This window comes from Empidonax traillii, unplaced genomic scaffold, assembly GCF_003031625.1.
Source record: "Empidonax traillii isolate 1590-97213 ecotype Southwest subspecies unplaced genomic scaffold, ASM303162v1 scaffold201:size1909950, whole genome shotgun sequence".
Taxonomy (NCBI): Eukaryota; Metazoa; Chordata; class Aves; order Passeriformes; family Tyrannidae; genus Empidonax; species Empidonax traillii.
This window is the reverse complement of record NW_020955394.1, coordinates 160,350-222,218: the sequence shown is the minus strand read 5'-3', so window position 1 is coordinate 222,218 and position 61,869 is coordinate 160,350. Positions and strand designations below refer to the sequence as shown.

The 61,869-nt window shown below is 42.3% G+C and overlaps 2 protein-coding genes across 2 annotated transcripts; both read left to right on the top strand.

Moving 5' to 3' along the window:
- The first annotated feature begins 18,070 nt into the window (after positions 1–18,070).
- On the top strand, positions 18,071–25,628 carry BCL2A1 (BCL2 related protein A1). Its single transcript, XM_027887033.1, is given in 4 exon segments — positions 18,071–18,234; positions 20,541–20,631; positions 22,962–23,344; positions 24,809–25,628. Coding segments are annotated over 4 exon segments (669 nt in total). The 5' UTR covers positions 18,071–18,144; the 3' UTR covers positions 24,914–25,628.
- Positions 25,629–28,836: 3,208 nt separating this feature from the next.
- LOC114059048 (5-formyltetrahydrofolate cyclo-ligase-like) lies at positions 28,837–51,754 on the top strand. Its single transcript, XM_027887041.1, has 3 exons — positions 28,837–28,930; positions 31,776–32,040; positions 50,477–51,754. The coding sequence occupies exons 1-3, from the start codon at positions 28,925–28,927 to the stop codon at positions 50,698–50,700; spliced, it is 495 nt and encodes a 164-aa protein (XP_027742842.1). The 5' UTR covers positions 28,837–28,924; the 3' UTR covers positions 50,701–51,754.
- Positions 51,755–61,869: the final 10,115 nt, after the last annotated feature.

Below are 61,869 nucleotides of genomic sequence, written 5' to 3'. Positions count from 1 at the left end.
TTGGCATTTATGTATGGCATTCTGGACTCTTACTCATGAAGTATGTTGTGAAAATGGTTGGAATAAAAAAGCCTCATATTGTACAAAGGTTTAATACTCTGTTTTTATTTTCTGTATAGTGTTTTCCTGGTCAGAGATGAGTCCATCCCTAAAAATAATTTAATGTTTTTCTGCCTCTCAGAGAGAGGGAGAAGAGATCACCTGGGGAAAACTGAATGATTATCAAGGACAACAGGTAAAAACACTGGTAGAGGTTGAAAATTATTGGATCAAACCTGTAAACACAGGCAAGTGGGATGCCAGGCAGAGCATGTGGGACAATGCCCACCACTGCCAGGAAGCATCCGAGGGGCCAGTGGAGCCAGGTCAGTGCTGGGATCCCCTGCCCAGAGGGATGGCTCCTGCTTCAGAGCCAGCAGTTCACTGATACTCTTGGAGCTGCACAAGGGACCTGGGAGCAAACCAGCTGCTCGGTGTGTTTCTGGAGCAGGAGCAGTGCAGGATGAAGGGCCTCCACAGCGCGGTGCTCCAGGCTGGTCCTAGTTAGAGCTACTGGGATGCTCGGCATCTTTCAAAATGAGGCAGATTGTGTTGCCACATGATTGCAAATCTAGGAGCTTCCTTCTAGATAGCCTTGTTTAGAAATCTGGGCTGGGGCCTTTTAAAGCCCTAACGACTCCCTACTTAAGCTTTTAATATCCATGTTAAATAATTCATTGAGCACGGCCTGGTATTCAGGAGAACAGTGTGCCATTGTCGGCTGATGAGTAACTTTCGGCAAAGAAATTATTTTGTACCTCTGTGCTTTTTCTTCTCCCACATCTGCTTTGTCTATGTAGATAGTAAAGTCTTTCAGGGCAGGAGTGGCTCACGCTGTGCTTGTCTAGTCATCAACACAGCAACTCCAGTCTCACTGAGAGCCTCTCTGTGTTCCCCAGTCCTGCCTGTAACAGAACCATCTTAACACATCAGCCTCTGTGTATGCTTTGTATATCCTGTTCATATGCATATGCCTTTCACCCTATGGTACAAACAGGGGTTTAGTATTAGTTACTACTTAAAGCTAAAATCTGGGCTTCTAAATTCTGTAACATTAAAATAGCCAGATACCATATGCATAAGCCTTTACACAAATAGGTAACTGTACAGAAAACCCAGAGGCTACCAAGTGCTCTGGTGCCCAGGTGATAAACTGAGTACAAAGGGACCAGAGATGCTCTAACAGGGTGACTTTGGCCACTGAGAAGTCTCCACACACTCAAGAAAGCTGGCCCTACCTGACTCTGCTCTAGTCCTTGAAATTTAAGGGAAGCAAAGATCCTATTGTCAGGGCAGCAATGCTCAGTGATCCCTTAATAGCAGCACTACTTCCAAGGCCTTTAAATCCAGCAGAATTTAGAGCATCCCTGAGGGTGCTCTGAGCCAATTTTTGCTTTTGCAACTTTCTGTTTTCTCCACTGCATGTAGCAGAGCTCTTAGCTCATGCTGTGTCACTGGATTCTTGGATTTAGAGGGTTGTCCTCTGTAAATAACTCTGTGCCTGGACACATCCTGGTGTCTAGAAAGCAAACAATATGCCTGGAGTGTCTGTCAAGGATTGAGATACAAATGTTCCAAATGACAAAAATGCCTGTTCATCCGTCTTCCCACCTGCTTAGGAATGCCAGGAGCACCAGACTACTACAGGCTTGTTGTTCTTGTTTGTTCTGTTCCTGTCCATCCGACCTTGCTAGCTCAGAGAGGCTATTTGTCAATGCCAGAGAAATCTGCTGCAACAACAGAGGGAGTATCTGGTGTCAGTATTCTCCAGCTCCTTGAGGGAACTACCTCATTAGAGAAGCTAAAACGTTGCTTTGATTGCTTAGAAGGAAACCATTTTGCAAAAATCTCCAAGCAGTTACTCACTTCTTGTAAAATTATATTGCCTGAAGTCTTTTTCTAATGCAGTCTTGGATACTGGAATGGCTGGAAATTTGCAGCTGATAAAAAGTTTTACAGCAAAGCAGATCTGATCAGTGTTTCCTTAAGTGAGACAATTAATCTCCTCTGTCAAAAACGTCATCAGATTTTGACGGATTTAAAAACAATAAAATGTTTTACTGGAGAAAGTACTAAAACAGGACATTTCTATAGCTTCACAGATGTTCATAATGCATTTGAGATTTTGTATGCTTTCTTTGGGAAATTTGAAGCTGCAACTTTTAATATACCTACAGCACATATTTTTGTCCCATAATATCCAAGCATTGTGTCGCAATAAGCTTTGAGGTCTCTCGTAAACTTTGGCAGGGAACATCAAGCTGACATGGGATGATTGCTGTCCTGGTGTTCTCTCTTGGAAAAGAAGCCTATTGGAAGATTGATAGCTGGGGCTGCTTTTGGGTAGTACCTTTTATGCAAGGATCCTGAAGCAATCAAGAAATCCCCAAGTTTTCCTGGCCAGAAATTGGTCACAGCCTTCCTGCTTTTCTGCAGTGTACTTTGCTCATTGTGTCACATCAGGAGGAACAGTCTATCCATTTCTCACCTCCGTGCTGGTAGTTTCCCAGGGAACTGGTGGTGAACACAGGTCACAGACCACGCTCCCTGCACTCTCTGCACAGGGCAAAGGAAGGGCCAGAGACAGAGGTATCATGTTCCTGTTCTCCTGTAACAGATGGAAATCCCTTGAGTCCCATCACATGAGAGCAGCTCCTGTACAGCTGTAGCCTATGGGGACCTCAATGACAGAGAATCAGAGAAGAGCAGAGGCCTGTCCATTCTCATTCCTACCTTATCCCTGCAACATTTTATAAAGCCAGTCTGGTCCAGCTCACATGATGTTTAATTTAATTTAATTTAACCTGAAAAAGTCTGATGCCTGATTCCCTGTATGGTCTTTTGATGTCTTGTGCACTGTCCAGGACATATTAAAAAGCCATATTAGCAGCTTATCCGAGTTACACACAGTAAATACCCAGTGGACTTCCTGAACAAAAGTACACATGGAACAAGACTGAGGATTTGGATCATTGACAGGTTGAGAGCAATAAATCCCTCCCAGCTTGCTCCCCTCTGCTTCTTCCTTCTTTTTCTACTTCTCCTCTTCTAAATGAAAGAGGACAACTTACAGGCTTGCAAAATTTTCCCTCCTGTGGGAAATTTCTAATTATCAGAGTTGCCACAAAAAAGAACAAGTTCTGCAGAAAGAGAGCAACATACCACAGTAGAGTGTTCCAGACTGCAGTTGAATTTTTTTTTTCTTAGCAAAACCCTATTATTTCTGAAAGTCACACCCGCTAGAACAGTGTCCCACATGTGAAGCTGTGACGGGCTCCTGTGCACTTCAGCCATGAAAAAGTTGGGGTGTGTAAGTAATGTAAATTCTTCGTAAACACTGCCTTATAAAAATCTACACTGTGCTTTGTACTCTTATGTAGTGTTCTCTAAAATGTGCTTGGGAATATTAATTTTCTCTAATTTCTTACTGTCCTTACTGTTACAAAATATTTACACTACCCCACACGGAGCTCAGAGGCTCTCACAGAGAACAGTGCTTAACACACCGCTGCTGTTACTTTTCTGACATGCCTAATTACATAGTTGAATATGTCAACATTAAGTTATGTCTGTGACAGGCACTGATGGGGCTGTTATGTAACACAGGAATACTCAACCCACCTCAATCCAAAGCTCAGGCACCAGCAGCCATTGATGAGCCACACGGGCTGCAAAACCAATCAGAATAATATTTATTGAGTCAGTCAGTCACTAGCCTGTGCCAAACTCTGGTTTTAACAACTGGAATTCTGCTGGTTGTCAAGCCAGCTCATGGCAACCTTGCCCAGTGTGTCAACCTGCAGAGAAGTGATCACAGCCCCCAGTCATCTCTGGCAAATGAGCACCGGTGGTTTTGGCCACAGAAGGATATTGTTTCATCACCATCCTTCTGTCTCCATCTTTCTTCTCCATGAGATGTTTCCACCTTCCTAGTAAGGACCGGAGAAAGGGATGGTGGCCTAGTTTATAACTCAGCTGGCCCAGCTCACAGCTTAAAGCAGTGGTGGAGATGTGCTGGTGCTAAAATGCTGGATTATGAACTGTGGTACAGACACACAACATTTTGTGCTACCTTTATGTGAGTGTCAAAAACAACCACAGAAAATACTGGGAGAAGCACTGATCCTATATAAAACTACTGCTAACTGTGCTGGAGCTGGCCTGCCAGAGCCCATGCTACTGCAAGAGAGGAACTGGGAGAAATACAAACCATAAACCAGAAAGCTTTCTACTAACAAAACATCCCAGTGTAAAAAAAAATCAGTTAAAATCAATATTAAGTCTTGAGTAAATCAGAGAAAGTAGAGCAATAACAAACATTAAAGACCTATGTATTACTCCATATCTAACACAAAGTTACTTCTCCAAGATTTTTTCCTGCGTGTTACAACAGATTTCCTGCATGATCTTGGGCAAGATGCATAATTTTTCTCTGCTGTGATGTTAGATAATACTTCCCTACCTTATAACAGCTTATGTTGTGAGCCACTGAGTGTTAAAAGTGCTCACTATATAGGATTATAACAGGTCCTGAAGAAGGGAGAGGACCTGCAAAAAGCAGATGAAAATGGGGTGAGTTCAGTTGTCCTTGGAGTCAGCAGGAGCTGAGGACATGGCAGATATTCAGGTGTTCTCAGCTCAGTCTCTTGCTAAGGAAGAATTTCCCTAACCAGCATCCAGGGAGCAGGTTCAGCAGAGGGGCAAGTATTTACACTCGTTATACTCCATGGACAAATCGATTAATTGCAAAAAAATGTTGTTTGAGTTCTCATTGGTACCACTTGTAGAAAATATTTCAGTGGAGTCAGGACTGATTCTTCTCCCAAAGAATGAGTTTCTGGTAAGGTCTTGGGAAATGTCTGGAAGAAGAAAGGGGTGAGCATCAGCAGGTGACTGGACATGTTACTCCTTATGGTGTTACATACACTCAGTTGAGTAAGACACCATGGGAAATACTGGAGAGTGCCAGCATTTGGGAAGACACCAGTACTTTGAATTCATCTGATGGCTAAATCAAGTGATATCTTTTTATGAGTGGGTTTTATACCCTTTAAAATTATTTCCAGCTGTTAGCAGTGTAATAACTATGGTAGATCAGAACAAACAGCAATGACCATTTCTGTGGACAGACTAGAATCTTCTACCAGCAGCTGAGTTCCCTTCCCTGGCTGGTACCTTTATTGCCTTATGTATAGCAGAGAATCAACACTTCAGCTTTGCAGCACTCTTTGTCATGTCCAGGTAATTAAAAGAATGCCACTGCACCTGGTTGAACTATAAAAATGTCCTTATAAAAGTCTCAGCAGCATTTAATATTTTATTCATCGCTATGTTGTTGTATTTTGCCTGCAGTAAAACAGCCTCATGGAAGGGAAGCTACCACTGAAGGCTAACAAACATTCTCTCTTCAATGTTATGTTAGCTTTGTGCCTTTTTTGTCCTTCCAGTTTTGAATCCTTGTTTTTTAACAATCTTTTTCATTTCAAGAAAGAAAAAAGAAACAAACCTAACATTTCTTTTGCTAGAAGTAGGGAACCAGAACAGGCAGTGTTGGAGCTTTCATTCCTTTTCCATATGTGGAAAAGACTGTCTGAAAACTTTATTTCCCAGGGAAATATATTCCATGTTTTCATCTTGTAATGCCTGAATAATTGCCTTGAATATAACATTATCTTTCCAGTTAGTGACTGAGGAACTAGAAGGAAAAATAAAACTAAGTTTAATATATACAAAGTAACATTGATAGTTGTATTACAGAAGGTGTAGGAAGCCAAACCACACAAGCACAGGCATAGCTATTAAATGAAAATTAGAAAGTTGTCGACACCAGCTGCTCAGAAATAAATTTTCAGGTCCCCCAAAGCCATGTGATTGGCCTACAGACTTTTGGTTTTCAAAATACAGGTCCAATGTGCTCTTATTTGTCTTCACTTTTTGATGTGCTGGGGAATCACATGAAACCAGCTTTATTTTACATATGTGGAGGCTGAAAACTTTTTGTTTAATAGAGATCCTTGAGTGCTACAAGGACTGCAGCGTCTACAGATTTCAGAAAATCATCACCAAGGCCACATGACCAGCAGTAACGTGCAACCTTAGTCTATTTTTCTAGCAAAAAACCTGATGTTCCTCCCATGCAATTCCCTGTGGACATGCTATGTTTTTCCATCCAGCAACCTTGTCTCAGAGAAAAGGAGCTCTGTCTAGGATTTGCAGACATCTTGTTGCACAAAAGGAAGCCAAAGCAAGTTGGGACATCATGAAATTCCCATTACGTTCTGTGTATGCTCAATTGCCCATAAGTGCATATGCAGTGTGTCTGACTCATCCCCAAATCCTGGATGTGAGTGTAGGAGCCCCCAGGTGGAGATTGTGCCAGCAATGCAATAAGCAACATGACTAACATCTATCAAATGTATTTTGTTTTCTCATCCCTTTTTCAAGGGAAGGACCGTGTGTCTTGGCAGGTACCATTAGTGCTCTCTTTGCATCTAAGAACACAAGCTCTAGGAATTGCATCTCCCACAGGAAGCAGGAGGTGGTGATGTTTGCGGTGGCCATGAGCCCCTGAGGGAGTTCATTATTTACTTTGGGATGTGTCCCATCCCCTGCCTAGACAAGCTGCATTGTCATTTTGCAGAATCCTGTTTACCCAAGGGAAGTGGCTGCCATCAAGGTGTTTAGTCTGAAGGTCTGGATGAGGGGGTGTGCCAAGTCCAGCCATTTGAGCATCTTGCTGTAATGTCCAAAATTCACAATGAGATAAAAAAAAAAGGAGAGAAGGCTTACAGGAAAAAAAATTCAGAATGGTATTCAGTCTGTACAGAGCTGTGTGAAGATGAACAGATGAAACGAATATGCCAAACCCAAGCCAAATCAGTGGCACAGTCAACCATAGGCTGAAAGTGCAGAGTTGGGGAACAGTCCACCCCACTGTGACTTTCATCCAATGCCAACCAACTGGCGTTTTAAAAGCCTCAGCAAACACAACCTATACTTTCTTAAGTAGTTGGACATATCCAAACATGAAGTGATTGTGCTGATGTGAAAAGCAATCCTCATTCCAGATGGAGAGCAAAAAATCACTCATTTAGTTTCTCTAAGTACATTCAGTGACAGCACCAGTGCTGCCAATTCTGGCCATTAGGTCTTATGATATTTCCTGTTTTTTCTGAAAACAAGAAATTATGTGCAGCTCATGGCAAATGAATGCCCTGAATTTCTAGCCTTAATGTTTGCAAAGCAGGGCTTGAAGACCTGAAATGGGTGTGCCTCGCAACCTTAGAAAACCCAAAGGCAAATTGAAAATATGCATTTTATTGTTTTTGATCATCCTTGTGATTTTAAGTCATGCATGACTTTTCTTGGAGGCCTGACTCACAGCTCTTAAATGTTCATGTGGGGCTGCAGTGCCTCACAAAGAATGAAGGGCAACTGTAAGAAATGTGCCCAGGTGACAGGTATGGGGCAACTAAGCAAATATGAAGCATTTTGTATATCTCAGCAATTTTTGTTTCATGTTGGCAAACATGAGGAGTCTGACACTCCTGGTGTTTTATAGAAACAGAGAAAGCTGAGGAAGAGCAAAGGGAGGGGAGGAAGGATTCCTGCCTAACTCAAAAAAATAGGTGAAAGTTGATCCTGAGAAAAAAAATAAACTGAATCTAACTGCTACCGCTGTGTTAATGAAGGGTTAGGAAGGCAGAGAGGGAAGGCATGTGTTTATATCGCAGAACTGGTAATAAGGGATTGTTCTTCTTGCCCTGCTTCTGCCACTGACTCATTCAGCAGGGTTAGGCCTACATCAGTTCTCACTTCAGAGCAGATTAGACTTAACTACAGACCCAGCTGGTGTCACATTTACTCGTGTTGAGTAACACTTTCTTCCCTGGTGACACTATTTGTGTCAGAAGAAAATTCATAGTTCACAGAAGGTGAACGACTGAGCCCAATTGTGGTTACAGAAAAGAAGCATCTCCAGAACAGAGGTGCTCTAAGGCTTGGCTGATTAGGTCTATGCCTAAAGCATCTCTTAATTAGTTGAGCCAAATGTAGATATTGGGATCTGCTTCTCTCCAGGCTTTCCTTTAGGAACAAACAAGCAGGAACTGAGGAAGATTTGCGAGCTGAGGTTTGCTCAGTTGGCAATCCACCCACTCATCTGAGTAGCTGACAAGGTGGTGAAGGGCCACCTTGACCCTCCTCTATGCTTATCTCTGAATCAGCAACACAGAAGCTGAAGACAACAACACCTTTGTGCAGATGCTTCTAAAAATCCTTGTGCTTAAGCACAGGATGCTCTGCTACAGGACTCAGCTGAGTTTGGAGCCCAGCATAAACCTCATTTGTAGAACTTGAGCCTTGGGCACACACGGCACATCAAGATCCAAACTCTTCAGCAATCATTGGCAGCATGAGAATGTGCTTCAGTAAACCCTTCCAGGGAGGTTTTTTCATGTTAAACAAATGTTTGGTGGAAAAAAAAAGTTTTAACAATCTGCCAGTTGCATAGATCTTCAGGCAACATTTGTTCAGGAATAATTTGGTTAATACTGATGAGTATTATCAGCATTAATATATATATTATTTAGAGGTGCCAATTAATATGACATATCTGCTTTTGTCAATGCTGGCACTGTGCCATGCCTCATTCGCCCTTGGAGGCATTCTTTGTAGAGAGGATGCAGATCTGTTAATAAGCACTAAATTAGAAACTAAATTTTTTCAGAAACTACATCTGTTTTAATTGTATTATTGTGGTTATATTGTTTAAATATCAGATGTGGACTTTTCTCTTGATTTCTCCTCAGATTTCAAATAAACTATTCATTTGTGCTCTTATGGAGGCCTGTACATTTTTACTTTTTATTTGAATTGTTTCACATCTTTGTTTGCTCAGTGATCTCAAAGAAAACATTGCCTTGCTATACTTTCCAACTCCCAAATTATCTATTTCACCTTTATTGTCATTAGACCAGCACACAAAAATCAGGCTGGACAGCTAAAGATCACCTGGTATTAAATGCACACTTCAGGACTTACAGCTGCTGTAAACCCCTCACCTTTTTGCTCACTGGCTCAAGAACTCCACGTTCCCCTTTTACTACACGCCCATAACTTACAGCAATATAAAACCACATCACTGTTTTTCCTGATAATTTTGCCACCCTGCTATTTTACGAGCCGGTTGGTTGGTCTGTGAGTACATGCACCAGGTACTGTATCTTGATGAAGGAATTGGATTATGGCCAAATAAAACAGGCAGACTATTATTATGGCTAATACGCCAGAAGTGTTTGCAATGGGTTTTTAAATAATCCTCTACATTTATATTGCACTATTCATCCTGAAGAAATCCAAGGTGCTGTGGAGGCTGATAATGGGTCTTTCTGCTCATTGCTAAAACATGACTGTTGCTAAGCTGGAGAAATAGTGACCATCCTGCACAAACAACATTAGCGAGCGCAGCAGGTAATGAAGCAAACAATAATATTGCCATTTGAAATTGCAAGGTAATTGCTTGATTTGGAATTTGATGAGGACATAAGAGCTGATATGCTGTTGCTTGTAAAAATATGCTACAAGGTATTTTGTGGTCGTTTCATCACTTTTGAGCGATGATGGCGCTTCCACCAGGATTAGGTCTCCTGTCACCACACTCACAGTATTTCCACCTGAGCTCAGGGACAAGGCTGTGACCTGGGCAAGGTTCATTTGTGAAAGGTTCATTTCTAGCAGGGCATGAGTTCCTCTAAAATATTTCCTAAGCAGTCCAGTGACTTGTGAAGCCCAGCTCCCCTGGGCTCAGGACCTGAGCACACACAGCTTTACTCCCCACAGCCCAAACGCGTGATATGCGTGGGAAGGTGGATGACAGGCAGCCTTCAGCCAGGGATGTGTAGGTGCTTTGCTGATGTCTGAGTTGTAATGCAGATAATACCATTCTATTTAACAGACAGCTAATCTTTCCTAAGTGTAGTAGGAGGATATATAGCATTCTACTGGACTTAGAGAGATGATGCATCATCAGTGCATTCCCACAGTCTGCTCTAACTTCAGCTTTAGGGCTGCCTCTGCCAGGTATACTTGAAGGTTAAGAAGATCAGAACTGAATATAGGGAAGGTGAGAAATTCTTCTATTATGTCACTTTTTGAAATTCATTTTGCTGCTACATGTAGCTAGGAAAGGACTCAGTTACCACCTGAAATAGCAGATAGTTCCTGACAGACTGTCCATATCGTGCCTCCTGTATAACCTATCATTAGATGAATGGAACTGGACCACAAGGGAAGACAACTGACCAGACCTTCCCTTGAAAAATCACTGGCAAAAGCAGATGGCAAGTACCAAACCAGTGTGCACCAAAGCGAAATCTTGCTTATAGGGAAGATAATGGGGAAAAAATCACTATAGAAGTACTGGTTTATATCCAAATTGCATCTAACACCAAATTTTTTTGCAAATTAAAGATTACCTGGACTCTACAGTTGGGTGTCATTTTCGAAGCCAGGAGCCCAGCTCAGACAAGAGTTTCCCAACTGGACTCTTGAGATGTAGGGTCAGAAAGATGCATCCCTAGCAGTGGGATCCAAAGCCTGTGCCATGAATCCATTACAGTGAGCACTGATGTCCCAAGACATCTTCATCCTAACACCAGTCTCCTCTCCCCTCACTCCCAAGATACTCCCACTGCAGTGCTGTTTTCTCTCTGGCTCCTGTGTATCAAGCACTGTAAGTCAAACAGCTTCAGATGGTGCTTGTTTTTTGTACTTAACTGCAATCATTAGGCAAATTATTTACCAGGGTGCACAGGGATTTAGCAGTAGGACTCCCATTAATATGGCCAGACATACATGACTAAATTCTTGGCACAAAAATTTCCCTGCTCGGTATTGCCTTAATAATCTTTTTAACTTCAGTAGTTTGTTCTGTCTATATTGAGATGCTATAGAAAAACTGAAGGTAAAGCTTCCAAGATTTTAATCACTCAAAAGTCAATATTCCCTTTCTTCAGGCTCCTTAAGCCAGAAGAAATCCTGTGAAGTTGCATGACAAAAGGACAATATGCCAAATTAAAAGCACTGTAATAGCTGAAACCAATTGCTATCGATCAGTCCTCTGGAGGCTGATAACTCAACTGCTCTCTGGAAATAAATTTTTACAAATTCCTTAGGAGTCAACACTGATGCAATCACTCACAGTAACAAGGGATAGCCCGTGCTGACTCAGTGTTATTCTTCATTTAAATATGCCAGAAGGTACCAACATACCAAACTTTCATAAAAGAGGATATGGAGACTAGAGACGTCGACATTAGTTTGTGTAATGTTAATCATGACAGAATATTTAGTCACCATAACCTAACTCAAATAAGTGTACAAACACAGTCAGAAAGACACCACCAGTGAAGGTATTTAGCTTTAATCGTGAAGTTGTTATCAATCATTTTCGTTGTTTAACCACTGATCCCCCTGCAAAACACACCAGTGGTACAGAACAAATTTTTGAGATTTGATGAGGGGTAGGGACTTCAGGGTAGAAAGATGGTTTACAACATTTACTACACCAACATTCAAATAGCTTCAGGGCCAATGCAAGAACCAAGAGGGAATGCTTCTGGGAGAAGGAACCACAACAGTTGTTCCAAGGCATGTGTGAATCTGAGTGCCTGTTCTGGACTGTTACACCTCTGCAAAACTATTAAAGTGGAATTATAGGATAAAACTGTGAGGGACTTGTAGCCGGCAGACCCTGTCTTAGCTTGGAGTTACGAGCTACACACAGAAGGTACTAAATGAAATTCTATGGTTTGTGTTACCAAAGAGGGCAGACTGGATGACCCATTTCTAGCAGCTGCACATTTATCAGAAGGAAGGAACCTATTTTGACTTCTTTGGCATCCAGTTGCAACCTCCCTATTGCAAACACAATGCAGAGGCAAAGCATTACCAAGTCATGACTGCAACACCTACCTGGGGAAATGACTACATGGGCTACAGGGTAACTGACCTAGAGCATAACCCATTTTTATGGCCAGCAGCTGAGAGATAAATACTGTATTTTTGCTTGTAAACTGACCTCATTTGGTCTGGGCTCAGTGAAAACCAATAATCCTGCAGCTTGGAAGCGGCATTTTTACCGTGTCATTTTTCACAGCAGAACACGACTTCCAGTGTATTATTGGGGTTGTAAATGTTTGTCTCAGCATTTTTATCTTGTTAATATCGCCAGGAATTAGGGAATATGTTTGCTAAAACTGAACCCTACTCAAGAGTGTGAGCTTCTGGACCACACTTCGTTAGCCAGCCTTGCTTTCTCAGGAGTTCATAACCCTTCAGAGTCGAGACAGTAGCTGGGCAGGTTGGATCCTGCAGCTCCAAACTACCTCCCTCCATGCAGGAGGATGCACCATCAGCAAACCTTACACACCTGCATGTGAGGCTGCAGGACTGGCTGTAAATCTGCAGAAAGGACAAAAGGGGACAGGACTGCATGGATGTTTCAGGATGAAAACAATGCCTCAAAGAGGAACAATAGCTAGAGATCCCCAATGCACCTAAAACGCCTCCTGATTTCACAAGAGGCCATGGCTAATGGAGAGAACGTTGTCTGGCAAGGAACTGATGCAATAAACCCCCAGTCATTTTCTTTGTTGGGTATCCAGCTGGACACCATGAACAGAAAACCTGACTGCATCATGTGAGTGTGTTGTGTTTTTACCTTCCAGGGGAGATTAGTTTCCATTAGATTACAAGTTAATCAACAATAAATGTAGTTTATTGTTATTACAATTGTTTCCAGTTTGCAAAACATTACATACCAGCAAAACAATCTCTTTATTTTAAGATGAGATTTTCACCCTTTTATGAAATCTATCATTTTAAACTATTTTGGAGAGCTACACAACAAATTAATTTAGTACACTAAACACTAAAGAATCTGACCGTGACTGAATAGAAATCTGACCACAAATTGATTGTCCAGAAAAAGTGATTAGTAAATAACAAAAGACAGAATAAAAAAGAAATGCTGTTCTACACCAATTTCTAATTTATACAAAATTAAATCCTATTTAAGTGGTTAAAAAGGAAGAATGTTTTCAGGAGCAAGTACCTTGGATCAAAGATCAATGCACAAGAAAACAAATTGCCTCAGAGTGTGGTAACACAGTTTAATAGAATAATTTTACAGCTAGCAAGCCATATTGTGAAAGAAAAGTGATTTAAAAAGATGAACTTGATAAAACTGCCTTTCAGATTGCCTCACAGGCACTCAATCTTTGGTGACTTAACCAAAACACATGTTCAAAGAATTATGAGTTCTACATCTCTGGCATCTCTAAGGCAGATCTATCTGCTATCTACAGTGTCATGTGGGAGAAAAATGGGATTCAAGAGGTATGCACACACATACATATAAAAGCCAAATGCAGGCTCTCGCTCTATAACATGCTACATTAGACTGTGTATAAAACTATCACCTAGACCTGGCCAAGAACAAGGTCCCAGCGTGCTAACTGCTGCATAAATAAACAGCTCCACTGACTTCCAACAAAGGATGGAAAACAAATATTAGGGCTCTGACTCACACACAGATGGCAAATGACTGGAGTGATGGTCCTTTGAGTCAGCTCTTTCCTGCCTCAGCTCCATTTAGCTTGTGGCTACAGAATTGTCACCATCAACAGCCTGGGCTAAAACACCTCAGCAAGGTCCAGCCCAGCTGGGGCACCACATGCAGAACCCCCTTTCCCTAACACACCTCCTTGGGAAGGCTGCTAAATACAGGCAACAGACACAGACCTGAAAGTCATTCTCAAATTTCCTCTGGTTTAGAAGTGGGGAACTGGGTCACAGAGAGACCAATAGTTTTCTCAAGGACAGGTAAGTATAAATAGAAAGCTAAAGTTGCATTTACAGAATCAGCAAATCTTTTGGAGAAGCCCATCCAATAGTAGGGGCAACCAAAACTCTGTGAGTTGAAGTTTTGCACTGGATATAATGACTCCATGTTTTGTGGTTTGCCACCTTTTGTAGCAAACACTGGTAGCTGCCGATACATCCAGAAAACAATTGAGTTGTGCTCAAGTGACACAACAGCTCTCAATCCCCTGCAGGCAACCAAAAAAAAAAAAATGAACTCCCTCTGGAACTGCAGTGGCCATTTATTAGCTCAGGAGTATAAAGGAGAGATGTAAAGCAAACTAATTACATTGGATGGGGGCTTTTTGGATCTGGATTCTGAGCTACAAAATAGACTGGGAAAGGCTGTTTATTGTCAAGTCTCCAAAAGGAGATTGAGGGCAAAGGAGAAACAAGGATGTTGCTATTATTTACGTTGCTTGAGCACTGGCCATTGGAAATGCATTTCTCATTGAGTGATTAACAGTCATCCAGCACAAAGAGCAAATAAAAACCTTGTCTAACTCAGTCAATCCCATTCTCTTTGCCCTTACTGCATTAAATCACATGAAACTGGCTGTTTTATTTACTGTCACGTCTTAATATCATTACTCTGCTGTGATGTCATGTTTCAAAATCAGGAATAATTAAAAAAAACACAAGAGATCTTTAACTAAAGTTCTTTGCTCTTGAAAATCGATAACTTTAGGCTTCATTTAGCTCCCTGTAGATAGAATCACATCCCTGCACAGATGAAGTTACCAAAATCAATAGAGCTTTGCAGAGGCACAGGGGGTCAGTCTGTGCAGAGCTCCTCTGACTTCATGAGCAAAGCACTCACTGCTGGGTCCAAGCTTCCATCTGCATTTGGGTTTAAAAAGGTTTCTCAGCTCTAGAATACACAGTGAAAGCCCTTGATTAAGTCATTATGATGCATAATTCCCTGGCATGCCAAGAATCTAGTCACAAATTGATACAAAGGCAAGTCTGCTAAGGATGAATGGGTATTCTGGGGTTTTATTGTGAAAACTCAGAGTTACATACCCTGAACTGCTGGTATGGAGTTTGCTCACTGATAGAATGCCTCACAGATTAAATGCAATCACCCTCACTGTTGACTAATGAAAGACTATCACGGTCCCACTCCTGCTGTTTTGTGAGGCCAGTGGGTTTTGTGTCAGCTCAGTGCTTCTCCCCACGCTCAGTGAGCTGGGGAAGGACACTCCTCCTGGCTTGGATGGGTGAATTCCCAGCACGGGACAACCTCCCAGCTGGGGCGTTGCGGCGTTGCTTTATTGCCTACAAATAAGTAAATGCCTTGCATTGAGGTTATTTGAAAGGGTCTAAAAGAATTGAGCTTTCTGAAAGACAGAGCATTTTAGGGCCTGAGCAGGCCCTGGTATCAGCACCATTACTAAGATGCTTACAGGCTCAATTCCCTCGCAGAACCTGGGCTCCGTGCACAGCCAGGGCAATGAAGATGGACAAATGCAATTCAAAGCACAGAGCGCTGCATCATTAGAAGAGCAGTCCATCCTTAAAAAATGAGCTCAAAAGCAAATTTCTTTCTGCTTTGGTTCAAGACTGGCAGCAGGTTTGGGTAACTGGTCATGGTAGCATCAGCTTCCTTCACACTTAGTTAACAGGACATCATTTCACTTAAAAAGATTGAGGGGACAGTATTACATGCTCAGACAGCACAGCGATGAATGCAGTGTAAGTACCTGGGGAGACAGATTAGTTTGCTATTTCTGCTCACAGCCTCCTCCTAGGAGCACAGAAATGCCATCTCAGCATGCTTTTTCTGAGGATCAGAAAATTATAATAAACACAAGGATATACCATGGGAGTTACAGTTAATTTCTTGCTATAATTTGCAGCAATTTACACATAATCATTTGAAAAGACTGCACAGTGCCAGCGGCCGAGTGTCTGCTGAAACGGTGCAAATCAAGAGAATGAGAAATGCAGTTAGGGCCCAAGAAACTTGCAGAAGGGTCGTTTGGGATATTAAGTTCACAAGTTCTTCCTTGCAGTTGAATAATGCAGGAAATTTTATTCTACCATATGGAGCCCAGTTTCTTAGGCTATAGGTGGATGGAATGAGCGTCATACCAACTGCCTTTAGACTTCAGAAAAGTCCTACCAAACAGCAATGTAGTCTCTGTATTTCTCTTTCTTTCATATGAAGGACTTTTTTTTAATTATTAAAAAAAAAAAGAAGCTGCAAACAGTATGCACTAGCACCACAAAATTTTCATGCAAACACACATTTGAGAAGGTAATAAAACTGTAGCAAAACTGCTGAATTAGGGTTCAGAAATGTGTTTTAATATTAATATTTATTTTGTGCTTATGAAAATTACTGAAATAACATTACACATTCATTTCCTTAATCATAACTTCTATTCAAAGATCTGGATTGATTATAGAAGAGGAAAACATCTATACACTATACACTATACACTTGTATTTTTGTCTTTTTTATAACCTTAAATAATTCAAAACAATTTGAAAGGGGAACAAAAACAAATGTGCCCCCAGACTAGAACCCTGCATGTAAAACAAAAATGAGTTATGAACCTCCATGAAGACAGATTTATTTATAGTAGAAATACTAGTGCTGCCACAAACTTTTTTCACAGGGTCATCAACAGAGGGGATATGGAAAAAGGAGTGAAATGATTTATTAAAAGAATACCTTATCTTCTAAAGGAAAGATGCTTAATCTATGAATCACTAACACTTGACCCAGGGCAAAGGTTACTAGTAGTACCAGGAGCAGATGCAGCTTTGACTTAAGTAAGGGAGAAGTACAGGAGCAGATGCAGGGCTGATTTAAAAGGGAGAAGCAGGGAAGCAAGCAGGCTCCTGGGAGGGCTGATGTAGAGGACAGGAAAGCTCTAAGACACCCAGGTGACTTGTAACTGGTAAAGTGAGCTTGAATTTCAAAGTGATTTATTTCAAAAACATGAGATACATAAGCTTCTATTGGAAAATCGAATAGCAAAGAATTTAAAAGCATGTCTAACTTTAAACTGTTAGTAGCTTTAATGAATAGCTGCTCTTTTTTTCCAGAAGGCACCAAAAGGAACTGTGCACCTATATCTTATCCTATGCTCAGTGGAAAGTCTTTACCTAAATCTTGCTCATATTCTGGAACTGTCATCCAGTGGCACTCTCTGTATGCTAAGTAAGGCTCAGATATGTCACTGAAATGCTGCCTCAACACATTTTGAGTATCACCACCATTCAAAGCAGGCTTAGGTGTTGAATGCCTGTCTCTCCTGGCAGCATTATGTCTTTGGAAGACACAGAACTGAACCAAATCTGCAGATCAATCACAAATGGACTGTGAGAGTGTTCATGTTGCACCTGCTATAGGAGGATGAACCAACACTCCAGACCACCCTTGACTTGTGGGAGCAAGGGACACACAAAGTTTTGGTTATCATTTTGAGGCACAAGCTATTGACTTCTTATTCTGTGAATACTCACAAGCAGATTCTTTTCCCTCCTCCTGGGAGCAAGTACTTTCAGCCAGGAAGCTGACTTCAGTGTTTCTGCTGGCATCTGCAAGATCTTGCTAAGATTCTACCAAGACTTTACTTGTTCATGCTCCATTGTCTGGGAAGCTCAGGGACCTTTATGTTTCTGTGGCTCACTGCTGACAACTATGACTATTTGTTCAAATTCTCCTAATCCCACATAAACATTTGGAAAGGCTTATGAGAATGTAGAACATGTGTCTGCACACATGCACATGATGACACGTGACACATACATGGTGGAGCAGAGTGTCTGGCTGCCTCCTTGACTCATAATGATGACAGAACCTGGGATCCAGACGAAAACAGGTTCTGACTTGGAATCAGTTACCAGGGGAAGTGACGAGGCAGCAGCTGAAGCCTGAGTAACACAGCCAAACCTGGCCATTCCTACAGTTCCCTCATGTCTCTGGAGCGCTATAGAGGAGTCACAAGGGGAATTCTCATGCTTGAGCAATGGAGAACCATGGTGTGCATCTCCATTTGATCCATCCTCCCAGCCTTTGCTGTGGGGTATTTTGGGAGCAGACAGACCTTATGCCATAATGCTCAGCCCTCAGTCATTCTAGGCAGCACCACAATTCAGCAGTAAGCTGGAGTAGCTACTTGCTTTAGTGTATGTTGGGGACCACTTTGGCTTTCCAATTGTCCCAGAATGTCTCAGTTGGCCCAGAAGATGCAAAACCAGCTGCGTCCTCCCATTCTTCCTGGAGCTTGTCTTCAGTGCATCTCTGACACGTAGGATGTAAGCTGGGTCAAAGTCTCTATTTCAATTGGCACAGAATTTGAGATCCAGGATTCTGTTTCTATCCTAGAAACATTAAGAGATGATCTGGAGGGTTTTAAAATTAACTGCTCCCAAAACTTCTTATGTTTAAGGAGGCTTTGGTGCTTCTCAGCTGATAGAATTCATAGACTCACAATCAGAATGGCCTGGGTTGGAAGGGACCTTAAAGATCATCCAGTTCCAACCCCCCTGCCATTGGCAGGGACACCTTCCACTAAATCAGGTTGCTCAGAGCAACTTAATTTGGCCTTGAACACTTGTAGGGATGGGTCATTCACAGTTTCTCTGGGCAACCTGTTCCAGCACCTCACCACCCTCACAGGGAAGAATTTTTCCTAATACCTAATCTAACCTCCCCTCATTCAGTTTGAAGCCATTATCCCTTGTCCTGTCACTCCAGGCCCTTGTAAATAGTCCCTCTCCATCTTTCTTGTCGGCTCCCCTCAGGCACTGGAAAGCCGCAATTAGGTCACCTCAAAGCCTTCTCTTTTCCAGGCTGAGCAATTCCAGTTCCCTAAGCCTTTCCTCACAGGAGACGTGCTCCATCCATTTAATCGACTGGGTGGCCTCCTCTGGACTTGCTCCAAAAGGTCGATGCCCTTCCTTTGCTGGGGACGCCAGAGCTGGATGCAGCACTGCAGGTGGGGTCTCACCAGAGCGGAGCAGAGGGGGAGAATCCCCTGCCTCGATCCACTGCCCACGCTGTTTTGGGTGCAGCCCAGGACACGGTTGGCTTTCTCCTGGACACACAATATCATTTATTAATTTAGATCATTAAAGGGGCTGAGTCCCAATCCGACCGTACTTTTAGCTCTTTGCTGCACACAGAACCCCGAAGCACAGGATTGAGGGTGTTCAGGAGCTCCAGGGATGCGCTGCTCACTCCCTGCTGCAGCGCAGCCGGCTGCGACTAGATGTCAGCACTCCACTGGGCTACCGAGCCTCTGCAAGCATCAGCGAGCCCGGGGCTCGGGGCTGCCAGCTTAGTCCCGTTTACAGCAAAATACACGGGAAATAAACGCCACCAAAGCCTCACGAAGTCTCATATCAGGGCTGTGCAGGATAGCTGGAAAGCTACACGTGAACTGAGCCGTTCTTCTGCAATGACATCCAACACCGCACAAAAAAAAACCCCAAACAAACAAACAAACAAAACCACCCCCATTGGGACATCAAAAAGGGAAGAAAAGAAGAAAACAAAACCGGCAATAATTTTCTCAAGGCCTCAGACTGTTCCTCCAGACAAAGATCGCAGCTCCCACAATCACCTGGAACTGGAACAACTCTGGCAAGGCAGATGCAGCATGAATAGTTCAACAACACTTTTGTCATTTTGGCTTGGTTTTGTCTCAAACGTGATGAGATAACATCGTCTCTCGCAAGTCAATTTTATGAGGATCTGTCAACTCAGTCCCCATCTGTTCTGGAAAAATAAGCTTTTTTCAGGTTAGGATAGGATATATAGTCAAATCCACCGGGCACAGATTTAAATTAAAGTATTTGAAGCCCCTTCCTACTGCCAAGTAATGAGGGGAGGGTTTGCATTTGAGCTTCCATGTCATCCTGGTTTCTATTTCAAGCCTTTTATTATCACTTAACACTTAAAGTATATTCAGCAAAGAGCAGCAGTGCAGTGTCTGAGAATGCAGTCTATGCAGTACTGGTGAGACAGAGCAGGTAGGAAGGATAAGTAGAGTTTCATTAAATTAGAGGTATTCACTTACAGCTACAAAATATGAGTAAAGTCTGGTAGAAGAAAGGAAGGCTCTGCCTAATGTAGAAAATGAGAATCAGAGCATTAGAGTGGTATGATACAGGCAAGAGATTGCCAAAGCTGATTTCTTAGAGTGTTCAGTTAACCATTATTGCTTGGGGACATGGGGCTGCACACCCTGGTCTGACTTTTTGTGTGTATAAATATACAAACTGTCACAGCTACTGAACATCCAGCACTTGGAGCTGCACCCTCCACTGTACGCTATTGAAAAGGAAATGTGTCTAACACTGAAGGAGAGAGACCTGGGGCATTTTCAACAGCTACATCCTGAGCTCTGGTCACCAGTGTCACAGCTGGCTGTTAGAGATGTCTGCTTAGAGCTGTCACCCCCTATCCAGGAGCTGAGCCCTGAGCTTCACCTCACAGCACTTTAATAGATCAAGAGGCTCTAAGTAGCAGCATTTGCACCAAAATTGCCAAGGCATTAACACTGATTTCTTTCAATAATGGTGACATTACTCATGGTCTTATTTCATCACCTCTTCAGAATTCTAAACGCTCCACTAATGAAGAAATACCTGCTTCTGCCTGTGCTCTGACACTGCTGACGGTGAAGAAAACAAAACTGGTCTCCATAGGTATTGTTCACTGTTCTCATATTCAACTATTACTCACATTCTCAAAGAGTACAAAAAGCTTTTCATTAATCAATTACTAAGAAAGTCAGGAGTGATCTGTAACATCACAAACTGTGCTATATGGAAAGAGGATTCTTGTCACGTCTGCTCAAGTACCTGTCTCAGCGCTGTTTGCAGCAACTATCTGACAGGAGGGGAACTGGCTGGGTAGAGCAATGCCCCAGAAATTCCTGCCCAGTTGGGAAGAGTTAGGGACTGTCACATCCTTTTTTGTTTGTTTGTTTGCATTCCTCATAAAATGCTGGCAGCTGAAATCACTGAATATAACGAAGGCAAAGTCAGCCTAACAGCTCTTCCAAAGCAGCAGCTGCAGGTATTGGATAGAGGACACCTCTGAACTTTCAAAATGAGCTTTGGTAAGAACATGCATGCATGAAAGAGTGGAGATCAAGCTTTCCATCCACAGCCCATTTCCAGTCCTGGCATCACATCCTTCCCTGGAGGAAATATCTAACACGAGAATTTTCCAGCTCACACTGCCCTCCTAAAACCACTCTCTTCCACAAGTGAATGCAGAACCAAGCCTTCCCTTTCTTTGCTTCCAAGAGAAAGTAAGGGAACTATTTTCCTGCATCACTGAAGTGACTGATACTGTGCTGTGCTGGTGACAGCCTGAGGTTTCAAACCCCACTGTGCATGGAAGACTGTACTGTGTCATTCTCGGCCAGACTCACCACATATAGAAGAAAACACTTGATCAGGAAACGGAAATTACCCTGGCCTACCCAATGAGTTTCTGCAAAAACTGATGTCAGAGCAGCAGCTCATTTTGTGGGGCTATCTAGGGTTAGCAACGTATCGACACCAGAGCTGTATCACAGTCCAGACATACTTTGCCCCAGTGTAATTTGGTGCCAGTGATACCCTGACAGCTGAGACTGGAGCCCTGCGCTGGCTGGCAGGCATGTGGCTTTGCTCCTCTTCCATAGATCTGAGCATTAGGGAGTGCCCAGAGCTGGAAACAGGCTCACAGCCACCCCTGGGGCAAAGTAAACCTGTTTGTGTGTGAGGCTGGAAGTACCTTTTGCTTTCAGAGAAGGAAGAAGAGTGAATGAGAGGTGGGTAGGGAGTACAAGGATAAAGAAAAGGGGATGGAGAAAGAAAGGGTTCTCCAGACAAACTTCAAACTGCTTGCTGCTCTGAAGCCTTTGCAACGGGGTGGGGTTCTCTACAGACACATACTGACCGTTTAGCAAGATCAGGTTGCCTCAGAAAAGAGGCTTGTAAGGAAAAAGCTGGCTAGCTATGCCTGCCTCTTCTCCCAAAAATAACGGCTTGACATAAAATTTGAATCTAAGAACAACTGTAGATATCATGATACTTCTTTGTTACCTGTCCTGAAAGATTCAGGTGGACTCAGGTGGATCCACACATCACTGGCTTGGCCCTATGTTTTCCATCCCATGTTCCAACATGCTGACTGCATTAGCATTGTCTTTTATACTAATAATGTCTTTTACAGCAGAACTCCCCATGGGGGAAAGAAGTCTTTGAAGCTACCCATTCAAATCTTCAAAGAAGGACCTTGAAGAGCACTCACAGGGAGAATGTGGGAAAGTCTGGAACAGAGGATAATGCTATAAAGCTGGCTTTCCCCTTTGTCCATCCAACCCTGTACCACTGTTGTACTCCCACTTTTTGCAGTTATGTAAAACAACCTGAGTGATGAAGAAAGTTTATCCATTCTTCAATTCTGCTGGAAATGTCTACCAGTTTCTTCAAAAGGCGGTGACCAGAAATAACCCATAAACCTGCAATACAGATTGCAGCCTTAACCCTGGCAGAGAGGAGACTGGAGTGGGGGAAGATGCGGGTGCTGGAGAGGGGCTGCATGGTCCAACAGCATGCACTTTTTAGGCATTTTTTAAAAGCCAAACTCCTAACCTCTGCTAGTGGTACATAGCAAAAGTCTCTAAGAAATGCCAATTTATACTACTAAAGATTCTGGTAAAATCTGATATATTTTAGCTGTGGAATCACACTATTTAGAGAAATAGTAAATCACTCAAGAAGACATACTTTATGCCCTTTGAGCAGACACTTTTTCTTTCATTTCCTCTGTGACATATTCCCCAACCCACACCATTAAGTCATATCTCTTACAGGAAATTCTGTGGTAAAAGCAGAAAGATTCCATCAAAAGCCGACAACAAAAAGTCGTGTGCATGTCCTGTGGCTGCTCATTACCAACCCTGATCAAGAGCTGTGCACTGCTCTCTGCATTTCCCATTGAATGGAAACTGCTGAGTTCTATTACGTTTATTACTTAGCTCAGGATTATCTGCAATATGTGCTCCAGGAATCACACCTCGGACCAGCCCAAACCAGGGTTGCTCACGTCTTGCGAAGCATTGCATCTTCCCTGCAAGATCAAACCGAGGAGGCTCTCAGACCACTCTTGGACACGATCGATATCACCTCTGTAGCAGTTGCCAAGAGAATTTTCAATGGTGTCATGGAAGAAAAGTTTGCTGATGGAAATACTAACTGGGGACGAATTATGACCATATTCACATTTGGAGGTCTTCTCACTAAGAAGCTTCAGGAGCACGGAGTTCAGCTGACTGCGGAGGAGAAGGAGCAGATCTCCTATTTCATCACAGAGTACATCATAAACCACAAAGCCCAGTGGATAGATGCGAACGGTGGCTGGGTGAGTTTCTTATTTTCCACCGACGTCTTGATTAGGAGATTTCATTTAATTAAGGGAAAATAGTTTTATAGCCACTGTCAGAAACATTTTACTTAGGGTTTCATTTGGTGGTTTAATATTTTATGTCTGGAATGTCTCATTGAGACTTACAGTGAGAGCTTCACTTCTGCTTTAAACAGAACAAAGCTAAAACAAAACTTCCTTTTCAAAAGGCACCTTCTGATCTTTCTTCATAGGATCATACCATAATTCAAGCTGAGAGGGACCTTAGAAAATCATTTGGTCCAGCCTTCTGCTCAAAGCACTTTAAACTAGGCATAATAAGAAATTCCCAATATTAAATCTAAAATTAAGTGGCATCCTAAGGTCAGTCAGTGCGACAATTTCGCTTCCATAGAGGAGTCAGTCCAAAATTACTGGGGTTCAGTTTAAGGGAAGAGTATACAGGTGTGATGCTCACAAATCAAACTAGTACTTTTGTTGTGGATTTCAACAAAGACATTATTTTATCCCCCAAATCAGTTTTACTTACAACCAAGGTCCAGTTAAGTATAACTGAGGCTAAATCTTTATTGTTTGGAGTGACGCACTCCTAGAACTTCCGTCTATCAATGGTGAGTGCTGAGAAGAACACTTGTCAATAAGTGGATTATTTTGCCCAGCTGCTGAAATTACCTTCTTCCAGTGAAGGGAAGACCCCTTTTGCTTTTGCAGAGTTCCATCAGACCAATACTTTTTTCTTTTGCAGTTAGGGGAATCTGGAAACCTATGACATGTGTCAGTTATTTCCTTGGTACTTTTTTCCTTTACTTATATGTAAATGTCACTTTCTCTTTCCACCCCCTCTCATCCCACTTCTCTCATATCTCCTATTTGCTATTATTTTTTCCCCTGATTTATTTTCTAGTCTCTTGCTTTTCCTTTTTTCTTTCTGCTTGTTTTAATCCTTCTCTGTCTATAGCTGTAAAAAAGAACTGATAGTGACTCAGGACCCCTTGGTGCATCAGATTTATTGAGCAGCCTTCTCTTTCCATCTCTTTCAAATAAAGTCAATTTTATTTAAGAGAAGTATCAACTCCTGGCAACATTCTGTCATAACAGGGGGCTCATCATAGTAGAATAAGGAGACTTAAAGGAAGATATTTTTAAGTATATTACTACATCAGAGACATAGTACTTGTATCTGCCTGGAAGATGTGGTCTCAGGTGATAGAGTTCATGTCAGTTTTCTATTTACACAGGGAGGGCACAGTCTTGACTTAGAGATAAAACAAACATTCAGCGAGGTGCAGCTATTTTCAGCTACAGTTTTTCAAGCCTTATTCATCTTTTGGAGGTAGAGCTCTGAAAAGCTGTCCCTCCACCCACAGGGCTGTAGCACCCTGTTAATCCGACACTAGCACAGGGTGGTGGGGTTTTCCTATGTGTTTTTAAGCTGTCCCTAACTGCTTTTTCTTTTCACAGGAAAATGGCTTCCTAACAAAGTTTGAAAGAAGATCACTACTATCTTTCTCCAAAATTACAGCCCTGTTCATAGCTGTTTTTTCCTTGCTCAGAGAGTACTACTGAAATAAAAGGACCTGCCACTTATGTGTAATCTAGGTATTGCCACAAGCTTCACTTCTCAACCTTCCTCCAAGACATATCAATAAGAAAATAATTTCCTTCCATGATTTGTTTTTAATTTATTTGTATTTATTTGGACTAAATACAATGTTTAACATGCTATCCTAATTACCAAACCTGAAGATGAGATCCCTCCTAAGAGGAATCCACACAACATCTTGCAGCAATTCAAGTCCATCTTTCCAGGCAGGATTGAGATAATTTTCCACATCCAGACAGCTCTTGGAATCTCGCTTGAATCTCCATGAAAGAACATTGTTTTAGTGAAATACAATCCAATGGGTTAAGAAACAAGTTTTTATGTCATTTGTTTTGTAAATGAAATACTACTGTAATGCATTTTATTGCAATCTTTGTATAAGCAAAAGGGGGCATTTTTGTGAAGATATAAGGAATGCAAATTCCAGTATAAAAGTGGTTAGAAGTTACTTATACAGACTAAGCAATTTCTATGGGAAGAACTATTTGTGGAAGCTAGCAACTTAAAAAAGTGCACTCACTTACTGTTACTGCAATGGTATGTGTTTCTGTGCTGTATTTTTTAATTGCTCATATCTACAGTGGATGTTCTTTCATATCTGTGTGGTGTAATCATCTTGCTGAACTTTCTTTTAAAAATAGGCAAGTATAAAATATTTTTAAGGTAAGAAAATCATGTAAATACACTATTATTTTTTAAAAAATATATTAAAATATGAATTTTAAAGCTTTAGAATTGGCCTCATTTTTTACCTGAGTAAGATAACTGTTAGAAAAGCTATCACAATGCTACTGGGAAATCCCTTAGTATGTGCGTTTGACCTGGCATTCATGGATGTCAAGACTTTAATTTTCTGTAGTACTTCTGCTAGCTTGTATAAGAAACAGACATCTTGTGGCAAAATAAATTAATTGGATCAGCTCTGATGACAGTAATTATTGTTTTATATTTCAAAACTCCACAAATTCAAAGTAGTGTGTAAGAGACTTCCTGGCTTTTACAGACCGGGGCAATTACTGTTTTGACTATAAGTCCACTTGCTTTGAAAGGTGAAACACTAATTCTTCAAGAGTTCATTCTAGAAGGGTTTTTCTTTAGCTGTAGTGACATCAGGGTACTAAGACTGGGTCTAAACACCCTTCTTTTGTAGACATGCTAGAAGGTGAATCAAACTGAGCCAGAAGTTACCTGTGGTACACAACGGCACTACTGTCTGACACAAATCCTCTAGAAAATCCAGGCTTTATAACACTGAAAGAAGACCTGGTGAAGGGCTCTCTATCTTTCATTCTTCTAGCAATGAATTTTGAATCTTTCATCTCAATGTAAGGCATTTTTTGCACTAAGAAGAATCATTTACTGGAACAACCTTCCCAGAGATGTGGTAGAGTCCCCATCACTGTCAGTTTTCAAGATATAACTGAACAGAGCCCTAGACAATTTCCTCTAGGCTCCCTTTTCCAGGAAAGGTTGGACCAGACAATCTTTCAAGGTCCCTTCCAGTCTGGGCTGTTCTGTGACTCTATGGTCTAACTTGATGGGTTTAACCACAGAATACAAGCATGCATTAATGTTTGTTAGAATCTCTGTTGCTCCTTTTGCTCCTTCTTTCTCTCCCTCCCTCTCTCCTCTCCCTCTCCCTCCCCACTGAAAACAAGAAAGATTATTTAGAATGTACAGTAAGACTTGTTAGATAAAGTTTGTTGCTGTTGAAGAAAAGATGGCAGCATTCTGAGGGCATGGAGCAGCTAAAGAAAAATGCCCAACTCCAGAACAGCTACGGAAGTTCCTGTGTAGAAATGACATTTCAAAACATGTTATGACATATATTTACTCATTTGCAGTCTAAGCCTTCATGATAAGAACAGAAATTCATACTCAGTTTCTTTTTGTGCACTACTGCAAATGCAGATTATAGTGGCTAACACCAGTCTATTAATACCACATCCACTTCCTTTTACACTGATCTAGTAACCTACTTCATACTCAAGAGTACAGTTTTTTATTTAAACATAAAGGCCAACCATGCCTTTTCAAAATCTAGGTGATACAACTATTTTACAACTCATCTTTGTGGGTTTAAACAAAAGAAGCCTGGATCATTAACGGTCCAGCGGGCTGCAGGTTATCTTCATCAAGAAAAAATCTTCCTTTGCTCTGCATTTAAGAGCAAGAAAAGCAGTGATGAGATGCACCACCCTGATTCTAAACACAATAAGATGTCTGAAAACAGCAAGGCTACTAGCTAAAGTAGGCTACAAAATCGTGTAGATGTACTTTGTTAACTGTCATGAAGTTATCCTTACATAACACTGAGCAGTGCCCAGGTCCTGGGGCACTGCTGTTTAAGGGATCCTTACAGCTGTCAGGCAATACACAGGAGAACACAGTGCTGCTTCCAGAGCAAAAGGTGAGGTCAGAGAGCTGCACAGTGGGACAGCTGATGCCTTCATCCATCTGCACTGTGGCTAAATTGAGATGTCATCAAATGCCACGTGGAAGAGATTTGTGAAAACAGGTGTTCTCCCATGGAAATGTAGCTTTCTGCACTTAAAATCACAGAATCACAGAACCAATTAGGTTGGAAAATACCTCTGAGGTCTCTGAGCCCAGCCTTTGACCGATCACCACCTTGTCAGCTAGACCATGGCACTAGACACACCACCATAGACACCGGACAGGAGGCACTGTCAACCAGACACATGTTGCTTCTTGAACACTTCCAGGGACAGTGACTCTGCGACCTCTCTGGGCTGTCCAAGGTGGGCTGGAACACACCATGTGCCTGACACTGTCCTATTCCCTTTGGACAAGGCTGCATGGCTGGCACACCTTCCCTGTGGGCACGGGGCTCTCCCTCCTCCACACCCCTCCCTCGGGGCCCGCTGGCAGATGCCGCAGGGATGTGAAACTGCCTGGCAGACGGTGGTAAAATATCCCGCCTAAACGTAATTTCCCTTCCTGCAACAAAATCAGCGAAGGGGAAATCCTTCGCGATCTGCGCCAGGCCGAAAAAAAAAAAAAAAAAAAAAAAAAAAAAAAAGAAAAAAGGCTGTTGTTGGCAGGGCCCTCCGGCACGGCGGGGCCGGGGCCGCGGGGCCGTTGCCCTCCCGGGCCCCGAGCAGAGCAGCAGGGCCCGCCCGGCTCATGGAGGAGCCGCCGGGGGACGCGATGGCGGCCGCGCTGCGGGCGGCCAAGCAGGCGCTGCGGGGGGAGCTGCGGCAGCGCCTGCGGGCGCTCAGCCCTGCCGAGAAGCAGCGCCAGTCCCGCCTGCTCGGCCTCAAGGTGGGTGCCGTGGGCCCCCGAGAGCAGCGCCCGCCATGGCGCGGGGAGCGCGGCCGGGACTTTCCAGGCCCCGCCCGGAGACCGAAAGCGTGACTCAGGGCGCCCGCCGGCTCCTCGGGCCCTGCCGAGCGCGGGGTGGGCTCCGCCTCGCAGCCTGCCCCTCGTCCCTCCTCGGCACTGCCGGGGGCCGGGGTGGTGGCTTCGGTGTGTCAGGGACTGCGGGGAGCAGCGCCCCGTCACCGGGCTGGGGGGGGAGGTGGGGACATGGAAGGCGTGGAGTGCTGGGGAGACACTTCACCCACGGGATTGTGGGGACACTTCACCCACGGGATTGTAGGGACACTTCACCCACGGGGTGCTGGGGACACGTGAGCCGTGGGTGTTGGGGACGCTGGGGGCAGACTGCCGCGCACCCCAAGTGGGGCACCTCGGGGGTGGTGGTGGGTGTTCATCCCAGACGTTTCACGTCACTTCATGTGGCTGCTCGGCCGGGTCTGGCCGCACGTACAAAAAAAAAAACAAACAAACCCTCAGCGACTGCCTGGTTTGGCCTCTTGTTTTATGCGCTGTCATCTCCCTTCTGTATCTTCCAGCGGTGTTTCTTCCATGCAATTTTATTTCTAATACAATTTTTACACTTTAAAAGAACTCAAGCTGGGTTTGCCTAACTGGTATCCTAGCACAGCGTGATGTGGGTATGTACTTTTGAAGTGTCCTGTTTGTGTTTGGATTACACAGTTTTTATATAGATGTATTTTATCATTTTAATAAACACGATAAAATTTTATTTTTCAGTCGCTGCATGTAATAGAGCAAAGTCCTCATTTTTTTTGCAGCACCAGCGGGTACTTCTGGATGATCTACATTTATATGGTTATTTTCCTGCCAGAGGATCTCAAATCATTTTATAGACTTCGTTTACTACTAACGTGTAGCCACTTCATGAGTGGGATGTGGCACTGTAGAAACTTTAGGTTGTAGGAAGTTTAACTGGAACTCACATAACGTTTTTGTTTCATAGAGGATACTTTTTATAAATATGTATATATGACATTTTCTACTGTTATGCTAATGAATTTTAGTAGTCATGCATCCTGGATATAAGTCTCTCAGTTTTTAGCAAATACTGATATGCATCCTCTTCAGAAATGCAGAGTCCTCAGCCAACTTTGTAAGCACCTAGCCCACGTAGTACTGAATTTTTAGAAGCCCCTCAGCCTTTGTCTAACTGCTGCTGATAAATACAGCAACAGAGCACTCATTTCTGTTAGTGAGAGGACACTGGAAGATACAGCTTTTGTTTTGCTTAAAAGAAGGCATCAGGAAGTAGGGCATAAATTGATCTTATCCTGCCGCTTTAATAATCTGACACAAATTGAAAATCCTGAGCTTGTATGAGACAGAGGGGCACTGTGCAAGGGGCAGAAAGTAGAGTCAGCTTCCTTACAGGGGGGTGATAGAGCAGGCATGGGGAAATTTTTGAAAAGGCTGAGAAAATATCTGGAATGATCTAAGGCCAAAAATGTAGCTTTGTAACATATATATCAGTGCTTACAGCTAATAAAAGTGAGCAGGTTATTTTATAACACCTGAGTAATATTTTTAGTAGTAAAATCTCAGAATAATCTTTATATTCCAAGTGAAATAGCTTCACAGGCAGACCTAGCCACCAGTATTTAATTAGCTCCTGGATTATTATTCTTTTTTTAATGTTTATGTTCATGATTAAAGTCGTGCTGTTTGCATACTCTGATTCTTCAAAAATTTCCATCAGCTAGTGAACAAAGGGCAGTAATACTTGTGAAGTGTGGAAATTTTTTCACTCTTCTCAGAGTGAAACTGCTCTGAGTCATAATAGGAGCATATTCACAGTTCTGAGAACATCTGAAGTTCTGTGGGTTTACATTTTCAACCTCATTTTTTTTCCTATATTCAGCCTAATCAATGTGTGACTGGATATGTTAGAGCAGATGGGACCTGTGTGGTGCCCATAGCACACAACACTCCTCTGAAAGAGAGTTCTGGGTCTCAGTTTCTCTCTTCACCAAACCCATGAGAAGTTTCGGCTCTGGAGGCCCTCAACAGTGTGAATCACAACCATTTCCTGGAGTCTGGAGTTTCACTAAATAGTCCCCTTTTTCAAACAAAAGCTACCATGGAAATTCTGTTCTTTAAGAGCTTAATCCCTTGATTGGAAAAATCCATGTGTTGGGCTGAGCAGATACAAAAAGAAATAAAATATGGGTTTGAATTGTTAAAATGTTTCTATGGCCAAGGAACAACACATTACTGTAATTTGATCTGGAGTGTTTCTTTTTTTTTTTTTTTTTTTTTTCCCTTGCAAAATTATATTCATCTTCTGACTGATTCACCTGGGCTCTTAAGTGCTCTGCTGGAAAGAAAAAAAGAAAGAAAAAAAATTAGTGAGAACCCTGTCTTGACTTTGGTACGGGCATTTATATCTCAAAACAAGACCAGGGCAAAGGCTAAAGCTCAGATCAAGTTACCCTGCAGTTATGCAAACACAGAGCAGAGGATTTGCTGCACTCTGTTCTCTACATGGTAGAGAGTTTCTCTATTTCTCGGTTGTCTGATATTTTTGGCAGATTTTTGTGTGTAGAATAAGAATAAATCACATTTAAATGTGAAAGGACACATTTGTATTTGTTTTGTCCAGATGTAAGTAACAAAATATATAAGGTACTAGAGAATGAGAAAACAAGCTTTTAAAAGCCTCCTTTCAAATGTTAATGTGGATTTTAATCTGGAATGGGCAGAGACACAGTGAGGTATGAGTCTGCTAACACTTTTTCACCATATAAGCGTTTTTTTATTTTCTCTCCTATATTCAGTCTTTTATAAGCCCAGCACAGTCTCATGAAAAGCGAAAAATGGCAAGGCCATCTTTCCTTCAAGCTCTGAAAAATGTGTAGTTATAAGATCACCCATTAGAAGCAGGTGATGTTTAAAGTCATATATCTAAACTTGCTGGAGGGAAGACATTCAGGTTAAAAGAAAGAGGGGCCAGGTCTTGGAAGACTTTGTGGTCTGCAATCATCTGCTCTGATGCTAATTTTCTTTTGAGTTATTATCATTGATGTGCTTCTTATTCTACCCAGGCCTGGATGAGAGATGGGCATATAAAAAAGATGGAAGAAAAGGAATGCTAAAACCTCCTGTCTTGTACAAGCTGGCAGTTCTGACCTGCTGTACCTTTCTCCAGTGATGTTAGGCATTTGAGGATGTCTGTACTGTATGGCACAGATATTTAGGGCATCAGGAGGTTGTCTCTAAAATTGTTTTTTACTGGCCCAAACCTGTGTTACAGTGTTTTGTTCACTAGCTGCAAAAATCTGCCTATTTTGATTTTTGCTAGTGGTAGAAATGTTGGAGTAGGAAATAAAGCCTGTTTTATCATGCATCAAATTTTGTATCTCTGCCCTTTTCAATTGATATTTTGCTCCAGTTTTGTGTTGAATTAAAATAAATTGATATTTTAAAAAACTTTTTATGAACTGACTGCATCAATTTCCCATGTAGGTGATTGGCCATCCCAAGTACCAAGAATCCAAAAGAATTGCAATCTTCCTGAGCATGCCAGATGAAGTCCAGACAGAAGAAATAATCAAGGATATTTTTAAGCAAGGCAAAGAGTGTTTCATCCCCCGTTACAAGCCCCAGAGCAATCGCATGGACATGCTGAAGTTATCATCAGCTGAAGACATTTCTTCACTTGCTTTGACATCCTGGAATATTCTTCAGCCCAGTGATGATGACAGTACAAGGGAGGAAGCTCTTGATGGAGGTGAGAATTTTCTTCCTGCATTGTGGAGTTTTTGAGCAGGACAAGGAGCCTGGAGGCCAGTAGGAAATAATCTGATAGCAAGAGTAAAATGTTACACTTTGATTTTATATGTTTTAGAGAGATGCTCCTTTCTCTTGCCTGTTTCTCTCTACCCTGTGCCACCCCTGTGACATGCCAGCAGGGCAGGGACAAGACTGCACTGAGCCAGCTGAAAGAAAACTCAGCCCTCCAGATAAATCATCTTCCTCTGATTCATGGACATCCTCAGCACAGTCTCAGCAAGCATAACATGGAGGCTCATAAAGGAGGCAGGGGCTTGCTGGGGGCTGCCACTGAAAATCACGGGGTTCACAGGGTTAGGATTCACTCTGAGAAATTTAGTTTATGATGCCTGAAAGTTTGGGGACTTTTCAGGTGATGCATGTAGACTGACATAAGAATTTTCTGAAATCTTTGATCCTGCCAATAGTATTGCATAGATGAATCACGGTGCTGATATGGAGCCGGCCCATGTAGAACAGCTCTCTGGGCTGAGACTTTAGACTAAAAATAAAAGTAGTTTCTTGTAGGCCTGGATAAATATTGCAAGGTCTTTTCCATCATTATTCTCTCACATTTTTATTTTGATCTTATAATGCTGTCTCAGACACTGGATTCTTCATAGAGTTGAAAAGTTAGAAGTTCATTTAGATCAAACTTGTGTATGTGTATTTTAATCCCCAAATAACCTCTCTCTTTCTTAATGTAAAATTCCCCAAGTCCTACAAATCCATAAACAATCTTACTTTTTCTGTGTTTGCATTCATTATTTTCATTCTTTTTGTAAACACTTTAATATCTTCCTGAAACATCTACAGAAACATTTAATCTTACTAATGGAAAACTCATGTTGAACTTGTGCTTGAGACCTGAGTCTGGGAAAATTTTCTCTAGATGGAAATTCTCAGTGCAGGCAGCTTCCACCCCTGACAGACTTATCAGCCTTTAATGCTTGATAAAGGGACATAACATTTCTGTGACTCTGCTTGATTGAACTTGGCCTTGTATTTGCTTTGGGATGCCAATGTACTTTCCCAGAACACTTCACTTGTGTTTGTTTCATTTTTATTTTCTATCATTACCTCTTTCCTAATTCAGAATCCCTTTTGTGTCTACATTTTAGCTAGCAAGGGATTTCACTGCTTCATACTACCATCTTCTATACATTCCATATTTAGCACCGTTACTTGTTTTCCTGAGTTTTGTCAAAAAATTGTATATATTGGTGGGATTTAAGGGCTTTTGGAGGTAACCTTTAAAATACCCAGGGTTCTGTTGACTGAGCTTATTAGTTCAGGCTCTCAGGACAAGTTTTTGTACTACTGATGAGCTGCTGTTAACTAAATTCAACGAGTCTGTTGCAGACATCACAGAGTAAACACACAGTTTTAGATACAATAAGAGTGAGGATTTGTGAGTGTAGAGTGCACTGAGATGTACCTGGGTGCCAGGCAGCGAAGGTGGGGGAAGGCTGGAACACGTTTTGGTGCTTGGCTAGTTCTGGAGCTGCTGCTTCCTTCTCTGCACCAGAGTATGGTTATGGGCAGAGAGCAATGCCAAAAGAGCTACTGCAGTCTACAGAGAGATGCCAAGAGACCAGTTGTAACAACTGGTGTATGTCCATGTCAGACTTGTTCTGCCTGAAACTTGATTTTAGTCTGTTTGTACTGTTTGTACAGTAATTTTGGAATAATGCCATTTGGATTGGAAGTCAGTCCTTGGAGAGTTTTTGTAGATTAGAGAGAAAAAGTTTGGGGGTTTTACACAGTTGCATATTCAGGCACACACACTCCTAATTTGTCCCCACAGAAACACACACTTCATCTCAATATGTCTTTAAATTCCTTTTGCTGGGGTGGGGTTTCTTTTGTGTCAGTTATTATATTTTTGGAACTTTGTTACATTTGGGGGAATGCAGATTGTCTTGCTGCTACATCCATCCTCCATTGTTGGAATTATGCATGGATGACACATTTATCTCAGTGATGTTATCAAATACGGTGGTGATCTGAGGCATTTACATTGTTATAAGGAGATAACATGGTGTTACATTAGTAATGTTCCCATTGCTGGCATAAGTTGCTATGTAATTTCCAAGAAATACCCTGCAGGTACATAAATAAGTCATGTCATTTCTGAGTGTATTCATTTTGCATGGCAAAAAGCTTAAATTCACACTGTCCTTAAAAGTTCAGGCATGGTTACTGTGGAGAATAACTCAAATATAAGACTAGGTATAATTTTTGCGTGGGGTTTCCTAGTCTTCTGTAGCACTCACAGGCAGTGTTGAACAGACACAAACACCTCCTTTTGGAAATGATCCTTCTTCTGTTGGACCTGTTTTCATCTTGGCAGAACAATGTGTTGACATAAACAGAGATCACTGCAGTTTTGTAGCACAAAGTCTGTGATCTTCTCTCCTATTTGTGGGTGACTAATTGGCATATGAAGTGTTGCTTTCTTTAGGCTAAACGAACACCATAACAGAAAAAACAAAGGTGAAAGAAGTTCAGGTGTTTTGGAATATGGCTGTGTGTCGGTTCATGACTTGAGTAATTTCCAGCTATACCTGTTGAAAGACTTAAACAACTTCAGGAGTATGACAAAAGTATATTTTATTCATAGGTACCAATTCCCATTTGTATCCTTGCCCATCAGGAGTAGGAATGTGCACTGGTATCGGGTTTTGCCCAAGGTAATACTGCTGATGAAAGTTCAGGCAGGTTGCAGTACTTGTTTACAGAAGTGTAGATACCTTACACAACTTTGGAAGGAGTAGATCAGATAAAACGATGCTCCCTGTTTGCCTTTTATCACTACTCCTACAGAAATTTCAAGAACACTTCCCCAGCAGCTCCAGTTTCAGTGTGGTTTAGGGAGGCGGTGTGATTCATCGAGCTGGACATGGGCTTCCTCATTTGTAATGTTATTTATTGTAACTTAAACCTGCTCTGAGAACTATGGGTGAAAAAGCTACCTTAACTCCTCTGAAAAAGAGATTAGTCTTACTGGCACAAAAAAAAAAAAAATTAAAAAAAAAGATTGGGTTGAGTATCTCCATCTGGTAAAATTCTTGGAGATGGCTTCTATGAAGAGAGGCAGGTAGCCAACTTCGGACTGGAAGGATTGAACCTGAGCAAATATTGTGCTTTCAATGTTGGTAACTGAATTGAATTGCTGACTAGTAGTTGGAGCTGTACAATAAATGATAGACAACTTTTCAAACAATCACCTGGGTTATGGAGAGAGAGGGTTTGGCCTAGATAGTTTTCTTGGCCAAAAAATGAAGTGTTATTAGAAGCTATGGTTCTGAATCTGCTTACTCTGATGGATTGGGACATGCTTTTCTGAGAAATGCAAGAAATGGGATTATGTGTACAAACTTAATTCAGTCTCTTAATCTCTTGTCAGTTCTGCCCTGGTCTCAAAGTACGTTTTACACTGGCCTTGTCCATCATATATGGACTCATTCATAGATGAACCCAGATACAATGGTCTGGGCAATGATGCAGAAGATGAACGCTGCTGACTATTAATGAATGCTGCTAATGAGTATCTGCTCAGTCATCTGTTTTCTCTCAGCTCAGGTTGGAGCTGCATTATATGCCTCTTCACCGTGCATTATTCAAACCTTGAGGTGCAGACGGAGATCTATATTTCTGTTTGGGCTCTTCATCAGTACAGTGTTCAGTGACTTAAAGATATTAGGTGGTATTTGCTGATGGAGAAGCAGCAGAGGCTCAGGATCCTGGTTCCAGCTTAAGTTGTGCAGAGGAACTGCCCCCAGACTTGTCTCCACCTTGGACTAGACCTCGTTTTCCAAGCTTTAATTTCTCGGCCACCATAATATCCCTTTCCATCTTTTTGCTCTTTGCTCGGCCTCTCTGAACCTCCTTCCCCAAATGTCCTTCTCTGGCCTTTCTCATCATATTCCTCACTTCCTCCTGCTCTCAGTCCCAACCCCCTGATTTCAGGGGCAGCAGGGCCAACATAAATAGCTTGTGCCTGCCAAAAGGGAGGAGATCATATGCTTTGTCTTCTTTCACTTGTCTGCTTCCAGACATACAAGATGCCGCATCCCAGTTTACTCATTTCCTTCCCCGCTGTGCTGAGTTCTTTCTCTTTTTCATTGGCTTAGAAAAATTTCTCTGTTTAATGGTACTTTTTGTACTAAACGGTACAAAAGACATAGTTTTGTGATTGTTTCTTTTGGGCAGTGCATGATTAAATAAGCTGCTGCCCTTTCTCCTCCTCTTGCTCCCCACCCCTCCTCTCCTGTGCCAGCACAGATGGCTCTGCAGCCACAGTGGGAGCTATACCAGCAAACTAGTCTTGGTTAGAAGTAACCTAGAACCAGTAGATGCAACTAAAGGGCTGGTAGGAAGCTGCTGCTGCTGCTGGATTGTGTAAATGGGTGTCATGCCAAAAAATGTCTCAGTGAAACTTCGGTCATCATTTCCTTCCATGTTTCAGTTCCCAGTCTTGCCCCAGTCATCAGGACTAGGAGAAGCCACCGAAATGGAAGTCCTTCAGAGTCCTGGCAGCTGGAGTAGGGTTGGCAGGAGGAGCTGAGCCTGCAGCTCCAGGTGCTCTGTCTTTGTTCCAATTCTGACTTAGGGAATTTTCTCTCCTTGTGTTTTCAGCCTATCCTGCATCTCTGTGGTAAGCTGCATTAGCTTCCTGCTCTGTTGTAGGGTATTTTCCTCCTTTTCCCCACCCTGTTTTTGTTGGGAATTTTGTAACCCAGATGAGTGGATCCGGTTTACCATGTGGCCATCTCAGTGCAGTGTGTGTGGGGAGGGAATGAGTAGCCAGGATGGAGGGAACATCCCCTGTGGCAGTGGCTCCTAGAGAGAGCTGTGGGGCCACCCTTGCAACTGGGACTCCAGCCGTGGTACAGAGAGCCCCAGAACTCACCCTGACACATCTCTCCTAAGCCCCATGCAAATGGCAGGTTTTCAAACATTTACAACCTTGCATCAGCCCAGCTCAAATGGATTTGCACGGGGCTAAAGCCATATCATCATCGCAGAGGGTACCAAGTTCTTGCCACAAGGCATGGAGCAATAGAGCTTTCCCCGTTGTTGTTTTTTGCTGCCTTTATTCTTGGAAACCAGTGAACCATTTTGGCAGAAATAAAACAAACATAACCCCCCTTCCTGTGGCTCAGTTTGGCATAAATACCTAAGCTGGAAAATGTCAGCACTTGACAATATAGCATCTTATATGTAAGGGAGAATGCTGAATAATCTGCTACTACTCTACAACAGCATAATGTATTTTTGCTCCCAGAAAGGAATATATTAAGAATTAAAGTTGTATTTTGTAATTTAATTTAGAGACTCCTGGCATTTTCAGCACTGGAAGCTTTGGTAGGCTACTGATCACAGTATTTGTGTTCTACCTTGAAGATAATTAGTGAAATATTAACTAGATAATCTGTGCTCTAAGAGCATATTTATTATTAATAAAAAGGAAAGTTCTGAATTTGAAACAAAGTGAGGAACTATTAACATGTCTAGCAGCAACTTCTTGCAGCTTCATTTTCACATAACCTTTTGAATGTTGGCTTTTAAGGTTAGAGTAGTTTTATCTTTCTGCCCTTTTAACTTCCAAAACACTTTGAGACTTGCTGTAGCATAAATTACAACAACATGCTGGTAGCATAAACAGAAAGGGACAGCTTACCTGCATGGTTTATTTGGTTTATAGGGACTGTTTATGATGGGAAATGTGATCCTCTTGCAAGGAAAATGCTGGCTACCTCTAGGTTACAGTTCCAAACAACCTCAAGTACTTTGAAACTGTTTCTGAGTGTCCATTAACCTGATCTGAAACTTTGCTGTTGGGATTTGCCCTGCAGAAACATTTTTGTCTGCAGAAACTCTTTTTCACCTGTCTTTAAACTCCTGCTATTTATTCATACATTCAAAGAGTCTACATTTGCTGCCAGGACTGATGGCCTTGTGATGCCATTAGTATTCTTAGTTATTCCAAATTTTAGCACAGGTCTTCAGAAGTGTGACTGAAGTGGTGGCAATACAGTCTTAAGAGGAATAGGTTTAACTCAGAACTGCAGAATAAAATGTGATGTGAAAAAAAGATAATGGGTTGCCCCCTCCTCCCTCAGAAAATGTACCAGAATTGAGAGGGCTTTGAAATATGAGGTACATTAGAGTTTGGAAATATAAAACGTTGTGAGGAGAAAATGCTGTGGCTTGAAGCACAGGGAAGGTCTAATATACTTCTTCAGCTGCATTAAATGTTGCATAGCTGTCCATGAAGACAATGGGACCATACAAAATGATGCTAATCGTTCTGAAAAAATATGTGCAGTAAATAATGCTCAGAGTTAACTGCGTATTTAAATGAGCTCTATGCAGATTGGAATGTACCTGGAATAAGTGAAATATGGGTATGTGGAAAGCAGAGATGTTAAATATAACTGCAAAGGAAAAAATAAAAAAAAACCAAAAAAATACCCCAAACCAGGTTGTAAAGTACTATTAGATTTTCTTTTCCTCTGGGAGACTTGATTAAAACTTACAGTACAAAATATGTCAAGGGATAGATTATAATTTAAAATCTTTTTACACTGGTCGTAAAAAAAGAAAACCTGAGAGCATGGCACGAAACAAAATTGAAAATCAAGGCTTAGCTCCTAATGTAATTTATTTTTTAATGAAATGATTTAAAGTTTGGAATGAACTTCTGTTTGGAGACAATGAGCCGTAGTATTTTGATATGCATAAGAAGAACAAATTCAGTGCAAGTGAGGCATTAACATTCTGGTGATGAATCTTCTGGTGGAGAGAGGATGCTTCCCCTCACAGAGCAGGATCAGAGCGCTGGACATTCAGTACAGCATCCTGTGTTTTACAGGAGTCAGGAAATCTTACAACTTGTAGCTGTGTAGCAATAACTGAAATTTCTTCCTACCTCTGCAGCTGCAGTCTGCAGCTTATCCCCTTAAAAACAGGTTCTGTTTTCTCTTTCCAGCCAGCATTTGGAGCTTTCCTCTAAGCATCTAATTTTACTTGTATTAAGCCCTTGGCTCTGCTGCCTTCTGACAGCTGTGAGTTGTACTGGTTAGTTAGCTGTAATGTGAAATATTATGCTCCTTATTATATTAATATTATATTATGTTCCTGAGATGTGTGAAATATTATGTTCCTTGTATTCATTTTAAATTTGCTGCTTTCAGTTCAAGTGATACTTCATTCTTCCATGATGAGAACCAAATAAGAATGTCTGATTTACTTTCTTTTTATTATCCATAGTTTAGTTGCACCTGTAGTATATCTATTGTATTTTTTGTCTATCAAACTTTGTCTGTTTTCTTATTCTCATATAGAAGTTTTTCTAGATCTGTAAGAGTTCCAGCCATTGCTCTTTCAACCTTTACAATCTCTCTGATGTTATTTTGGAAAAAAAGATGCCTGAGAGAAAATTTTATGTCCAGGTAAAGAAACACATGTGAGATACATGCAGTGGCACTGGAGATGTTAATTCTTCCTATTTATACCATAAAATTGCCTTTTACATCAGATCACTGGGCAGATCTCTTGCTGGTTACCACACAGGTATCCCACAATGATGCATCTTTACAAAAATACCAGTTCCAGTATTAAAGATCCATAAAATAGTTTTCTATTATTCTATCTAGCTTGTTCCTTAGCAGGTAGAGCTAGGAGAGTGCTCACTTGGAAATTAAACATTTCAGGTGATAGCAAGCTTCCCTCTGGGTTTTTCTGCATCCCAGCTTGCAGTTGAAACATGTGGGAGTCCATCCCAGTTCTGGGATTACTCTCTCCTGGAGCTTGTCTCAGCCCTTCCCCTTGTCTGCACCATCTTCCCGAACTCTCTGAAACAACTTAATAATCAACACTCAATTTACTAGGTGAAGGCAGACACTTTTAGCTGATTTTCTCCCAGTGCTTCTGTCCAGAAGCAGGTGCAACATTATTACAAAGAGACTCTTTTTTTGATAGGCTTTTGAAAAAATGCTCTGAAATGCAAAACTTCACGTATTTATGTGGCATCATTTTGTAATGTCCTGAATTTCCTTCGTGTAGACTAAACCATGAACACTCTGTGGTTTAATTTTAATACCACCCATGCCAGGGTATCCTGCAGTGAGCCTGGAGGGCTGAGAGCTCTGGAGCACCATGGCTTTTTGCTTTCATCAAGTTTATTAAGGCTTTAAAAGAGTTCTTTTCCTTGTAACCATCTTAAGCATCATCCATATTTGCCTTCTTGCAGAAAACTCAGCAAAGCAACTAAAAAGGTTAATTCTGCTGTAATCAATTAAAGTTTGAAGAGAAGTGAAAGCAACATGAGCAAGGGCCTTGAATTCACTGCAAGTGACTCTCGAGGTCTTTGTTTCAAAGAGGGCTAATTTTGCTCCAGTGAGTGTGAACAGTAGCATTGCCATTTTCTTCATATTGTCTCCTGAGACATGAGTCTTTCAAAGGCAGATAAGAGGTGAGATTCATTTCTGGAGTGTGGCAGGAGACTGTACAACAACTCATACTGGGAAAATGCCAACGTGCAAGTTTCTCTGGCTGCGGTAATTAATCCAAAAAGACTTTTCTGTCTCTCTTTATTCTCATCTTCGGAAAGGAAGAGCCAGCACCAAGCTCATCTCAGTGTCTTTGTGCACATAATCTGGAAAACAGGAGAGGAAGCTTCTTCCTGCTGCTCACCTGTGTAGGGAAAGTGGATTGAAGATGTCCTGAGCCCTGCTTGCAGCCAGCTGGTGCCAGAAGGGACAGTCCTGCTGCCTTTTGCTTGTGCCCAACTCTGTGCTCCCTTGATCTTCTCAGCCTTGGTACCACCTCTGATACTCTCTGCTGAGCAGATTCAGCTCATGAATCTGGCAGAAAATTGCGACTTTTTTTCTTTCTTTCTTTCTCCTAGGGTTGGTGTTCTGCCAGCTTAGTGGGCTATTAAATCAGGTCAGCACTTTTCCAGCTACAAAAGATTTATCTTTCTGGCACAGTTAATCCCTGCTGTCTTTGCTGAGGTCCAAAATACACTGTCGTTTTCCCCCTGTGTTGGGAAGTTCTTAGACAGGCTGAGAGCCACTGGCTTTCAGGGAGCAAGAACCTCATGCTACTGTTTCATGGTGTAAGGACAGCTCTTGGTCTTCATGTTTGGCATCACACTGAACTCAGTTCCTGCTTGTGCTGGCTGTTGTGTATGTGAGATGGCAATGAGTTTTTGGGATGTAGTTGAGGGCAAATTCCTGTCCAGGAGTGATATGAAGCCCTTTGCCGGCAGGTGTCAGTATTCCATACATTTACTGTGGAGCAGCGTTGTCATTTCGGCTGTTTTCCTATAATTAAAATCTCATGCAGACATTGTACTCACACACACAGAAGAACAGGAGCTCCAGCCTGATTTCTCAAAAAAAACAGGAATTGGAGTGAGAGAGGTGAAGGATTCGAGGGAGAGTCAGGTTTTTTTAACTGTGCAAGCTTAAAAAGATAAAAGAAAATCTTGTGATGGCAGAAGCAGGATTTCTCCATTATGATGTTAACATATTTGACGGTGATAGTGAAGGTGCCATCACCTCCAAACCAGCTGACTCTGCATGTTCAATAAACCCTGCCTGCAAGAATGCCTGATGTTCCCATCAAGTGGTGTCACTCCTTACAGGATTCAGGTTTATGCACTGACTTAGAAGTTAATGTCTTACCCATTTATATTTCACAGGCAATTCTGCGTGTTTTACGATAGGCTGTCTGCTGAGTGAGTCAAAGGGTGTTGGAAATATTGATAATGATGCATGAAGTATTGAAAAAACCCTGAATGACTCAAGTCTATCATATTTAGACTTAAAAATGCCCAGACAGAAGCATGCAAAAGAGTGAAAAAATGAAGTAGTGCACATGCACGTGTATCCAGTGGGAGTATTTAAATGAGTGCTCAGATAAACACTATGGGAAGTGTAGCCGACAAGATCTTAAAGAATTTCACATAAACCCATGTAAAGATCCACAAAGATCCTTGTATTTTAGGCTGCAGCAGTATACCCACATAAACAGTTCTCGCATCAATGCCTTGTGAGTTTCTCTGAAGGAGCAGATTTGCAGTCAGTATTTGCTGATTTAACAAGATATGTTGATGCACTGTAAAGCAGCTCAAATGTCATTTGTCCTCTCTTTGGAATTGCTCCTTGGTACATCTTGTTTAAGAGTATTTTTGTGGTTTAAAAATCACAGGAGAACCCAGGTGCAAGCCTTGGAACTAAACATTTTTAGTTGCCCATGTTTTCCCAATCAGACTGTGCTCACATATCTAAGAATCAGGAGCAGATAAGTCATTTTTCCCAGACTGATAACTGAGCAGTCCTAAGCTATTTTTCCCTTTACTCTGAATTTGCAAAACCAGACATTTTTGCAGGTGGCATTGAGTGATCATGGTTTATTTACAGGGCTTACAGAGACTTGATGAATAATAGTGAAATAGAAAAGTACTTATAAAATTTTCTTTAGGTAGATATTTAGTGAATTCTGAAAATAGACTCTAGACCTCATCTTACTGTAAGTTAAACTTCAGAGAAATGACTGTGATGGTTACAGCTTCACACAGCCTTTCCACATTGTGAAACCAGCTAGAAACACAAGTCTTAGCCTTATACAGTATCTTCTCTGATGACACATTAAAGGATATTCATCTGTGGAGCAAGATAGGTTTGTTTGAGCAGGGCTGACGAACTACAGCTGATGCTGTGTGGTGCACTTAACCTTTCAGTTGCATTGGCACTAAATTTGCAAGATTTTGGTTTAAATGAATTCAAACTATGAGGGTGTTTGCTTGAGCACAACTCAGTAGCACAGGAGCTGATCAGGCAGCTTTATTAGAGTGCTTTTCAGGTTTAATAACGGGTGAGTGGCTGCCACTCATTTTCTTAAGCCTGGATGACTGATGGCTATCATGTAGCTTCTCAGGGAGAAGTATAAATATTTTATTATGCTCCAGTTCAGCGGGGCAAGTGTGAACTGTGGAGACCAATGGAGACCAATGTTTCATGCTGACACAAAGCACTGACATGGATGAGTAGACAGATAAACGCTGAGTTGCTCAGTGCTTGTTTGTAGATTCTGCTGATGGTTCTATTTTCTGCAAAATATTTTATTGAAGTAATAACAGAAGCTGTCTCTGTCATGCTGGTGGACCAATTACCTGGGGCCCCAGGACTGCAGAAGAGATACTGTGCTTGGCATCTGTATGGATGAAAAAGGTGGGTTATGGGTGTGCATGGACGTGGGCAAAACATTCTTTAAAAGACAAAAGGAGGCAAAACCTTCCAAGTGCCCACAGTGCCTATACACAAATAAGATTGGAAGTAAAGCAATTACCCCTGGTATTAACAGCATTTCTCCCTGGAGAAGGTGAGGCCTGGAGGACCTCATGGTGTGTTCCCAGCAAGAGACCATGGATGGAGCCTCTGTGGAATTTGGATGTGATACTTTGATTTTTGGTTCCCATGCCTGGCTGATGTGTGCTTGGTAAAAGTGAGCGTGTCTCTGGCTCCTTCTAAAGCAACAGATGTCTATGAATAGTTAGAAAACAGCAAGTCCTGCTGAAGTGATATGGTACTCCACAGTTAAAGGTGTTCACACAGTGGAAACACCTGGAGGAAAAGCTACTGTCTGCGGTTTAAAATGAGCTGTTTTTTCAACCTAATATGAAACACAACTTTTAGTCCTGTTAGGTAACTGGGATTGTGAGGAGTCTACAGAGGAGGGCTGTAAGACAACAGCAAGTAGCTATAAGACAAAATAACTGATTTTTCTCAAACTCATGTCAGCTACTAGGGACATTTTTCATGTAGTTCCCAAGGTTGGTGCAGAGGGGAGTCAGGGGGCAATGCTGATTTAGGGGAACTGAGGATCTGATCCTTCATGTTGTAACTTGGGTTTCCAAGGAGATGAGAATTCACTCAGCTTCTGATATTATATCATGTAAGCCAAAAAGAGTTACAGGTTAACTTTTTTTCAAATGTTTATCAGTTGCAGCAAAGGGTAATTTTTTTTTCTCCTTGCTCATTTGATTGGGGTTATAACAGTATCTGTCTTCTCCAGGACTTTGTGGGCATAAGAACTTGTTTCCTCTAGAAGCAATCCCAGCCCTTCAGGAACCACATGCCTCAGTATGGTCTGGATTAGGCCTGTAACAAACAGAGCTGGCATTTCCATTTTTGACCTTACACCAAGAGACGTGTAAGAGCAGATACACTGTGCTCGAAACCAAGGGCGGGTTTTTTCCAAAGGGCAGAAAACTTTTTATCTGGAAGGAAATAGTAAGTGTTAAGCAACCTCAGTAGCGGTGCTGGGGGCACCCGGGGTGTTCTAGGGAGAAGCCATAAAGAGGAAAGGATTTGTTTGGTGCAGTATAAGTGAAATATTTACTTTTGTAGAGTTGTTTTGCCCAGATCTGGTGATTAACCCAGACCACAGTGTTAGGTATGGTGTAAATACTGAACCAGATGATGATCTGTGCCCTATAGAGTATGTATTGAAAGCAAACACCTACCCAAAAGGCCTAACTATGTTGCTGCTGACAGTAATTAAAGTTACAGTAATGACTCTGTTGATAATTAGAACTTTCTGAGTCATTCCAATTCATTGGCTCATACCCTGCATGTCACCAAGACTGATACTTAGATATTAAGATCAAGTGATTGAGTTAATTTTTTCCTCTGTGTCAGGGTAGCAGACAGAGAGGCAATAGATGGTTATTGCACCCTTTCCATTCTGAAAAGTGAAGTTTTCCTGCAAAAGGGTTTGTTTTTTTTTAATCCATTGTGGTCTTTGCTAGATCAGAAAAGGACCAAAGTAAGCTTTCAGTCTTCGTAAATGAACAGCTCTCAAATATTTTTCAGATCCACAGAGGTTGTGCACAGACTGATCTGACATCGTTTGTGGTGTACATAGCAACATGAATACTCATTTCCTTTGAACAGAAAGCTGTTCTTGTCCTGGTTCTTCTGGTGCTGCACCTTGTGTAATTATTTACATCCAAGCAAAGCAGGGTGATGACCACCACAGAGTGAGGTGTGTGTGCAACAAAACTAACCACTGAGAACTTGTTCCTGCCTGAGGTACCAGGCTGGGAGGATCAAGCCGTCCTTGCTGCTGTGAGGAGCAGCAGCAGTGGCACACAGAGCTGATCATTGTTGACCTCTTGTAGGCTTGAGCTCAGACAGTGTCTGTGTTGTGAGCATGGTTTTTATGATCACATTGCCATTACAGGCACACAGGAGTTGCTCCAGCTCGGCCTCTACCTCATCCTCTGTCAGTGCTTTTGAGGAGAGAATCAAAAGAGTCCTAGCTCCCACTTTGATGGGTCCCAGGCACTCTGCTGTGCCCACAAAGCAAGTGGCAGCAAGGGACAAGAAGGTGGGATGAGAAGAGTATTTCAGTTTCCTCTTCCATTAGGACTGTCAAGCTGTGCAGGGGGAGATGAGTGACCCCACACAATGGGTGGCAGTGGGCTGGTGGAGCCCCTTCAAACCTGGGAAGAGAGAGGCCATGCTGGCTGCTCCTTCAGAGGGCAGAACAAGTCCCCAGCACTCTTTACATGACCTGTATCTGTGCAGTTTGACGGATTCTTCTATAATTAACCATTGTCAAGAACACTTCTGAAAATGCCGGCTGGCATTTCAAATAGGAACATCAGATTAGGGAGAAGAGAGGTAATGAGGTGCAAGGAGAAAATCCTTCCCTGGGGAACAAATCAAACCTGATATCATCATGAAGGGTAATGAGAAATGTACTGCCAAACTGGGGAGGTTCACTGTGGATGCCTAGAGGAAATGAAACTCTGTATTCCTATTTAAAACACCAAGAGGGGATGCTGATGTTTTGGTCTACTGTTTAAGTCAGGGGACATGCAGTCCTGCCTCTTGTGTGTAGTTTTGCCACATGTTTCCTGAGTCCTTGGGCAAGTCACTTCACCCCTCTGTGACATAAGGTATGCCTACACTGATGTAAGCAAGCCAGTGCAAAAAGAGTGTGCCTTACAGCCACATGACAGGTTTGGAAGCTGTGACAGCATCTACACTGCTAAATAACACAGGGCTCAGTGGCACAGATGAGTCCTGTCCACACTACATAGAACTTGGCCTCTCTTCTTTTTTGATCTCACATGATACCTCTGTGGCCCTAAGGCAATACTGTTTTGTTTTACTCTTTTCTGCGGTTTGTAGTATTTTAGTACTACCAGACCTTATGGCAGAGCATCACAGCAGTATTTTTGCAGCATCACTTTGAGGATTTGTGTTGCATATTCTGGCATGTGGCAGGAAGATCTGTGTCTGCGTCTGGAGGAGTAAACCCAGGTTTGTTGGTGTGGGAGAACTGCACAGTGTTGAAGGAAGCAGACCTGTACCCTTCTGTCTTTACTGCCTGTGGCAATCCTGTCCCCTGGAGCAGTCATGGGTGTCACCTGGGCCGGCAGTGCCAGACAGTGTGCTGACAATTAAAGTATTGACCACCTGTGATGCTGTAAATCAATTTGTTTTCTGGCTGTGCTGCATTTAGCAGTATAAATGAAGCCTGTGTGGCCGTGTCAGCAGGGCTGTGTGCCCACATTGTTAGATAAGTCAGGGTATATTGTTTCACGCATGGTGCTCCACAGTTGAAGGACCTGTGGCCACTAGAGCTCATGTCATAGATACAGAGAGTATTAGGTGGCTGTCACCACAATTACTAACCTTACAGGCATACCCAGTAGCTTAAAGTGTGTAAGGAGAGTGGATATTCTCTACATAGAAGCTGGAGCAAAACAGTGTTACTTGAGACAGTGTTTTTCAGCCTTTAGCAATTTCCAAATAATATGCAAGTTCTCCAGGAGAAGCCCAGACTACCTATAGCAAAATGCTCTTGACTGTGGATGTTCTTTCCTGGGCTCCTGGCATGTGGTCACAGGACTCTTGGGGATCCAAGAACCACCGGTTAATGACTGCAGACACATGGGAGACAGTGGACGTTACAAGGAGAGGGCCAGAAGTAGGTGGTGAGTGTGAGACTTCCTTAGCGTGTTTTAGGAGGTATTAAAACCTGATGCGGTGTTTGATGCCCAAGTACCTGCTCTGTGTTCTCAGGGCAAGGATGCCATTTCCCACAGTAGTCTGTGGGAGCAAGGGGAGTTGGATGTGAGGACAGAGCAAGCCTGCAGGGCATCCTGAGTATCAGCCAGTAGTACTGCAGGGCTGGAAGAGCTTGGAAGCATAAGGACCCCATGCTAAGAGGGGCAAGATGTTCTTTCCCTCATCTGCCATCCTGTTGATGTACCCTCATTGCTGATAGCAATCTTATGTATCTGCAATCTTGGTCTCATCTGTGTGTCACCTCTCTGTTCTTCCCCCGCACTGCCACAACCACCACAAGAGGTTTTGTTACTCCTCAAGTTATGTGGCTCGGAAGCATTTACTCCATGCAGCTCTCTGCTGTTCATTTTAGATCCCCATGCAGGACTTGGGGCCAGTGCTGCTTGGGCCTAGGCCTTGGGCTTGGGCTTGCCCTTGGGCTCCTTGCAGAGTTGGCTGTGTCATTTTTGTACCAACAGTCTTGCTTGGCGTTTTACTTAAATCTTGTGACGTGTGAGTTGCTTGGATGTCAGACAGCATGTTGTGAGTCAGAGCAAGTCAGTCAGTATCTCAGTGCCCAACAGAAGAGAAATATAAGGGTAACTGTCATAGTATTTGCAGCATAATTTTTCGTACTGAGATTTGCACAAGCTTGTTGGAGTTATTCAGCATAAAAGCCCCACGATTATAGAGGATCTGACTCATTAGAAGAGCCTCTGTTTCTCCAGAGAACCCCGAAGAAAGCACAGAGCTTTAATGCATCTAAATTCACTTGAGGGCGTCTGGTGCTATCAGTTAAACTCTACAGAAAATATATTTCTTCCCTTCACTGTTTTTACCATTTCCCTTTTCCCTTAGTGTTTCCCCTGACTTGTCTTCTTCCTGTCTGTAACACAAACAGCAGAAGTGGCACCTTTTTGCTGTGCAGATTTGCCCCCGTGTCCATTCTTCCTGCCACCAGTAGTGACTGCAAATGTTTCCTGCTTTTCGTCATGAGAGGCACTTGGAGTGAAAACAGCTAAAACAGGTCGTAAGGCAGAGTGTATTTCATTCTGTTCATCCTTTGTGTTTGGTACTTAGTGGTTTCTGGGCTACCTGAATACCTACACAAGGCTGATGTGAGGCAGATTATGGAGAGGATAAGTAAGAGTAGGAGTAACGTGGAGATGATTTGACTTGCAGAATCTATTACTGGTCTTGCTAATGGGAAGATACCATCTGGTTTCTAGGTCCTAGTCCATAGGCCTGACAATTGGCAATGAGAAATTTTTAGCTTGCAAACTGAGGAGATGTGACATGGTATATCCAACATGATCTAAAAGGTGATACCATGAAAATGGCACCTCTTTTCAGGGGAGGTCATACTTCTATCTTTGGGGTTCTTTTTCTCTTTGCCATTTGGCATTTCACTCATTTCACTGTCCTGGGAGTCAAAAGTTGATTACAGGGTGGTGAAACACTCAGACTCCTCCTTGTTTCTACCAGTATTATTCTGTGGTCTGGCCTTTGGCTAATTCCCTCCTCTGACCTCCTTGTTTCTTGACTGTATGATGCTGGATTTGCAAGATGGATGTTCTTCAAGCATTTCACACTGTGTTGCCTTGCATATTTTATATCAGTGTTCTAATTAAGTCATCAGGTCATGATGGATGAGTGTTCATGTCAGTGACTCTTCTCTGAACAACGAAGAGTGGAAGGAAATCTCCAGGAGCCTGGGAAGTGTGTGCAAAAGATTTGGTCTTATGGGAACTGTTAACATGCTCTTCCTGAGGCTGAGTTTGGAGTTGATACATGATGTCGGATGGGATTCCCTGGCAACTGAAAAACTGCTCAGCTCTGGCTTTTCCAGTGCATGCTCCCACACATCTCCTTGAACAGTGAGCATCGTTCCTCAGCTAGATCTAGTGAGAGCAGCTCAGTCCAAAATTGCAGGAAAGTAGGTTTGGACATAAAAAAAGCAGAAAAATACCTCAGGTCCTAATCCTGGTGAAAGAGCAAAAGCTGGTCACAGAAAAGCTGCCCAAGGCTAAGTACTGTTCCTGTAAGAAGGCACAGGCAGTGGACTGAGACACAGTATTTGCTTTCTTTCCAGACTCGTGTCAGCTGTCTTTTAGTCTGTGCTGGCTTTCCACTCCCTGCCCTTCTCTCCTTAAGTGTCTGTCTACTTCAGCAGCAACAAATAAAAGACTTTCTTTGCATTGTGAAATTGGTAAGCGGGACATTCCTGGGGTCAGCGGTCAGCACCAGGCCAGCCAAGCTCATTTGTTTAGAGGGTATCCTTGCAAGACTTCTCACTCTGAGTGTACAAGCCTTGCATAAGTGATGGGGATCTGCACACTGGCAGTCTCCGTGCCTGGTGGTCAGTCAACGTGACAGCCGTTGATTCACTTTGCCGTGGCAGTGCTGGGAATCAGATCCTGAAGTGAGCATGCAGCCCAGTGTAAATTGTGGCTCCCTGGTGTGGTGCTGACCCACGTCCCTCCATCCGTCAGCTATGAACAATCCAAGGGGATCAGCAGCTCATGCAGCTCATTTTGAGTTCTAATCAATTCCAGTCTCACAAGAATCTCGGGGAGCCCACACATCCCTCCAGAAGGAGGGATGTTCAGGGCAGACAAACAGAATATGTGTGTGTGCTGTGCTAGAACAACAGTGAAAAGTGCTGAAAGCCAAGGAATAAAATTCTTTGGGAGAACAGGAACCTAACATCACAAAGAGACAAGCCTTCAAACCTTCATCTTGATATAAGAGGGCAAATACCCACTTTCAGAATATATTATGTTCAAGGCTCTTTGGATTTGGGAGGTTGAGAGAAGGTTTATGACACCTTACAGTGGTGTCAGGAAGATGCCTTCTCTCTCTCCTATACATCTTCTTTTCATTCTTTTTTCCTTTTCTACTTTTGTGTCTGATGTTCAAGTTGATTTGATTTTCTGATTCCTCCTGCATTTAATTTCCCTGAGTGCAGTCTCTGCCTGGATTTAGAGTCATAATCATTAGTATTTGGAAGTGTGAGGTTAAAATGATAAAATAAATTTGTTAAGATGTGGGAGTTTTTTTCTTCTAGCTTTTCAAGACCTAATTATTTTGCAGCTGATCTAGTATGAAATTGATAAGATGAAAATGTAAATTTTACAGGTTTAGTATTGAAAGTATTTTTCATCTGATCAAAGAGAGGGAAACATTTTGCAAAACACAAAGCTTGCGTTTTTGCAAATGTCTGAAGTTATGTGGTTGTAGTCAGGCCATCAGGAAATCCACAGGGTATCCACTAATGTTTATTTCATTTTTCTACAGGAGGTCTTGACCTTATCTTCATGCCAGGCCTTGGGTTTGACAAAAAAGGCAACAGATTGGGAAGAGGGAAAGGATATTATGATACCTATCTTGAAAGATGTATGAAACATCCCAGTGGAAAGCCTTACACGATTGCCTTGGCTTTTAGAGAGCAGATTTGTGAATCAGTGCCTGTGACAGAAAATGATGTTCCAATAGATGAAATCCTTTATGAAGACTGCTGAAAGTGTCTTGATACCAACCTAGCTTCAGAGCAGCCAACCAAAGACGTCAGATCTATCAATCATGGGGTTTTTAATTGTCATATATTACTTTGGGAACAATAAAATACCCTATTTGTGTTTGGGAAAAAAAAACAAAAAAAACAGTGTAAATGTGGTAATGGTAGTGAGGATTACATTGATTTGCTTCTAATTAGCAAATGTCTGGTGTGAATTCTTATTCTAGAATCTATAGAAACAAGAATGTGTGACTATTACATAAGGGACCATTTCTTCTCACCATATTTTTGAGGTACAAGCTTCTTGATACTTAACAGTTTTATTATTCCAGTTTAAAAGTTAAACATCTGCTAATGTCAGTTCTTGATCCATTGCCGAATTAGATACTTCTTATGGTTAAAGTTCTTAGTACTGAAATATTGTGTACATCCATGAGCAAAACAAGAAATTGCCAGATAAGTCCTAGAGTAAGCTGAGAAAAAAAATGGTGATTGGAAAAAAGCTGTAATTGATTGTGGTGTATACAATAATTTTGGCTGTTTACTTGGCTCCTTGCAGTTGTCTTAAAATAAAGGGAGTATCTGATATTAAAAAAAGGCTTATGTCCATAACTTTGGTATATGGTTCTTTCTTTAATGGAAGACAAGATTGTAATGTAGTCTAAAATGTGGTCAGTGAGTTTTCCCTCTGGAGTGAAACAGCTCTTTTTTTTTTTTTTTTTTTTTTGTAAAATAATATTCAAAATTACTTAAAGTTCTCTAATTTTGTGCGTGGGCCATTCATAATCTCCAAAAATACTATGTGTACTTTGGGTGCTATGTTAAATGATAAAGAGATGCTAAGAATTGTAGAGAGCAGGTTCTCCAGACCGTCATGGAAATCCGGAAGAAGACAGTGAGTTTCCTCTGCACACTGTCCTCGTAGCAATAGGGCACAGTATTTCCAGTCAGGATCAATCAAACTGTCAGAATTTTGTGTTCCTTTCTCAGTGCAATTTCACCTTTTCTGTGCATGTTTAACTCTTCCCTCAATCAATAAATCAGTGCATTTATTTTCACCAGTCTACTCTGTGTCATCATTAAAAAATCCATGAATTCTCAGGGACCAGCAGCAGAATGGAATGACCTTAAGACTTTGTGTTTTTCTTAACAAAACCGCGTGTACAGCACATACAAAGCTTTTCATCAGAATGCTTGTGTTTAGTTTTATTTCCATTTTGCCAATACAGTAACTAATTAAACCCTCTTGCTCTGGGGTGAACATAAGCTTAGCAGCTGAGGTCTCTCTGGCCTGTGCTCCCTGGTGCTTCTCCATCCTGTGTTAAGCAAGGTCCATCTGGCTGAAGATCCCTTCAGTGTTGGCCTGCTGGGCATCCCACCAGTGTGCCCAGGAAAGCTGCAGCCTGAGCAAGACAGCTGGTAGCAGCTTGAAAGATGGGCTACTTAGTAAAATTATGGTGGTCAGACTTGGGTTTCCATCCATGCCTTGTCCAACTGTTTCACTCCACCAAATGAATGGTGAGTTCATGGGTGAACAAAGGCTTGTGTGAGCAGAAAGTGAGGTGACAGTATCAGTGCTGGTGGGTGCATTGGAGTGTCATCCAGCTCCCTTCAGCTCTGAGTGCTCCTAGATGTGCTGCCTTACAGGAGATAGTCTTGCAATTCCACACCTCTGGGGAATAAATATAATGAGAAAATTTAACCTTTTTTTTCCCCCCCAATCCCTGTCCTGGCAGAATTTTAATCCCTTCTTTATTTCGAAACTTCTGTTGTCATATGGAGAGCAGCAAAACAAAAAGATGAGGCAGGTTTTGCAAGTGGCAGACCTGTTTCTGGGTTTGTCTCAAGGCTGTTTGAGTTCACCTACCACATTAGGCTCAGCACTGTGCCATATGGCATGGCCTGCCACCGACATCAACCAAAGCCATGCTGAAGCCAGTGCTTGTCACAGCAGAAACCTGGATGCCGCATCTGAAGGGTGTTTTAAGTGCATATATTAATTCCTACCTTTGGATCAGCTTTTGATCTTGCTGTCTGAGCTTTGATTTATTCATTACAATAAGAGCTACTTCGCTTGTAGGTGTCTCACTATGGATGATATCAGGTGAACCCCTGCGGACAGAAAGGCCAGGACATGGGGAAGAGGCTTCAGAGCCAGCACTAACAGTTGTACAGAAACAAAGGGCTTAGAGAGAGACAAGGACTTGGTTTTGTGGTGTGGGAGTTCAAAATAGGAGGGGGGAAGTAAAAAGAGTTTGGATGCAAAATATAGGCCCTCATCCAGCACAACCGCAGATAGGCACCAAGCTTTGTCCTTGTGGGCTCACTGGAGTTGCTGGAAGTAATTGGTAGAGAAAAAGCAAGTGAGCTTTGAAAGCTTTCAAGACTTGGGGCAATGAGCATCCACAAACTTCTTATGCCTCACTTTCAATCTCACTTATCACTTTTCAATACATCATTGAGCCATTATTTCCTGCTTTGACTCCAAACTGCCCTTTTGGCTACAGCTGCAGTGGGAAAGGGTGAGGAGACTATTTAATGTACTGTGTTACTGGAACAAGAGCTGGTGCTTTGCGTCTTGCCAGCCTCTCCTGAGTCAAGAGTTGATCATGACAGACTCATTGGCCAGGCTGGATGAGCTGCAGGACCCTGGCTGATGCAGATAGCTCTTAACATTTGGCTGGTGGGGATAGTAAAACAATATTTATGTATATTGTCTGGAGAATCATGGAGCTAAATAAATGTGACGGTTTTCATTTGACATCCCCAGCCTTGCTGCTGTCGCTCAGGGTTTTCCTTTTTGCCACATAACATGAAATCACTGTCAGTTTGATATTATATAGCAGTGCTCCTGAAGCACAAGGGTTAGGGGGGTGGTGGGTGCAAGCAGGATTATTTACGTTTGCTATGCATGAAGTGGCACTCGGGGAGCAAGGCAGGCTGCCAAGACAGAGAGAAATCGGGGCTGTCTGGTTGCTCTCTTGTATCTCTCCATGCTGGATTGTCAGGGTAGGATTTATAAAAATTGCTTCAAAACAGTATCATCTTTCCTCAAATGGACATGCCCCCGTCTGGTGCAGCGAATGCCATTATTGCTATTCTCATGACAAAGCGTCTATCAATCTCCACTTTGTTTGTAAACAAATCTGCCTGCCTTGCATAAGAAAAAGATAGACTAAAGAAAAATACCATTACCGAAGGAATAAGTTAATTATATTTCAGGATCTCAGCAGGGAATGTTATCTCAGAGTATTCAGTAAGATCTGACCAGTGGAGTTATAATTAAAAAATGTCCCCAGGGAGGAACTTGTAAATTATTTACCGTAAGGGGCTTTTCCAGGCTCTTTTAGTTTAATTACACACTCTGAAGGAGAAAGGCCTCAGAAACAAATTAACTAAGAGGTTGAAATGGCTTTGTTAAAATCATGTTCACAGCTAAGCAAGCGGGTGACTGTGAGCAAGGTTCAAATATAGGACAAATCTTTGAAAGCTGACATTACTCATGGTTTAAAAATCATATGGAAAGCACCAAAAAGTCTGTGCATAGAAAATGCAGTTGCTAGTTTTGTCCAGTATTCCTGCTGACCTTGAAAGGCTTAGTATGTAGCCCAGGTCTGACAGTGCCTCATGTCCTCGTGGCCATTTGCTCTCTAGGGAGGAAGTGGCATTTGTGGATTTTTTGGTAGAGTACAGAGGAAACCAGTTGGACTCGATGATCTTAAAGGTCTTTTCCAACCTTAAGCATTCTATGAGTCTATGATTCTCAGCCCCAGCAGCGGGAGATGAAAGATTAGAAGTGATGGAGAGGCAGAATAAGAGGATGCTGGGACTATATGAATTTTCCATCCCTCTCTCACCATCTAGGGCATTTTAGCTCAAAACATCCTGGTTAAGCCTTAGTGGAAGGTGGTCTGAGTGTGGCCCTTGGTGCCAAGAGACAGGCACTCATGCTGTTAGGGGTTATGTCCTTTTCCAGTGTGTGGGTAAAAACAGCTGGTTTGACCTCTTGGTCACATGTGGAGACTGGAAGTCGAGAGGCTGTAACTCCCCATTTGTCTCAATCACTGATTCATTGCTTGGCCAAGAAGGAGGCATTATCTAATATCTGTTTGCTGAGGAATAAGATAGCCAGGAATACTCTATCTGCCTGTCTGTTGATGCCAGATTCTGTGTTTGTAATGGCCTTTCAGCTGTGGTTGCCCTTGAATGTATTTTACTTCTGAAAAGCCCCACATCTGCTTTGGCACCCTTACCAAAGAGCCAGGCACAGCTGCTGGGGCCCATATACAGACCTACAGCACATCTCTTTACCTTGGGTCTCCTTTTTCTTTCAAATTTATTGCACTTACATGTACTTAGATGGAAACTGCCCCAGAGTTAAAAATCTCTCTACCCCATGCATATGTACAGTCTTCAGCAGATGCCATGTGATTGTTGCCTGAAGGCACCATTATCACATCCTAAACAATAAGTTCTCCACCTTCAGGCAAGCTATGTGAAAATCTGGAGATGAAAGCTGCTCTGGTCGTTCATCAGGCAGATGAGATCTCTGCTTTTATTTTGTTATACTGTAAATTTGCTACTTAGTTTTCTAGTCTCTCTGAAAACTACTGAATCATAAAAATGCTTGTAGCAAATGCCAGCTTGTCTGTCACCAGAATAATGCATTTTAAATGTCTTATCAGCTCCAAGAGAAGACTACAATATTTTGGAGATGATTTGGATATATAGTTAGAGAACAAAATATGTTGACATCTTTTGAATTGTCTTGATCAGTAGATTTTATTTTGTATTTTACTGTAGTGCATCCAGTAGTACTTGGGGAGGAAAGAGAAGACATCCCTAAATTTCTGCAAAGGTACCTTATTGATGGGCAAAACCACAGAAGAGTGGAGTAGGACATAATGTAAAATGAAGGATTTTTCTTGAAAGGGCAGGACTGTAAGGTTTGAATATTCACAGCAGCAGTATTGCCACTTAATTATTAGGAATGCTGAGTCCATATTAACCTTTATGGAAAAGTACTATAGACTATAATAAAGCTGAATACTTTTCTATAGCCTTTTGTTATCACCTTGTCAAATTTAATAAAATATTACTAATAAAGAATTTATATTAGAATGGCTAAAAAAATTACTGGAAAGTATCATTTCCTATTAAATAGTTTAGATTCATAGAGTGATTGTTACCAGACTGTATTAAAATGTGTATGACTTTTCATTTTGGATGCAGCTGGAAAATGTAATTACAGATAAACTCTGCAGGGCCTTGGCTGTTGTTGCCTTGCTCATGATCGAGCTTCCCTGTCTGGTTTTGTGTCCCTGCCATCCTGCACACCCAGGGTAAGTCAGAGTGGAGCTAAGGACTGCCTGAGACCGATCCAGGTGGGATGAGGGAGGATTGGGATGATCTCATGTATATCTTTTGGTTGGAGTAGGATAACACAGGGTGTATTGAGGGTAGGGGAGTCAGGCAGCATCTCTGACACACTGCTTGAGGGAGTCAGCCCAGAAGTCTCATTTGACAAAGCAAATTACCTTCAGGTCATGTGAGCTGATAGTGCTTTGGGCACACTGATGGTGAAGAACAAGGCTGTCAGACTTTGCCAGCTGTGAGGGCTTTGCTTCACCAGGGCTGGCCCTGGAGGGCTGGCTGCTTTCTACCTGCAACCCTCACAGAGAGAGGTGGGAATATCTTCTCTTGGAGACCCCTGATTCTTGTGCAGCTCCAAGCCCGAGCTGGCACATCAGGCAGAGCTGACAGCAGAGGAGGAAACTGCTCCCATTTTATCTCTTTAAGGTCTGTAGTAAGGCCAGGCCATGCAGAAGCTCTCACAGCTGCAGAGGCCAGACTTTGCTCTACAATCTTAGAGATTTTCAAAGGATCATAGAATTGTTTAGGTTGGAAAAGACCTTTAAGATCATCATTTCTGACCATTAATCCAGCACTGCCAAGTCCACCATTAAACTGTGTGTGTTCCTCCCCCCCAATATGTGTATCTAAGTGGTGTAACAGGTCACTGACCATTTCCCCTTGAATTATGGGGACTTCATTCTGCTCTTTATCCCTGACTTTCAGCGGAGGGACTGAAACAACTGGTCTCACTGTTAAGAGACTGAGGCAAAGATATTGTTGAGTACCTCAGCCTTTTCCTCATCCTCTGTCACTAAGTTTCCCTCCATGCCCAATTGATGATGAAGATTCTCCTTATCCATCCTTTTATTATAACGCATTTGTAGAAAAGTTTTTTAGCATCTTCCATGGCAATAGCCAGATTAAGCTCTAGCTGGGCTTTGGCCCTTCTAATTTTCTCCCTGCATAACCTCACAACATCCTCATAGTTCAGCCAGGCTGGTTTTTCTTGCTGGCTCATCTTTCAGCACATGGGGATGGCCTGTTCCTGCACCTTTAGGTTCCTGCACCTCCTTCTTGAAGAATGTCCAACCTTCCTGGACTCTTCTGCCCTTCAGGACTGCCTCCCAAGGGACTCTGTCAAACAGGCTCCTAAAGAAGCCAAAGTCTGCCCTCTGGAAGTGCAAGGCAGCTGCTCTGATGACCCCCCTCCTTACTTCTCCAAGAATAGAAAACTCTATCATTTTCTGATTGCTGTGCCCAAGACAGCCTTGAAATATCATATAACCATTTGCACAGTTTCTGGAGTGGCGAAAGTCCATGGTCCCCTGGGAACATCACTCTTGGAACCCCCCAGCCCTTTAATACAGTTCGGGGCAAAAGTGAAAAAATACAGCAAAAGAAAACAGGCAAATTTAACAGGAAGCTGGAGCTGAGGTAGGAGTTTGAGGAGGTTTAGATACAATCAAATCATGCTGAAAAAAGGGAAAAGGAGATTACCCTCTGAGAGCTGAGTTGCAATGACTTGGTGGGAGATGAAAGAGCTTAGCTCAGACTTCAGCAGTTTTGCAGCCACCCTGCTGGGGACACCTTGCAAGAGTCAGTGGCCAGATCCAAACTGCTCTTTTACAACTGTGATAAACACTTTGCGAAGGCCAAAAAAGCAACTTCCACTTTACAAAAGCTGAAAAAGCGACTTTGCAGCTCGTTGTCTGGGAGACACTTGCTTCCCTGAGACTTTCTCCTACCTCAACTGGAAGGACTTTAATAGACCTCATCTGCTGTAATGCTGCCGGACACGCTGCTGTCTCCCTAACACGAGACGCTCATGTATGAACACTGCTGTTATAATAAATTAAGAGCACAGGGAAAGGCCCTGGAACGCGACCATAAATCTGGTGGTAAGCGCCAGCGAGCAGCAGGGGCTCGGCTGTACATCATTAGTAAAGATGTTGAAGAGGCACAGGCGGCGTGTTGCTGTGGATGTTGTTACTCGGGGCTCCACCACAGCACAGCTGAGGTTTGATGCGCGCAGGACGATCAGTCAAAAAACTCTTAGCTGTTTTAAAAATGATACAGGTTACTGTCGGTAAAAGCTGTTGCTGGCGATGAGGTTCCTGTTTTATTCAAAGAAAGAAAAGCCTTTTTCCAGTTTTCAGCATAACACAAGTTCCTGATGAAATTCCCCAGCTTGTTGAACAGTGCTGCAAACACTTTGTTTCACATAATTTTGCACCAAAATTAAAGTGAGGTTTAAAGCTCTGTAGGACACTGGTCTTGTCTTTGTAAGAACAATCTCCAGCACAACGGGCCTCTGGCTGGGATTAGTCCCAGCACAATGCAGATTATTCAAGAGCAAGAATAAAGAGGTAAGAGGAGGGGATTTTAGTGCAAGAGGCTTAAATCTGGGTTTGTGTAAGGGGTGTGGAGCAGCAGCAAGACCATCCAGGCTGTTTTCTCACCACTTGAATAGTTCAAATGCAGCCTGGATATGTAATTTTGTGGCTTTGCCTCTGTTTTCCCTGATGGGTACCCACATTTCTGGAGTAACAATGTTCTCCTTCAGCATTTATAGGATACTCTGTGGTGCATGGACAGAAGCCATAAGGGGCACAGCAGCTGTCTTGCTTATTGTGGTACCCAGAAATGAAATGTTTTCCTCTTGGGACAGCAGTTAGAGGTCTGCAGCTGCCTGGGCATCACTGGGGGAATGAGAAGCAGAAAAGTTGAATGGCCAAGGAGGAGGAAGGGGACCGGCTCTTCTGGGGGCTGTCACAGACTCATCTCCTGTCAGTCGGGAGACTTTATTGACACACTCATGGGAACACAAGTATTTGTGTATTTTTTTAGGGAAAACAGAATGTAAATTAAATTTTAAAACACGCATTTGTCTAAAATTAGAAGCCATGGGCCTGAGATGCCTGTAAAGTGTGACAGGAGAAGGGGCTAATTGCAAACAAGCTTTTACCCCACTTGATTATTGTTGTGACACACAGATCATTAATGTGATGGTCTAAACATGAAAAAAGATGCTTAAATATTAAACTGTCAAGTGCTTTTCCTGATCTCTAAATCACTACCTAAAGTAGGGGGGATGTGTGTGTAAAAAAAGAGTTTTGGGCTCTGCCCCTGTCTGAGGACACATTGCTCCCTGTCAACATGGTGACTGCTGCCAGGAGGCTGCAAAATGGCACTTTCAATCATCTGCTTTGGTTTTGGGTGTATTGAATAACTGATCCCATGTGTTCTTCTGCAAGCACTCATGTGGGCACGGAGGCTGCTCCCTCTGATATGCCTCCCTCACCCTCAGGTTTCTTGCATAAATGGCCCTCCCAGGAGATTTGGGTCTCCATGAAGTGACCTCTGTTTGGTATCACCTTAAAGATGGGTCAAGAGGACTGTTAAGTACACTAAACTCCCATCATATACACTTCTGCCCTGTTGAGTTTTATTTCTGATAGCTGTTGTGCCATGCAGAAGGTGGTGTGCATAGAAGACCCAGAACAGGAACTGTTTTACGAGAGAATAATGTTGTTGGGGGACAAATACACATGTATTAATGACATAAAATGACATAAAATAAAGGGATTATTAAGGGCAATGAGCCCAGGGCAGTTATTTAGGAAGCTATTTGTTCAAGGAGGAGACTCTTAACAACTTTGGCTTTATGATTTCCTTCCTGTGTAACACATAAGAGAACAGGAAGCCAGCTCTTGAATTCACGGGTCGTAGCCCTGCCTGCTGAAGAGCTGGAGGAGGAACAATGACATCTAAGACTGCCTTTCCCCAAGAGCACAGCAAAATTAATCCACCGCTAGTTTCTCTCTGTCTGGAGGTGGAAAAATACAAATAAAAAGTGAAATTTGTGCTGATAATTACTTTGGCAGCTGTCACATATGCATGGTGTAAAGGATCAGCACAGACACAGCTTCCAATATGACGATAGCCTGTGGTAATGGCTGTGCTTAAGAGGAGGCTAATTAGAATGCATTACACATTCAGTCCCCACAGTTCACTATTCTTTAAGTAAAGTTGAATTTGGGAAGAGAGCCTTATTTCTGATATACATGGATAGTGTTGCCTCCAGACATCCGCTGATTTGCACTGTAGCCATTTGTACCAAAGCGTTTTCCTTGGTAGCTCACCAAATACTGCAGCTTCCTTCAACACAGCAACAAGACTCAGAAAAAGATTTGTCCTAGTTCTCCTAACAAATGAGCACATACAAATATACAAAGCAGTACTTGAAAAGAAGAGAGATTTTTAAGGTTAGCTAAGGAATTTAGTCCGATGCTTCTTTTTCAGTCTTGCCTCAAACACTACCTGCTGTCAGAGTAATATGTAGAATAATGGAGTGAGGATAAGTAGATCTGTTTCTCACAGATGCATCCCAAAACCAGACTCAGAATGAGTTAGAAGCTTTTGAATAGTACTTTGATTTCGAAGTCACGTAAGTATTTGCAGTTTTACCCAGTATCAAGTTGCACATGCAAACAGACTAGTTTCAAGCAGCACAAATATACTCAGATTCTTTTGTGCTGGAGGTATTTATCCACATTCAATTACTGTCAGAACATACTGTGCAACTGCACCAGAATCAGATAAAAATATGCAAAGCAGGTAGCTTGAGGCTCATTTATACTAAAATTCCTCTATCTGTTTGAAGATACTTTGTAATGTCAGCATACTCCCACCTGAGCATATTCTTTATTGTGAGCATTGTAAAGTGGCCTTCCTGGATGCAAAAGTGGGATCTGAATACATTTACTTCAAGGATGCAAGCTTTTTTTTTTTCCCCTCTTCAGTAAAAAAAATGACCTGAGAGGAAAACTAACCTAATTATTTTCTTTCTTTCTTTCAAGAAATTATGGGATTTATAGAGGGAGAATTGTGAAAAATAAATTAAATCTGGATTATCCCTCTCTTGTTTCTTGTGCTCATCTTTTATCTCTTCTTGTCCTTGTTGTTGTCCCCATCTCCCCCCCTCCATGTTATCATCCTTGCCATCCTTATCAGCATTATTACTTTTGTTGCCATCCCATCACAGGTTTATATTTTCAGATGCAGGGCACAGGTTTTGAATAGAATCCCACCTTTTGGGGGCCATGGAGATGCATGGGGGAAGAAAGGCAGATAAGAACAGTAAGTCTATAAATCTCCATGTCTATAAATCTTAAAATGGATTACTGATGTCAGTGACTCTTTAATGGAAAGAGTGACAGTCCATGTAGACGAAAGGCAGTGTAATTCATGGAGGCTATTAAATTTGAGAGGCTTTTTCATTCTCATTTGTCTTTCAGTGTTATGTGTCGATCGCTGGGAGATTATTCTCTGGGGAGAGATGTGCCCTACTCACTGGGGCCTGAGAAGAGCCCGTGTTTATCTGGCTGGCATTTGCTGTGGTGGGTAATATATTTGCTCCTCCTGCACCAGGGAAGAAAACCCACAGTGCTTGTAGGGGATGGAGAAGAGGGAACACAACTGGCTGCCATACCTGTGATATTTGAGAGCCTCCTGGTTGCAGCCACTTTGTTTTGGGGGTTAAAAGTATCCAGAAACCCATCAGAGGGCAATATGAGACTGATGGCCAAGTTCTCCACGTCTGTTGATCAGCTGGGATGTGGCTGTGCTTAGGCAACCCCTTCGCAGCACAGCATGACTGTCACGGGCCGTGGGCCACCTTCACTGTATGGGATGTGATGGTTGGGCTGTTTTTTGGGAATAAGACTGAGATCTTGGCTGCAAGGTCAAGCCACTGTGGAAATATACACCCAGCAAAAGCAGCTTGTGATTTATATACACTGATACATCTGAAGAAGAG

Excerpts from the sequence above, each read along its gene's own strand:
- LOC114059048 (XM_027887041.1), top strand. Across the intron at positions 32,041-50,476 it reads GGAGGAAGCTCTTGATGGAG|GAGGTCTTGACCTTATCTTC; the intron begins GTGAGAATTTTC and ends ATTTTTCTACAG.